Below are 61,388 nucleotides of genomic sequence, written 5' to 3'. Positions count from 1 at the left end.
ACCTGGGGAGCCATCACCCTTACAGGTTTCCTTTACAATCCTTTGGGGTTGTATATAGTGGCACCCGTGTGTCATCCCAGCACCCAGGAGACTGAGGCGAGAGGATCATGAATGGGGCTGGAGAGATGGTTCAACGATTAAGAGCACTGACTGCTCTTCCAAAGGTCCTGAGTTCAATTCCCAGGAGCCATATGACAACTATCTGCAATGGGATCTCATGCCCTCTACTGTGTGTCTGAAGACAGCTACAATGTACTTCTTTTTTTTTTTTTTTTTGGTTTTTCAAGACAGGGTTTCTCTGAGCCCTGGCTGTCCTGGAACTCACTTTGTAGACCAGGCTGGCCTCGAACTCGGAAATCCACCTGCCTCTGCCTCCTGAGTGCTGGGATTAAAGGCGTGCGCCACCACGCCGGGCTACAATGTACTTCTATACACAAACAAATCTTTAAGAAAACATGAATGCTAGTCCAGGCTAGATGCAGTTTGTTAGAGGAGGAAGAAGAAGAAGACAATGAAAACACTCTGGGTTTCCGTGTATGTGGGTGAGAACACATGTGTAGATCCATGTGGAGGTCAGACTATATAACCTTGGGAGTCATTTTTCAGGTGCCATCCATCCATCTTTTTTTTTTTTTGCTTGACACAGGATTTCTTAATGGCTTAGAGCTGGCCAGTGAACCCTAGACCTGCCTCCCATCTCCCAACTTAACTGTCTTAGGGTTCTGAGATAGAGAAACGGGACACTGGGACTTTCTGCCAGGAAGCATTGTTATTCACGCCAGCACTGGCTCCGTGGATCTCACATACAAAAGCTGGGCCCTGTATGCAGCGTGGCTGCAGTCTTGCTTGGCCTCTGAGGGTTTCCCTTTACGTGCATGGTCATACCTTAGTCTCCTTTATATGGTAACATGCATTTAGATTGTATGGTCTGTGTGACAGGGCCATAGCAGAGTCACAGATATACACATGGATACTGCCGAGGCCACATTACATTGGTGTTTACGACATCACTGCTGAGATTCCCATGGGTTCTGTGAATCCTAATTCAGGACAACAAGCCTGTACAAGTGCTTTATCCAATAAGTCTTTTCCTTAGTGTGTTTGAGTTTTTGGAGCCATATAGCCCAGGCTAGTTTCAAATGTAGCCAAGGATGGTCTTGAACTCCTGATCCTTCTCTGTTAGGATTACATATGTGAACCACCGAGTCCTGCTTATTTTTATGGTTTCTTTCTGTGACCCAAAGACCTAGACTGAATTCAAAGAAGGTCTTAGAAGAGGTGGATACGCCTGCCTTCACCTTGGGCATGACAATAGACCCAGTCTGTGAGACTTGGGGTTATCCTGGCTGGCTCTCTGATTAGGTTTTTACCTTGGGCCATTTTATTTACTTTATTAAGCCCACTTCCTCCCTACTTCCCCCTAGATGGTTACTATCATTGTTGTGTTGTGTATGGTGCCGTGGGTGGAACCCAGGGCTTTGTGCTTACCTGGAGTGTGCCGGATGACTGAGCTCCGTTGTCGGCCCTCTGTCTGGTGGTGTGAGGACAGCACGAGGACATGTGTGTGCAGCCCTCCTCAGAGGGACGGTGGGAGCAGACTCCAGTACTTAAAGGCCCAAGGTAGGAGCCGAGGAGACTGCAGGAAGGCTGGACGTTGTGGGATGGCTCACCAATCTTGCCTCATACACTGTGTCTCAAAGCAACACTGACAACAAGCTGTGTTAATTTTCTTTTCTATTGTCCTCCCTGGTTGCAGGGTCCTCCCCTCATTCACACTTGTTTCCTGGACTCCCATGACACAGCAAAATTAGCTAATAACCACATGGCTAGACGTAGCTCAGGCTTGCCTTAAACCCTAGACTATCCTGCCTCAGCTTCCCAAGTGCTGGGACGATAGGCATGAGACCGTGCATCAGGCTCAGTGGGGACACTTTTAAAATGGGACTCTTAGTAATGCTGATGACCAGGCTTCGGAGGAGGACACTGAGGGGGAAACATTGGTGACTGAGTTCCTCCGGATGCTGGCTCTCATTTGACTAGCTTTTCTCATAAACTTCTCAGGCTCACAGTTGGATTGCTGTTCCTCAAGTGTGAGGCCAGAGTTTGCAATGCAAAGTCGCATCATCATGCGGTAAGGGGCAGGGGCCACACCCTCACGCAGTTTGACTATGATGACAGTTATGAAGTGGGGGCAGACAACGAGGAGTTAGCGTTTACCTTGAGAAGGTGTTGGACTAGGGTTTGTTGAGTGAATGTGCAGCTGCAGGAAAGGCTGCTTAGGTAGAGGGAAGAGCCCTGTAAGATGCCCTCTGCCATCCATCTCGATAGGTCACTCACATCTCCTCATTTACTTACTGTGTTCTAATCACGCCCTTTTACAGTCTCCTTTTCCAGGAGATGGTGAGGGCCTTGAGGACAGGGGATATACTTATACCCTTCACTCCAGAGCCTGGCTTCTGGAAAGAAGACAGTTGTTGACTAAATAAGAAATGAATGAATGAGTGAGTGAGTGAATGAATGAATGAGGTGGTTGTGCTGCCTTAAATCATATGTGAGTGTGAGTGTGTATTTAAACTTATTTCCCATGGCACTGGATGCTCAGAGGGATGCTTGCTTGCACGCACGCATTAAACCCTGGGTTCCATCTCCACCACTGCATAAACCAAGCACAGTGGCACATGCCCGCCATTCTGGTGCTGCTGAGGGAGAAACGGTAGAATCCCAAGTTCAAAATCATCTTTATGTCAAGAAAGATGGAGGTCAGCTGGGGCTATGTGAAAACCTGTCTTGAAGTAAGTCAACAAATAAAAAGATAGCAGGGCATGGTGTACCACACTGGTAAGTAAGCCTAGCACTTGGGATGCAGAAGCAGCAGGTGGATGTCTGTGAGTTCAAGGCCAGCTGGTGTATAAAGTGAGTGTCAGGTTAGCCAGGCTAAGTAAGTAAGTAAGTAAGTGAATATTGGAAGACGTTTTTGTACACTGTGTATTCAGTTTCTCATTACTGTACCCAGAGATTTGGTTGCAATCTGGATGTCAAGCATCTTCTGTCTCAATGTTGTGTAAAAAATTGTTTCCCATCACCTCGGATTGGTTAATAAAGAGTTGATTCAGCCTATAGCTGAGCAGGAGAGGATAAGATGAGGCACACACACACAGGCCCAGGCGGGAGAGAGGAGATTCGCCTTAAGCAGGTGGCCAGGGGAGTCACCATGAGGACCCCGATGGAACAGGAACAGCCAGGGCAAAACTAAGATGGCAGGTAACGGGGCCTGTGTCTGGGAGGTAGGCAGCCATAGAGTGTTAGGACAGATGAGTGTCTGTCTAGCTATAGAGCTTGAAGCTCATAATAAAAACAAGGTCTCTGTGTCATTTACTGGGGAGACAAAGGGGGTAATAGAATAGCCCCCTAAATTACTTTCCAAATAAACAGACAAACAGACCAATAACAAATAACTAACAGCTAATTCTGCAGCCAAGGGAACGGGTCAAACAGCTGACATACAAGGAGGGACTGTGACCGCCTAATGGCCAAGGCTAAGCAAGACACTGCTCACCTCCTGGGGCTTTCTGACTGGCAAATACACAAGGGTAAACTTAGATAACCACTCCATGGTAGTGACCGGAGGGGACCAGCAGCCAAGGGCCAACAGTCAAACATCTTTCCTTTCCACTCCAGCTCAGCGGCCTCTTTGTATGCGTTTCTTTTGACGTGCCTTGACACACATGGGCTTATCTCAGGGCACACATTAGTGAACCAGTCCTCCTGAACCGCTGGCGAGTTGGAGGCTTGTAACTCCGAGCTATGAAGCTTTCCCTTTGGGAAATGTAAGTACACAGGGTTTCCCTGATCTCTGGAGTTTGGGAGGCTTTGGGGTGCAGGGAAGGGAAGGGAAGGGGAGGGGAGGGGAGGGGAGGGGAGGGGAGGGGAGGGGAGGGGAGGGGAGGGAAGGGAAGGGGAGGGAAGGGAAGGGAAGGGAAGGGAAGGGAAGGGAAGGGAAGGGAAGGGAAGGGAAGGGAAGGGAAGGGAAGGGAAGGGAAGGGAAGGGAAGGGAAGGGAAGGGAAGGGAAGGGAAGGGAAGGCAAGGGAAGGGAAGGGAAGGGAAGGGAAAAGAAGAGAGCTGGTCTATCCTGGCTCTCACTGCCTCTAAATCGTGCCCAGCAGTTAAGTCACCAAATGGTATCTATCTCATAAATCATGGCATGAAGCCATGGGTGTATCTCTTTGGCTACTGTGAGCTTGAAGCTGTAGGTTTAATGTCCACCAGAGCAAAGAAATACAGGTTAATAAATCAAAACTCACACAAGTCCTTGTCCAAACAATCCCTCACCACGTATCCACCCTTCAGCCAGTTCTTATTTTTGACTACTTCCTGTTGCTCCTCCTGCTTTTCTCTTTTGAGGCAGGATTTTGCTGTGTAACCAAGGCTGGCCTAAAATTCACCATGTAGCCAAACACTGAACTGGAGGAGATCCCCCTGCCTCATTTTCCTGAGTCCTGAGGTCATATGCCAGATCTGTTTCCTCTTTGTAGGAAACAACTGACCCAGATAATAAATCTGGATAAGTAACCTGTAGATGCATGCTTGTAATCCCAACATTTCAAAGGTTGAGGCAGGAGGATTGCCGTTGGTTCCAGGACAGCCTGGGTTTCAGTGTGAGAACCTGTATCAACCTAACAGACAATAATAATAACTTTAAAAATATGGGCTGGACAGCGGTTAAGAACACCGTCTACTCTTCCAGAGGACCCAGGTCCAGCATCTACGTGGCAGCTCACAGATGTTTGTAACTCAGCTCCAGGAAATATGATACCTTCACACAGACATACATGTAGGCAAGACACCAATGCATGTAAATAAGTAAGTAAATAAAGAATAAATAAATAATACCTGGAGCTATATCTCAGTGTCTGAGTGTTTGCTTAGCAACCAGGAAGCCTGTGTTTGGTTTCCAGTATACAACCGGAAGCAGTGGTGCGTGCTGTAATCCTAGCACTGGGGAGGTGGAAGGAGCGGGGGAGGGGGAAGAGAAGAGGGATGAAATATACAAAGTACCATATTTCTGGGATAAAGACAAGGATCAGGGTGGAGGTGGCAGGTGTTCAGAGGACCAAGAAAGTCCGGACACGGGGAGCACCTGGAGCCGCAGTTCAAAGAGCACGTTCTTCCGGTTTGTAATGGACAGTTAAAGGAAATGGCTAGAAGCCCATTAACGTGAACTAGATCCCAGGAAATGAGGCCTTGTCCATGGTCTACATGGAATCAAGACAATATTGCAGAGCTTCGTCCTGGGTGGTGGAGCCAGAGAAACGGAGCAACGTCGCAAACACAAGCGATGGAAAACAAGCTGTGCGTGGGTGGAGGCGTTGGCTGAGAGATGCCAGCCTGGCTCCGGTGAGGTCACCGTGCCAGCTATTTTCACTCGGGAAAGAGAAGCTAAGGGAGGGGCTGCAACTCCTGCCAAACCTAACAGTCTAGGAAAGCCAGTGCTGCCGAGTGAGCCTCGGGCACTACAGCTACAGAGCTCAGCAGGGCGGAGCCCATGAGAGGTCATTAAGTTCTCCAGGGAGAAGAGGCAGAGGGCACAGCCATCCAAGTCCCTATAGAGTCAGCCACAGATGGGCCGGATGACCTCACAGGACACAGTGGGATACAGAGGAGAAGGCAGGGCTATGTTGAAGGGCTGGGCCTGGTGGTTATCTCTATGTCTTGAGGTCCTTCTTGTAGCTGGGCATGATGGATTTGTACCTATAATCCCGGCACTTGGGAGACAAGAGGACTGCTACCAGTTTGAGGTGAGCACGGCAGCCTAGAGTATAGCAAGCTTAAGGCCAGCCTGGGCTACTGGAAATCCTTCTCAAAACAAAACAAAACAAAACCTCACCAGAACAAAACAAACAAAAGTGAAGATTGTGAACAGATTATTTCTAGCCTGTTAAAAACTATGGTAAGGCGAGGCTGGCAGAAGCCTTTAATCCCCAGCATTTGGGAGGCAGAGGCAGGTGGATCTTCGTGAGTTTGGGGCCAGCCTGGTCTATAGAGAGAGTTCCAGGAACCAGGGCTACACAAAGAAACCCTGTGTGATGGTTTGCATATGCGTGGCCCATGAGAAGTGGCATCATTAGAAGGTGTGACCTTGTTGGAGGAAGTGTGTCACTGGGTAGGTGGGCTTTGAGGTCTCCTAGTGTTCAAGCTTTGCCCAGCGTGGGTGGAAGAGAGCTTCCTCTTGGCTGCCTGTGGAAGACAGTCACCTGGCTGCCATCAGATCAGCATGTAGACCTGGAAGAGAGCTTCCTCTTGGCTGCCTGTGGAAGACAGCCACCTGGCTGTCATCAGATCAGCATGTAGAACTCTCAGCTTCTCCTCCAGGACCAAGTCTGTCTGCATGCTTCCTGCCATGATGATAATGGTCTGAACCTCTGAACCTCTAAGCCAGCCTCCATTAAATGTTTGCCTTTGTAAGAGTTGCCTTGGTTATGCGCTCTCTCTCTCTCTCTCTCTCTCTCTCTCTCTCTCTCTCTCTCTCTCTCTCTCTCTCTCTCTCTCTCCAAGACAGGGTTTCTCTGTGTAGCCCTGGCTATCCTGGGACACACTCTGTAGACCAGGCTGACCTCGAACTCAGAAATCTGCCTGCCTCTGCCTCCTAAGTGCTGGGATTAAAGGCGTGCACCACCACCGCCTGGCAGTCATGGTGTCTCTTCACAGCAACAAACACCCTACGAAACCCTGTTCAAAAAAAGAAAAACAAAAACAAACAAAAAAAACCCCAACAACTTTAAGTCTTTTTGAAAACCCAAAATTCTGGCTATCAAATGCCATTGTCATATAAGAGAAACTAAACTGATTTAAAACAAAACAAACAAACAAACAAAAAAACAATTCTTGGAGCAAGAGAGGTGGCCCAATGGTTAATAGCACAAGCTATTCTGGCTGAGGACCTGAGTTCAGTTCCTAGCACCTGTGTAACCCTTGCTCCAGGGAATCTGGTGACTCTGTGCTCTACAGACACCTGCACTCTTGTGTGTGCGTGTGTGTGTGTGCGTGTGTGTGTGAGGATGGGGGGGGGCAGTTCACAACTGAACACACAGTATGAGCCTCGAACTGCTGAGCCCTGGAATTGGTCAATGTTTATAGGAACGGTTAGACCAGTTCCTTCCCCTCCATCTCATCTCCTTTTTCTCTTTTATAATTAAAGAATAGAGAAGAAAAATGCAAAATAAAACAAGGGAGGCAGGATGTCTGAATGTCTGAAGCTAGCCTGGGCTACATAGCCAAACCCTGTCTGGAAAAGCAGAAAAAGTCAGAATGGCAGAGTGCGCAGCTTAAAACTCCTCTGCTGGGCCAGAGACACGGCTCAGGGGCCACACTGTCTGCTCTTGCAGAGGATCAGGGTCCAAGAACTCTGATGCCCCTTTCTGGTCTCTGAGGGCTCCAGGAACTTGAGGAGTGCACAGACATACATTCAGGCAAAAGACTCATAGACACAAATGAAAAACAAATTCGTTTCTATATCAATTATCTCTACCTATTATGGGTGTGGCGATTCATGCCTGTGGGCATGAATTTCAGCACCTGGGAAGCTGAGGCAGGAAGACTACCCACAAGTTGGAGGCCAGCCTGGGGTACATGGTGAGTTTCAGGCCAGCCTGGGGTACATAGTGAGACCTTATTTCAAAAAGAAAAGTTACCCTTAGATGGGTAACACCATTCTGGCCACCTGCAGCAGGAGTCTAGTACTGACCCAGATCATCCAGACTTGGGGCCTAAGATCACACAGTCTGTCTGGACTTTGGTTGTCTCAGTGGTTGAGCTCAGCCACACCAGATGCTACCGTGTACTGATACGACAGACCAGTGTGCTGTGTCCTTCTTCCCATATGATTAATGACTTATTTTAAAAAGCAAGAATTATTGCGTACACTTACCAATAAGGAATCTGAATCATGGGGATATCACAGAGCTGGTGTAAGATCCCACAGTTGGTCAGAGAATGAACCTGCTTCCATGCTGAGCCAACTTTGGACTCTTGCTGAACATGGATGTTCTGACATCACAGTTGTGCAGTGAGAATTTAAAAGTGTGCAAAAGTCTTACAAAAACTGGGATGTGCCTGCAATCCTGGGAATCAAAAAACTGAAGCAGGAGGATAGCTGCAGATCAGACTGTCTTGGAATAATAGGGAGTTCAGGGCTATAGCTTGCGACCCTGTCTCAAAAAGCAAACAAAAAATAAACCAGCAGGAAAAGGGTTTGGAGAGATGTGGTTTGGACAGTAAGAATGTGGACCAGCATTCTGACACCAGCAGCCACAGACTCAGCCCGGCATCCCGCACACCGGTGGCCCCAGCTCCAAGTGGAGTGCACACAGGAGGAACACAGGGGTTCCTGGGCTCTCAGCTCACCTGAGGGAACATGAGCTCTGGGGTCAGGAAGAGAGCTTGCCTCAAAGAGATAAACGGACAGCAGCAGTCAGACACCAGGCTGACACCCGGGGCCCTTTGCTGGCCTTTGTGTGCATGCACTGGCTTGGATTGAGCACCTAGGCACTTGTGTTCACACACACACACACACACACACACACACAGAGGCATGTGCTTGCACTTGCAGGCACGTGTTGCGGATAGCCCTAGGGCTAATTATATTTGATGTCAATTCTGTTCTCCAGTGAGTGGTTGTGAACAAGGAAGGAGTCAGCGCTCAGGTGATTTCCTGTAAACCTTCTTCCCGCCTTAATTTGTAAAATAAAGGAGAGCTGATGATTGGGCAGAAAAAGGGAAGGTGAAACTGAAGGTGGGGAGAGAAGAAGGAGAAAATGGAAGAGGGAGAGGACGCAGAGGAGAAGGAAGAAGAAAAACAGAGCAGAAGCACATGGCCTGGAGAAACCGCAAGTTCTAAGGGGTCTCATAAGCTGTGTAAGATGGTAGTGTAGTGGTAGATCTGCCCAATCTAGGTGCACAGCATGTAATAATATTAATTGAGTTGTGTTTTCATTGCCGGGGCATATTTGGGTTGGAAATTTACTGCCACAGGCACACAGAACAAGTGGGTTAGAGAGATGGTTTGGTGATTAAGAGGATATTCTACTTTCAAAGAGAACCTACGTTTAGTTCTTACCACCAACACGGCAGCTCACAATAGTCTGTAATTCCAGTTCCACACGATCTGTCTCCCTCTTCTAGCCTCTGAGAGCACCAGGCATTCATATAGTACACAGACATACATGCAAGCAAAACATGCATACGTATAATAAACAAACAAACAAACAAACAAATAAAGGTGGTACATACCTTTAATCATAGCACTTTGAAGGCAGAGGCAGGTGGATCTCTTTAAGTTCAAGGCCAGCCTGATCTACATAGTGAGTTGTAGAACAGCCAGGGCTATGTAGAGAGACATTGTTTCAAAGCAAAAGAAAAAGAAAAAAAAAAGTAAGTAAGTAAGTAAATAAATAAATGTAATTATCAACAACAACAAGAACAACAAGAAAAAGGTATAGGGCTATAATTTCAATACTAGGGTGGCTGAGGCAGAAGGATTTTCACAAGTCTGATCTACGTAGCACATTCTGGGCCAGTCAAGGCTATTTGGTAAGACCTCATCTCAAAAACCAGACAGACAGACAGAGATAGCTACACCGACCCAAATGTTCCAGTTTTCGTCTGACAGCTATAATGCATTACTTTTTTTCACCTGTGTCTGTCTCCCAAGTGCTGTGATTAAAGGTATGTGCCACCACAACTAGTTTTGTTTGTTATTATATGTATGTTATATAAATATTTTATTTATAAGTATGCATGCATATACGTTTGTGCAAGTGCACACACCTGCCTTTCTGTCAGCAGCTGTAGTAGCTCTGCTGTTTTGTGGGAGACATCTTTCCTTGTCTGTAATGGGAAGTGAGATTCCCATAGGTGTCAGCTCCTGAGTTCTTTCTCAGGGGACCACTTATTATGGGAACTACAGCCAGGCTGGGAGTACCCAGGGTCTCGTATTTATCTTGGCCTTCTGCTGTTTGGATTCAGAAGCCTTCTCTTTTCAGAGCTTCTTTGTGGGCCTCTGTTTATACTGACTCCTCCCAAGGCCACACCCGCTGACTTCTTAAAAAACTCTTTTAGTTGGGGTACCACAAGAGAAATGAGGAAAAGGCTGGCAAGCAAGTGAGTTCCTGACCCATAGGATCCTTGTTCTGCTGCCTGCCTGTGGGGGACAAGGCAGCTTGGGCGGGGCCACTGCAGGGTGTCCTGGAAGGTGCCTGAGATGCTTCACCTGCCTAGAGTCTCCACAGGAATTTCACTCTGCCTTGGGTCTGTGTTGTTCTTGGAATTAGCCAACCAGATGTCATCCTGTGACCACTGGTGCAAGTGGGTCACCTCTAGGGGACAGAACCAGACTCAAAAGTTGCCCTGTGGACTGGGTTTGGATGTTCTTTGTTCTGATGAGGAAACTTGATGGAGTTGATAGCAGGATACAGGGAAGTCCTTTCTTCACCTCTTTTTAGCTTATAGTTTATGTATGTATATGTTTGTGCACCATGTATGTGCCTGGTGCCTACAAGAGCTCAGAAGAGGGCATCAGATATCCAGGAACTGAAGTTACGGATGGTTCTGAACCACCTGTAGGTGCTGAGAACTGAACCCAAGTCCCTTGAAAGAGCAGTCAGTGCTCTAACAGCTGAGCCATCTCTCTAGCATTCGAATTCATTCTATTAGGTCACCTTATGGTCTGTGACAGGCTTTCATTAGCATGAACCAAGACAGACTGGTTTGCTGGGCCTAAGCAAGGAGTGGGCTGGACCCAGGTATGGCAGCTCAGCTCATGCCTTCCGTCCCTGTGCTTGGGATGCTGAAGCAGCAAGACAGGGGTCCATGGCCATCTTCAGCTATGCAAGGAGTTTGAGAGCAGTCTGGGCTACATAAGACCCTGGAGAGTGGGGAGGCAAGAAAGAGGGGGAGAGAGAAGAAGGAGAAGAAGGATGATGATGATGAGGAGGAGGAGAAGAAGAAGACAGACAGACGTCAGACAGGCAGAAAGAAAGAAGGAAACAAACAAAAAAGCAAACAAACAAAAGAGGCTTGAATGAGAGATGGCATGTGTGGCCTTCCTGGCCAAGCACAGCTAGCTGCTGCCCTGAGAGAGAAATCAGGGCACAGCCACTCTGGGAGTTGTTTTGTTCTGAGGACTGGGAAGAGGAGAATCTTGGAGCTGCCTTGGGTTTCATGTCACTGAACCAGTTTGAGCACTTTCTGGGCTCTCTAACCTAGCTTTTGGGGGGTGCAAACAACAATTTATGGGGTCCCAGACAGAGGCCTCAGTTCAGACAGTGTGGTGGTGGATGCCTGCAATCCCTGGTCTCAAGAGGCTGAAGCAGGTGGCAGCTTCGAGTTGAGGCCTTCTTGGGCTACACAAGGAGACTGTTTCGAAAACCAAAGCCAAGTAAACAAAAAAAGGCAGTAACTTTCCTTGGGACTAAGACTCAGACTCAGCTCAAGAAAAGGTGAGGAAAGCTGAGCTGAGACTAGCATGCTGTTAAAGCGGTCTGATGAGGAGAGATGGCAGGGGTGGAGTTGGTGGCTGGCCAGCCTGATGCTGACCGACCAACCCCAACCGCAACTGCTGGGTCCTTGTGGACTGCATTCCGAAGCTCAGAAGCTCAGGTGTCAGCTGACAACCTCCTCAGGTATCCTGAGCACTCCATCCTCTCCCTTCCAGCTGGGGAGGGAGGGGGAGAGATGAAACCATGGCCACATGGAGATTTTTTGTTTTGTTTTGTTTTGATTTTTAATATTTTTATTACATATTTTCCTCAATTACATTTCCAATGCTATCCCAAAAGTCCCCCATAGCGCCCCCCACTTCCCTACCCACCCATTCCCATTCTTTTGGCCCTGGCATTCCCCTATATTGGGGCATATAAAGTTTGCAAGTCCAATGGGCCTCTCTTTCCAATGATGGCCGACTAGGTCATCTTTCGATACATATGCAGCTAGAGACAAGAGCTCCGGGGTTCTGGTTAGTACATCATGTTGTTCCAACAATAGGGTTGCAGATCCCTTTAGCTCCTTGGGTACTTTCTCTAGCTTCTCCATTGGGAGCCCTGTGATACATCCAATAGCTGACTGTGAACATCCACTCCTGTGTTTGCTAGGCCCCGGCATCGTCTCACAAGAGACAGCTATATTTGGGTCCTTTCAGCAAAATCTTGCTAGTGTATGCAATGGTGTCAGCGTTTAGAAGCTGATTATGGGACGGATCCCTGGATACAGCAGTCTCTAAATGGTCCATCCTTTCATCACAGCTATGAACTTTGTCTCTGTAACTCCTTCCCTGGGTGTTTTGTTCCCAATTCTAAGAAGGTGCACAGTGTCCACACTTTGGTCTTCATTCTTCTTGAGTTTCATGCGTTTATCAAATTGTATCTTATATCTTGGGTATCCTAAGTTTTGGGCTAATATCCACTTATCAATGAATACATATTGTATGAGTTCTTTTGTGATTGTGTTACTTCACTCAAGATGATGCCCTCCAGGTCCATCCATTTGGCTAGGAATTTCATAAATTCATTCTTTTTAATAGCTGAGTAGTACTCCATTGTGTAACCACGCCGGACCTAAAGCTCTACTACAGAGCAATTGTGATAAAAACTGCATGGTACTGGTATAGTGACAGACAAATAGACCAATGGATTAGAATTGAAGACCCAGAAATGAACCCACACACCTATGGTCACTTGATCTTCGACAAGGGAGCTAAAAACATCCAGTGGAAGAAAGACAGCATTTTCAACAAATGGTGCTGGCACAACTGGTTGTTAACATGTAGAAGAATGCGAATCGATCCATTCCTATCTCCTTGTACTAAGGTCAAGTCTAAGTGGATCAAGGAACTTCACATAAAACCAGAGACACTGAAACTTATAGAGGAGAAAGTGGGGAAAAGCCTTGAAGATATGGGCACAGGGGAAAAATTCCTGAATAGAACAGTAATGGCTTGTGCTGTAAGATCGAGAATTGACAAGTGGGACCTCATGAAACTACAAAGCTTCTGCAAGGCTAAAGACACCATCAATAAGACAAAAAAACCACCAACAGATTGGGAAAGGATCTTCACCTATCCTAAATCAGATAAGGGACTAATATCCAATATATATAAAGAACTCAAGAAGGTGGACTCCAGAAAGTCAAATAACCCCATTAAAAAATGGGGCTCAGAACTGAACAAAGAATTCTCACCTGAGGAATACCGAATGGCAGAGAAACACCTGAAAAAATGTTCAACATCCTTAATCATCAGGGAAATGCAAATCAAAACAACCCTGAGATTCCACCTCACACCAGTCAGAATGGCTAAGATCAAAAATTCAGGTGACAGCAGATGCTGGCGAGGATGTGGAGAAAGAGGAACACTCCTCCATTGTTGGTGGGATTGCAAGCTTGTACAACCACTCTGGAAATCAGTCTGGCGGTTCCTCAGAAAATTGGACATAGTACTACTGGAGGATCCAGCAATACCTCTCCTGGGCATATATCCAGAAGATGTCCCAACCGGTAAAAAGGACACATGCTCCACTATGTTCATAGCAGCCCTATTTATAATAGCCAGAAGCTGGAAAGAACCCAGATGTCCCTCAACAGAGGAATGGACACATGGAGATTAAACCACAGACTCCTGGTGTGCTCCTCGCTCTTCTGAGGACCCCCACCCCCATCACCCGCTGTAATATGCAGATGCTGTCCGTATTCCCAAAGTGTAGAGGTCACTTGTTAGACTGTTGTAATGGCTGATGGGGTGACTGGAGGCCAAGAGAGTTTATTCTTTCCAAGTTCTGGAGCCGCAAACCAGCAGTCAATATGTCCACAAGATAGCTTCCTTCTGGAAGGGGTCTTGGTGTTCCTTGTCTTGTGACAACACAACTCATGTCTCTGACTCTGTCTCCCCCTCAAGGTCTTCTGTGGGTCTGTCTCCTTCATGACTGTGGCCTTCTCCTCTTCCTCCTCATTGAATGGGAGTTCCCAGGCCTGCAGTGTTTCAGATGAGTCTGGAGATCTGAGCTCAGGCTGCCCACTGGCCCCCTCTGCAGCTCCCGCTTCACTGTTCTAATGCTCCTAGGTTAGTAATGGCTGGGCTGCTCCTGCCTCTGTGGCTTTGCATGCTGAGCCCTGTCTGTTCAGAACATCCTTCCCCCTTCCTGCTCCTCACATCTTTTCCATTCTTAGACCTCTCTGCTCAGTAGGGTCTAGCCTGTTCTCCACAGAGAATTCATTTTTGATTCTCCTTTTCCTTTCTTGCAGTACTGGGAAGTGAACCTATGGCCTTGGTATGTCAGGCAAGTCCTTGTCCATTGAGTTACATTTCTAGTTTCCTTTCTGCTTTCTAAATCATCCAGGCTGTAGTTCAGGCAGGCCTTGCAATTGCAATCCTCCTCAGTGGCCGCCCTAATAGCTAGGATTAGAAGCATGGAGCACCAGGCTCAGCTCCACAGGGACTCTCATCTGCAGCCTTTTTTGTCTGGCTAAGGTCCTTGTGTTTTCCTCAGTGTGATACCTAACACAGTAGATTAGCCTTTGTTTTATTGTTTCTGTCTCTCTGCCTGTCTGAGCAGAACAGCTCCCTAGTGACTGCATGAACATGAAAATTCCTTTCAGAGAACAGAGACTTTGAAAGGTCTATCCTAGGCTTAAAAAAACAAAAACAAAAAAGAAAAAAAAAAAAAACCAAACAAAACAACCACAATGAATACAAAACCAATGTCAGATGTGGTGGTGCAAGCCCTTAATCCCAGCACTTGGGTGGCAAAGGCAGGTAACTCTCTATTAGGCTAGCCTGGACTATATGGTGAATTCTAGGCCAGCCTGGACTATGTAGTAAGACTCCATTTCAAAAGCGAAACAAAACAAAGCAAAAACAAAGAACAGGATCTCATGGAACTTGGGGTGTCCTCCAACTTGATACATAGCCAAGGATGATCCTGAACTCTGGTCTTCGGGCCTCTGTCTCCTAAGTGCTAAGTCTACAGGTGTGGGGCACCATATGCAATAGCACCCTTCTTCCTTTTTAAATTTAGATTTTTAAAAGTGTGTGTGCCTGCTCAGTGTGTGTGTGTGTGTGTGTGTGTGTGTATGACATGACCTCAGGTGCCCATAGAAGCTAGGGGAGTCTGATTTCTCTGGAGCTGGTGTATAGGCAGGTGTGTGCTGCCAGATATGGGTGCTGGGAATGAAAATCAGGTCTTCACAAGAGCCATACGATCCATTTCTCAAGCACCAGCACCCCTCATCTTGCTATGAAGAAAGAGGAGGGAATCCTAGCACGTGGGAGGTTGAGGCAGGAGGCAACAGATCAGGGCCAGCCTTGGCTACACAAGGAAGCCAGCTGAGGTAGCACTGGTGTGGGAGTCAAAATGAAGACCCTGCTATAAGCCATCTGAACTTCTGCCTTCCAGAGTGGAAATCACATGGTGGTTTGTGGAAGACCAACGACTGAGGTGTCAGCAGTGGCAATTGGGTTCCTAGTCGTCCACACCTAGGCAGAGCTTTGCTCAGCCTCAGGGAACAGAAAACTCCCAGCTGGCCTGAGGCTGAAGGAGGAGCTCCTGTGTTAGTCTCTCTTTCCTCCCCTCCTCATCTCCAGTCAGCCAAGCTTCCCCTCATCGCTATCCAACAACACTACCCACCGTGGGGTCACGCTTCAGCGGCGACAGCCTGAGTCAGATGAAATCTGCAGCCTGGGTCAGATGAAATCTGCGTCAGATACCTAAGCATTGGTTTAGTCACTGCACAACTTTATTTATTTCTTATTTATGTGTGGAACTGGGGGTAGAACCCAAGGCCTCACACCGCCTGTATTTGAGACAAGTATCTACCACTTGGTAAGATATATCCCTAGCCCCAAACAAATCTCTCGGTCTTTGAGATGAAGTCGGATACAGCCCATGTTAGCTTCAAGCTTGCTATGCTGCTACGGTAGCCCTGAACTCCTGGTCCTTCTGCCTCTGTCTCCCAGGTAGTGGGATTACAGGGCTACGTGCTACCAAATCCTGGACTTATTTTATTTATTTGTTTGTTTTAGTGTTTATAGTTTTCATTTGTTATGTCCTGTGGAATACAGTCAAGTAAGTATCACCTATAAGGATAGAAGAAGAAATTAAACACCTTTGCATTACTGCCCAAGCAGACATCAGTGCTTCAGGGTCCTCTGCATTATGTCGCCATGTCCCTGCTTCCTTTCCACTGAGGATGATGAGGGTCCCCCATTCTGTAGTTAACACTTTTAAAAGACTTATTTCTTTTATATGTGTTTGAATGTTTGCTTGTGTGTGTGTGTGTGTGTGTGTGTGTGTGTGTGTGTGCAGGAGCCAGAAAAGGGGAATCTGCAGTTATAGATATACCCTGATATATATATATGGATTGTAATGTCATGGAATGAACTTTTGCACAGAGTAGGCTAGCACATCTCCACAGGGAGCCAGAGGAAGATTGCACAGAGTAGGCTAGCACATCTCCACTGGGAACCAGAGGAAGATTGCACAGAGTAGGCTAGCACATCTCCACGGGGAGCCAGAGGAAGATTGCACAGAGTAGGCTAGCACATCTCCACGGGGAACCAGAGGAAGATTGCACAGAGTAGGCTAGCACATCTCCACGGGGAGCCAGAGGAAGATTGCACAGAGTAGGCTAGCACATCTCCACAGGCAGCCAGAGGAAGATTGCACAGAGTAGGCTAGCACATCTCCACGGGGAACCAGAGGAAGATTGCACAGAGTAGGCTAGCACATCTCCACGGGGAGCCAGAGGAAGATTGCACAGAGTAGGCTAGCACATCTCCACAGGCAGCCAGAGGAAGATTGCACAGAGTAGGCTAGCACATCTCCACGGGCAGCCGGAGGAAGAGTGTTTTACTTCCTTCAGAAGGACCGACCTTTCAGGAGAACTGTGGAAGGCTGCATAGAAACAGCCCAATCCATTCCCAGTGAGGAGCTCCCATTAAGTTCCACCTGCTAAAGGTCCCAGTGTCACCACCCGAACACCCAGGCTTCTGACAAACTGGCTTTTGGGGGAAGACACTTAGACCATAGCAGGGTCTTAACTTTTTCTCACCAGACAAATTACATATGCAGAACAAAAGGCCCATAAAATGAATTATCCCATCCACTGGGCCCTCCCTCCCATCCCCAGGAACATCTCAAAAACAACCAGCTATTCCTCCCTCCTGAGATTGCCCCTCACCTTCCAGATAACCAGTTCCAAGAACTCAGGCGGAAGGAGGGCCGGGACTAGAAGAGGAGCAGGGTTAAGGAGGAACCTTCTCTGACAGGCAAGGTGGGGTGCCCCTGCGAATTCTGTGCTCTAGATCACTTGGTGGCCTGACTTTAGTTCCGGTTTTGTGCTGGGCTGTTACATCTACAAAGGGAGGGAGGGAGAAAAAGAAGCTCAAAGGGGTGGTAAGAGAAAACAAATAAACAAGCAAACAAACCAAAAATGTGTCAAAACTCCAGGATCTGGAGAAGGATGGGTCAGATGTTAAGAGCGCTCATTCTGAGGAACCGGGTTCAGTTCCCTGAACCTATGGGTTGTTTGGCTCACAACCACCCGTAACTTCAATTCTAGGAGGTTCAGTTCCATTTTGTGGTTTCTCCAGGGTCTTTGTGTAAGTGGTGCACTTACATATACACGGGCACACACACACACACACACACACACACACACACACACATACACACACACACACACAATCTTAAAAAACAAAATAATCAGGGGCTGACGAGGTGGCTCAATGGTGAAGAACACCAGTTGCTTTCACGGAGGACCCAGGTTTGTTTCCCACCCCCTACATGGCTACCCAACCATCTGTCACTCCAGTTCCAGGGGATCCTAGATCCTCTTCTGACCTCCTTGGGCATCAGGAATGGACATGGCAATACATACATACTTGCAGCAGAACACTCACACGTAAAATAAAATCAAATACAACCAAAGGAGGATAAGAACGAGTGCTAATGGCCAAGGCAGTGTTCTACGCCTTTTCCTGGGAAGGCGTGAATAAATGTCTGCTCACCCTGCACAGAGCGCTGACTGTAGTTCAAAGAAACAGTTCCACCCAAGTCTAGCCTATCGAACCAATGAGCTCACTGGGCTTTTTACTTAGAGGAGCACGGGTGACTCAAAGGCAGCTGCTTTACTCAAAAGTCCACTTCAGCACCAGGTGATGACTCACAAAAGTCTCCTTGGTGCTTCCTGCCCAGCTTACAGGCATCTCCACCAGAGAGACTCCACTCTCTAACGCTTGTTAACTGCTTATGTAACCTTGGGGTGGGGCCTTGCCACTTTCATTGGTTTCCTGAGTCTTACGGATTTTCCTCCAGGAGGGAAATGCTTCAATTAGGAGAAAATTCCTACGTAACAGGTGGGCATCCAAAGTCAATGGCAAAGTGAAATATGAACACCAGGGAGCAAGCCTTGCCACCACCTTGCCATACAAAGAGTCTCTTAGCCACAGGCCTGGACCAGCCAGCCAGCCAGCCATCGTCTAGATTCCAGAGAGTGATGGGAGGCAGAGAACGGGCAGTCCACTCCTATGCTCTCATTGGGTTTCCCAGCTTCTCTGGGAGGTTCTCTGGAGTCTTTGGAAAGAGGTCGGTGGTAAAGAAGAAATCATGTCCCCTCTGAACTGCTTCCTGCCCAGACCTGACACCTTATCCTTGATGTCATGAGCCTCACCCTAGACATAATGACTCAGGGCTGTAAGGGCCCTCAATGACAGCTAGCTCTGTGCTGTCCAGGGTGGCAGCCACTCATGACTTTTGATCCCCTGATATGTGGCTGGTATAAACTGGCATGGACTGTAGACATAAAACATGCTAGACTTTTGAGGACTTAGTTTGGCAAAGTAATGCAGAATAACTCAACACACACATACACACACACACACACACACACACACACAGACACACATACACACACACACACGTGCATGGGCACACACACACTTTAGACAAAGCCTTACTATGTAGCTCAGAATATTGAATTCAACACCACCCAAACACCTTCCCAAGTGCTGGGATTACGATCATACATCACCATACCTAGATTGTATTTTATTTATAAGGAAAAAACAATTTTAAATTACACTTATTTATGTACTTACTTAGTGTGTATGTACATGCTACAACACACGTGTGATAATTTGCAGAAGTTGTTTCTCTCCTATTGCATGGGACAAAACTCAGGCCATCAGCTTCATGACAAGCACTTTTACCCACTGAGCCATCTCACCAGCCTCTAGTGTCATTGTGAAGAGGATTGTTAGCTGGGAGGAGGAGGAGGAGGAGGAGGAGGTGGTGGTGGTGGTGGTGGTGGTGGTGGTGGTGGTGGTGGTGGTGGTGAATATCTTAAATCCTTGCACTTAGGGAGTCAGAGACAGGTAGATCTCTGAGTCTGAGACCAGTGTGGTCTAAAGAGTGAGTTCCAAGACAGCCAGGGCTATATAGAGACTCTCCGTTTTGTTTTGTTTTTTAATTGTTTTCTGTGTATGTGTGTTTTGACTGCAGGTTCATCTGTGTACTATGTATGTACTAGGTACCCAGAAAGGCCAGACGATGGTATGAGTTCCCTGAAATTGGAGATACAGTTAGGAGCTACCATGTGAGTACTGGGAACTGAACCCAAGTCCTCTGAAAAAGCAGCCACTCTTAACTGCTAGGCCATCTTTCCAGCCCCCTAACCCCTCATATTTGAAAAGATAATGTGCTGAGATAGTGCTATTTGGGATCTATTGGGTTAAACAGATGATAAAACAAGTCCTTTTTTCCTCTCATTTCTTCTCCTTCCTTCTTCATTTTCTTCTAAGGTCTCACTTTAGAGTCCAGATATGGACGGCACTTGATATGCAGACTTGAACCCACAATAGTCACCACACTTCATTCTGCTGGGACTATGGGCGTGAGCCACCACGCCCAGCTTCCTGTATCTTTTCACTTCTTATGATTCGACCAACTGCTGTTCCAATGTATATGTATGTACTAGTCAGGGTTCTCTAGGGTCACAGAATGTATGGAATGTCTTTCTATATTGAGGGAATTTATTATGAAACAAAGCTAGTTATTTCAGCCGGTCTTCTGTAGAAGTAGATTCCAACAGATGTGCTGGCAAATAAGTGCAAGCGTCAAGGAAGAATGAATCTTCCTTCTTCCAATGTCCTTATGCAGGTCTCCAGCAGAAGGTGTGGCCCAGGTTAAAGGTGTGTACCACCATGTCTGGATCTGGGACTTGTTTTGTCCTAGGCTGACCTTGAACTCAGCAATCTCTTTGCCTTAGTCTCCTGGGATCAAAGGTCTATACTACCTTGCTTAGGCCAAAGCCTTTCCTCTTCTTCCTCTTTCTTTCTTCCTCTTCCTCTTCCTCTTCCTCTTCCTCTTCCTCTTCCTCTTCCTCTTCCTCTTCCTCTTCCTCTTCCTCTTCCTCTTCCTCTTCCTCTTCTTCTTCTTCTTCTTCTTCTTCTTCTTCTTCTTCTTCTTCTTCTTCTTCTTCTTCAGATTTACTGATTTACTTTGTAAGTACACTGAAGCTGTCTTCAGACACACCAGACAGACGAAGCATCCTATCCCATTACAGATGGTTGTGAGTCACCACGTGGTTGCTGGGATTTGAGCTCAGGATATTTAGAAGAGCAGTCAGTGCTCTTAACCTCTGAGCCATCTCTCCAGTCCATCCATGGTTCTCTTGGATACTGGTCTAGCTCCAGTTTCTATAGATGAGATTGTAGAAGTTTAGCGAGAAGCCCTTTCCAGTCTCATCATTCCCCAAGTCCTTTCCCCAGGCCCCTGTCTCTTGGTGAACCCCAGGAGAGGAGGAGAACTTGACGACCTCTGACCTGCAGGCCACAAGGGAGATGGTCAAGTTAAATATTGACTGTGGTTTCTTAGGTATGAGATCAATAGAAATATAGACTCCAAAGATTTAGATTGTTTTGGCCCTGGTCTTTGAACCAGTACCTTGCACATCATAGTATAAGCTCACAAAGAGTCTTTCTTTTTATTGGTGTGTGTGTGTGTGTGTGTGTGTGTGTGTGTGTGTGTGTGGTCTTGTGCGTAGGCCAGAGGACAACTTGACAGTCTTGGTTCTCTTCTTGGACTTGGTTGACCTTCATGCCGATTTTGGGAATTGGACTCTGGTTATCAGGTTAGGCAGCAAGTGGTTTATTGGCTGAGCCACCTTCCCATCTCCTCTGCCTTTTTGAGTCAGGCTCTTGAGAGTAGCCCCCCCCGCCCCCCTTGCCCGATATCACCTATGTGGCTCAGACTGGTGGCCATCTTCTTGTTTCAGTCTCCCAAATGCTGACTCGAACTGTCATTTGCAGCAGGTCACCTTTAGGTGACCTCAAACTCCTATGTAGTAGAAACTGGCCTTGGAGTGTTTTTCTACCTGCTTCTACCACCCAAGTGCTGGCATTACAGAGGTGCCCCGCGCCAGGCCTGGCTTGTTACATTTTATTCTTTTCTTTTTTTGAGACAGGGTTTCTCTGTGCATCCCCGATTGTTCTGGAACACACTGTGTAGAGCAGACTGGCCTCCAATTCACTGAGATCTGCTTGCCTCTCCCTTAGGAGTGCTGGGATTAAAGTTGTGAGCCCCTACCATCTGGCAAGATTGTTTGTTACATTTTAAAAAGCATTTAAGGGTGTGGAGAAAAGTGGGTCTCAGACCCTTGTAAGGGTTAAACATCTTTTTCACAGGGGTCACCTAAGCCCAGTAAAAAGCACAGATATGTATATTAAGATTCATAACAGTAGCAAAATTACAGTTATGAGGTAATAACAAAGATAATTTTATGGTTGGGGGTCGCCATACATGAAAAATTGTATTAAAACTGTACTAAAGCACTTAGAAGGCCTGCTCCAGGCCTTCCCTACTACCTCAAAAGCTCAGTTCCCCCGCTGCCCACCTACGCAACCAAGGGGGTAAACCTGTCCAGTGTGTTAACATTCCAGGACTTTTTGACTACGGAGCAGGCAGGTTTCAGCCGGACTGGCCTGATAATGGATGTGCTGCGGGCCCTGCCTAAGCAGGAGGAATCAGACACCAAAGGCAAATTCCTTCATTTCAAAATTTTATCTGGCGTCTCTGTTCCTATCAACTGCTTTGTCAAACTTTTGGAGAGGTGGTTAAAAGAAAGGCGATATGATCTCTCAGTCAGGCCATGCTAACTTGGCTAAGCGACAGTTCCAAGAAGGGGCCTTGCTGAAGCATCTCGACTTTTCCTTGGTCTTTACTCTTTAGCAGGCGACTGGGGGACCCACAGGAGAGAGAGTGGCTGTCTCTTCTCATTTAAACTTGGCTTCTCCCTGCTCACCTGAGGAAGGAGTGGGTGATGGAGAGACAGGTGCTGCCAAGGGGAAATAAAGACCAACTTCTCCCGCAGAAAGTAACAAAGGAGCTGCCTGGAGCTGCTGGCTAAGTCTTTGCCCTTGGGGCTCTATAGTGCCCTCAGGGAGGATGGGTGTGGCTGCCTCCAGGAGATGACAGCCAGCAGCACTCATCCATAGCTGGGTTCACCGTGTGGCTCTTTTCATACGGGCGGGCGCTCTGGGACCGACCTGAGCACTAGTCGAGAGCTACGCCTGACAGTCTAGGGTGCTTCCCCCGCAACCCCGCCACCTATTTCATGAGTGACTGTGTTTCTGACGTCAGGGAGGCTTTCAGTTCATTCTCTGGCACGGTGACTTTATTTTCACAACAGCGAGAAGTGCCGCGGAACTGGATTAGGCGTGTCCTCTCCCTCCGCCCCGCCCCCGCCCCTTGTCCCTCGGTTCACCCTCTCCCTCCCTCCGGCGACAGAAGCCTTTATAACCGCTTTGCGCGGCCAAGGCGGGATCCTTGTCCCAGGACCTGCCCAGTAGCCAGGGGTTGAGCGCTCTCACCTTTCACGCGTGAGTCGCAAGTTCTCGGTTCACCCCGAGCGCCGCGGCGCCCAGGTAAGAGGGGTTTACGCAGGAGCGCTCCGGGCCCCAGTTTTAAGTCCGGAGAGTGGGGCGTGGGGAGCCGTGGGGAGCCGTGGGGAAGGAGAACTCAGACAGTACAGCCTGTGATGGACTACAGCTGGCTAGGAGAAACAGATGAAACCGAGAAAGGACTGTCCTTAACTTCTCTCACCTCTGAATGTGTTCTCTGGGCTAAAACAGAGGGGAAAGACCAATCAGCAAACAGTTAGAAACTGTAGCACTGGCCCGTAATTCTGCACATGGGAGGCAGATGCAGAAGAATCAAGAGTTCAAGGCCAGCCTTGACTCTACTGTGAGTTCCAGGTCAGCCTGGGCTACATAAGTCTCTGTTTCTAGATACAAAACAGTAGTTTAAAATACTAATATTAAAAGAGAGGTCCGTCTTGAACTGCACTAGGCCCCTCCTACAGGTTCTATGTAGCCACTGGTGGAAGATGGGTTATGATGCTTTCAACTCCCATCTGAGTTTCAAGGGTCTGTGAATGAATAGAGGGGTAGAGGGAGAGGATGCCAGCCGCTTCCTTCCCAAAGGAGCGAAGGCTGTGGAGGTCAGGAAGTGACTTCCGGATCGTCCTCAAAAAAACCACATTCTCATGTGCGCGAAGAAAGCAAGGAGAGCCCCGTTGTTCCTCCACCCCATCCCTTACTTTTCCTGTCGCCCCAGTCTCTAAGACCCTGTCTCTCTTTAACAAGAGGGGGTGAAAAGCTTGTCTTCCCAGAGGAGAAGCAAGACACAGGCAGGAGGAGGCTGGCAGATCACATTGAATGGGAAGACAGGAAACAGCAGTTGTTTTTTGGGTTTTTTTTAGACATTCAGGCTGGCCTCGAGCTTGTAACCATCATTCTGCCTCAGTTTGCAGAGTGTTGGGATAACAGGTATAGGTCTCATGGCGGAAGGCTCCCAAATGGCAAAAGCCTGCCTGGAAGCAGGAAATTGAAGGACCATCACCATGCCTGCCTGCCTTTTCTCCAGGCAAGTGTCTGAGGCTTTTGTTGAAGCCTGGTGAAAGGTTCTCTGGAAACAGTCTCTTCTTTGCTCTTTACTGAAGGAGAATTCTTTAGCCACTTCAGATACAATGGCCTGGGAAGGTGGAGGGCAGGGTGAGGCCAACACTTCACCCTTAGGGGTTTGTGTACTGGCCATTACTGATAGAGAGAAGGAAGGGGAGGGGAGGAAGGGTTGGGAGGTGCCTTAGGATCAAAGCAGGAATGGAGAGGCTGGCCCCCAGGCCCAAAGGGAATGGCCACAGCTGTCTCTGATTTCCCAAGAAAAGGTCTCTACCTGGCTCCAGGCATTCCGGTGTTTCCTGGTTCTGCAGTCATTTATCCAGCAGCCACCTGCCGCCAGGTCCTTATGCTGAGGAGTCGTAGGGGGTCCTCAAGCGTCTTTTCTGTGTGTAGGTCCTGCCTGTCTGTAGTTGCACAGTCTCCATAAGTAAGCAGCAGGTTGAAAAGTGTGCGCCTTCATTCCATTCTTGAGAGGTAATTGAGGATAACAGAGTGTAGAGGAATGTGGATGGGGGATTTCTGCTCTTTCTGAAGATCCACAGAGACCAGGGGCAATGCTGGGGGCAAACAGAACAGTTTTTCACTTGAGGGGATCAGAGCAACGCTGGCTTTTGTTTGTTTTTGTTTGTTTGAATGCTCTCTCGCTCTCTCTCTCTCTCTCTCTCTCTGTTTTTTTCTGTCTGTCTGTCTCTGCGTGTCTCTCTGTCTCTTTGCCTCTGTCGTCTCTGACTCTCTCTATCTCTCTCTTTGTTGCTGACTCTGTGTGTCTGTCTCTCTGTCTCTGTTTCTCTCTGTCTCTGTGTCTTTCTGTCTGTCTGTCTCTCTCTGTCTCTGACTCTGACTCTGTGTGTCTATCTGTCTGTCTGCCTGTCTCTGTGTCTCTCTTTGTTGCTGTGTCTCTGTCTCTCTGTAGGTGTGAACATGCCACACTGCACATCTGGTGGTTAAAGGACAACTTGAGGGAATTAATGGTGTCTTGTGTGAGGAACTTGGGTCCTTAGACTTGGCAGCAAACACCTTTACCATTGAGCCATCTCGCCCATTGGTGTTACCCTTTTAGGAAAGGGACTCAGGTAACCATGGCTGACCTGGAATTCACTGTGCACACGTGGCTCCCCCAGTCAGATCTACTTCTGGTTTCTGAGTGATGGGATTACAGGCCTGAACTACCCTCTGAAAGCCCAGTGTTTGCATTTTTATTGCTCCCCCCCCCCACCTTTTTTTTTGAGTGGAGGTTTCATATATAGCCTGGCTGGCCTGAACTCTTGCAACTCACTCTATGGCCCGGGCTGGCCTGAACTCTCTGCTTCCCAAGAGCTGAGACTCAGGCACACTCCACCATGCCCACCTTATCCTTACTTTTATAGCCTGCCTCCTCTCCTCTCCTCTCCTCTCCTCTCCTCTCCTCTCCTCTCCTCTCCTCTCCTCTCCTCTCCTCTCCTCTCCTCTCCTCTCCTCTCCTCTCCTCTCCTCTCCTCTCCTCTCCTCTCCTCTCCTCTCCTCTCCTCTCCTCTCCTCTCCTCTCCTCTCCTCCCCTCCCCTCCCCTCCCCTCCCCTCCCCTCCCCTCCCCTCCCCTCCCCTCCCCTCCCCTCCCCTCCCCTCCCCTCCCCTCCCCTCCCCTCCCCTCCCCTCCCCTCCTCTCTTCTCCTTTCCTTTCTTCCTTTCTGAGAACAAGGCTTGATCCATTGCCCTGGAGCATTTTAAACTCCCAGGCTCAAGTGCTTCTCTTTCACATCTCAAGTGTCTGGAGTGCAGGTGTGACCCAAGGCATGGAATCTGTATGTTTATTTTAGAATTTCAGATTACTCTGTTCTAACCTACACTCAGTTTTTGGCAAACATGTATGACCATTTGGATAGATTCCATCTGATAGAGAAGGGGTAGCAACTATGGTCTGCGGTCCAAAGTGGCCCGTATGTTCATTTTCTTCCTTCTTAATGACGAGTTTCATGGGGATCTAGTAAAACTCATTTGTTTTTGTATCATTTGTGGCTACATTCAAGTTACAAGTTCATGGCTTCTAAAAGCCCCTGCGCCGGGCGTGGTGGTGCACGCCTTTAATCCCAGCACTCCAGAGGAAGAGGCAAGTGGATTTCTGAGTTCGAGGCCAGCCTGGTCTACAAAGTGAGTTCCAGTACAGCCAGGGCTATATACAGAGAAACCCTGTCTCAAAAAACCAACCAACCAACCAACCAATAAATAAATAAATAAATGCCCCTGCTACTTATAGCTGCTATACAAAGTGCTTGACAAGTGCAGATTCTGAGAGTGTGAATTCTTTGGTTAATAATGGAGATATGATTGGTATGAAGATAGACAGTGTTCCTGGTAAAGTATCCAGAAAGCATTCTTGTGGTTTTGTTGGTTATTTATTTTATGTATGGCATCTGCCGAGGACCAATTTTAAAACGTCTATAGGGGCTGAGGAGATGTCTCAGTGGGTAAGAGAGAGGGCTTGATGTGTCGGTATGAGGATGAGAGTTAGGGTCATGAGTTAGCATCCGTGTAAAACCCGGGCCATGGAAGCAGATGGCCATGCATGTCTGTAACCCCAGGGCTGGATGCAGAGGCAAACAGATCCCGGGAGTTCCCTAGCCAGCCAGTCCAAGAAAACTGTGAGCTTCCTGTACAGAGAGACTCTGTCCCAAGGGAAGAGAGCCATAGAGGAGGACGTTCAGTGTCCTTCTCCGGCTTCTGCATGTTAGCACACAGCCACACATACATGACGTACATACATTTTAACGTCTTCTCATTATGATGCTTTTCTTCTTTACCATGGTGGATCTCGGATTCGTTTTGTTTTGTTGGTCTGGGTTTTACCTTGAACTTGCTGGGACCCCAGGTGTGTGCCACCACACAGTGATTTCTAGTATTTTATTGCACTCTCTCATGAAAGTCTACTTGCTTTGTTTGGAGTAAGAGTAAGATGGCCCTACTCTCAGGCACTGCATGAAAGTGGAAAATGGCCCTGAGCCTCGTTCTCAAACTTGTCTCTGTCTGTTCTGGTGCCATGATGATGATGATGATGATGATGATGGTGATGGTTTTTCTTCCATCACTGCCTAGAGACTCAACTCAGTTATGTTAGTAAGGCGTTATTCACAGGACGCTGCCGTGATGTGTCATGGTTGTGTGATGGGAACTGGGGTGGTTACCCGTACAGGGGATCCCAGAGAGGCACTTCCCACCTAACTAATCCTTTTTCAGCTGCAGAAACATTTTTGTGGGACTCCTCCCTTGGAAGAACTCAGCCTGGATAAACGTAGGAGGGTCAGAAAAATGTGCACAGATTCATTTTTAAGATCTCTTACTCCTTTAGCTGGGTGTGGGAACTCACGGATGAGAGCCCATTACCTGGGAGATGGTATCAGGAGGGTCAGGAGTTTGAGGCCAACCCTAGTGACACGAGAATGAGACTCTGTCTCAAATAAATAAATCATCCTATTACTCACAGTCGAGGAAGTATTCGGCAGTTGATCTTAGTCCAAAATACTTGCTCAGAATCACTGCGCAGAACACATACAGAGAGAGATGCCAACAGACAGGGGACTCCATCTGTGTCCTCACGGAGCTTGTTAGCTACTGGTGTTAACATATAGTCACTACCAGGCACACAGGAAAATGAGTACTCGACTGTCAGGTCTAGGAAGAGACTGATGCGTTTAGAGCGAGGTGGGATTAACCATACCATGATACAAGTTCCCAGTAGAGGTTACGTTGAGACCAAGCTTTGAAGAAATACATCAGTATTGTGAACGGAAGGGAAGGGGCTTTCATGTATGTGAGGCAAAAAGTATGATTTTGTCTGAGAAGGCCCCGAATAGCCCCAAATTCCTATTCATATAGAAAACACTCTTGGAATGCTGGGTGTGGTAGTTGTATACCAGGAATCCTGGCACTAAAGAGCTGGAGGCAGGAGGATTGTGAGTTTGAGGTCAGTTTAGGTTACTTACATATTCAGACCCAGTTTTTTAAAAAAGAAAGGCCTGGAGGTGGTGGCACACATCTTTATTTAATCTCTTGGGTTAAATAAAATCACTTGTGAGGCAGAGGCAGGTAGATCTCTGAGGTCCAGGCTAGCCTGGTTTACAGATCGAATCAGGATAGACAGGGCTACACAGAGGGACCCTGTCTTTAAAAACCAAAAAGAAAAAGAAAAAGAAAAAAAGGAAGGAAGGAAGGAAGGAAGGAAGGAAGGAAGGAAGAAGGAATGAAAAAGGAAGAGAGAAAGGGGCTGGAGAGATGGCTCAGCTGTTACAAGCACTTGATCTTCCAGAGGACCTGAGCTCAGTTCCCAGAATGCACTGAGGTCATAACCAACTGTAACTCCAGCTCCAGGGGATACAACGGATACCCTCATTTGGCCTCTGTGAGCACCTGTACATGTGTGTGTCACACACACACACAAAACACATTTTAAAATTTTTGCTTAAATGAAATGAAAGCAGTCACTTGGATAATTTGCATGTGTCAAAGGCTCATTAAAAAACCCACATAGCCTTGGATAAAGAATTTGATTTCTTTTTAGCTTAGTTTTCTCAGCTGTCAAGGGAGTGATAAAATACCAGATGGTGCCTCACATCTGTAATCCTGACTCTTGAAGGTAGAGTCAGAAAGATCAAAATGTTCAAGGTTATCCTCAGCTACATATCGAGTCCAAGGGCAACCTGGGCTACCTCGAGACCTTATTTAAAAACAAATAGACATTAAAGTGGGGCAAGGAGGATTAAATGAAACAGTACATGGCTCAATAAAATTTTGCTAAGGTTTGGGCTCTTACTATATAGCTTTGCTTGCACGTTCTGCATGTTTCTGTTCCCTGTCCTGGGACGATGGCAACCTCTAGTTGCCCTTGAGAGTTTAGAAATTGACCTGACCTTTGCCCATCCTTGGGGCCTTTCTCTCCTACCTCCGTAAGAACCTGTAACAACCTCACACCTCTGGTTATCTCTCCCGCCTCTTCTCCCAGCCTTCCTCACACCTCAGTTCCTTCATCCTGGTAGGCGAGGTCACGGTTGCGCGGTTGCCGAAGTGCACGTTCTCAGCACTTCCTGACTGCCTACGTGGATGTGGACAGCTGGTCACTCACCTGATGCACTCTGTTGGCTCTCCAAGGGTGGCGGCCACACTTGGGGTCTGTGGGATTTGTCCACTTGGCACTGGTTGGTGAGGAGCACTGACTGCATGAAGGGTTGCTTGTTCTGGAGACATCTCAACAGTCAGACCTGTGGGAGGGGAGTGACCCTTTCACAGGGGTCACACATCCTGCATGTCAGTGAATGCATTACAATCAATAGCAAAAGCAAGATTACAGTTTTGAAGTAGCAGCGTAGTACTTTTATGGTTGGGGGTCACCACAACATGAGGAACTGTGTTAAAGTGTCACAGCATTAGGAAGGTTGAGAACCGCTGGTGGAGAGTCTGTGAGATTCTGGGTAAGGTAGAAGGCTCTGGAGACCTTGATGGTGACCAAGAGGAAGTAAATCAAGGATGAGGTGTTTGCTAAGAAGGCTCTCTCCCCATCCTCGGCCCTCTCAAAAGAAATCTGTGTATTTTAGGATAGGTGTATTTTTATTATTTCCAGTTGTGGATTTGTGTGTGTAGGGGACTTTTCACACACCCGTGTCTTTTTTTCTTTTTTGTTCCTGTTTAGATAGGCTCATTTATGTAGCCCAGGCTTGGCTTGAACTCAGAGATCTGAGGGCCTCTCTGCCTCCTGCTGGTTTGCAAAGCAATCACCGTCAAGTCTGGCCTCATACCGTGCTTATTCATTTCCCTTCCAGACTCCCCTCCATGTATATAATTTTAGAAATTATCTTTTAAGTATCATCATCATTGTCATCATCATTTTATTTGTTTGCTTTTACTTTCGAGACAGGGCTTCTCTATGTGTAGCTCTGGCTGTCCTAAGAACTTTCTCTGTAGACCAGGTTAGCCTCAAACTCACAGAGATCCTCTTGCTTCTACCTCCTGAGTGCTGGGGTTAAACGTGTGGGCCCACACCACTCAGTTTTTTTTTTTTAAGATTTATTTATTTATTATATGTAAGTACACTGTAGCTGTCTTCCAACACACCAGAAGAGGGCATCAGATCTCATTACGGGTGGTTGTGAGCCACCATGTGGTTGCTGGGATTTGAACTCAAGCCCTTTGGAAGAGCAGTCAGAGCTTTAACCGCTGAGCCATCTCTCCAGCCCCACCACTCAGATTTTAATTAATTTTTTTGCACAGGATCTCATTAAGTTTTCCAGGCTGACCTTGAATTTGCTATGTAGTCCTTGCAGACCTCATACTTGTGATCCTTTTGCAAGTACAGGATCATAGGCATGGGCTTCCAAAGCCCAGCTGAAATATAGAATTATGAACACATCTTCCCTCTGTGGCACTGGACATGTAAGTTCATCACTAAAAACAAGTGTGCACGTGTAAGTGGGTGCACACACACTTCAGGATGAGGTCAGATGGCATCCTTGGGTGTTGAGCCTGCCTTCTACTTTCTTTGAGGCAGGGTCTGTTGTTCATCATTGCATATGTCAGACTAGATTATCCAGAGATTTTCCTGCCTCCCATATCCCTGGGATAGACTCACTGGTAGAAGCCCTGGGGTGACAGGGACTCACTGTCCTTTTTGCTTTTAACTGGGTTCTGAAGACTCAAACTCAGGTCTTTACACTTACATGGCAAGCAACTTATCCACTCACTGGGCCTTAGCTTTATCTCTTAAGAATTAACTTATAAATATATTTTAGAGTATTAGGTGAGATAATGTGTAAGAACACAGAAAGGGGAGAATGTGTGTGAAGCATAGACACTTAGCATCGTGCTGACCCAGGGTGTGGGTAGATGTCATTAATTCCTCATGATAGTGTGACTATTGTTACTATGGCTGAACTTAGAGAAAAAATGGAGATGTCACCAAGTTACAAGGTTGTAGGTCCGAGATCTTGGTGTCACCCCTGGGACAGGCACTGTGCTCAATTCTGATGACAGAGTGTTGTGAATCTCAGAAGGAGAAAGGCAGAATCAGCTTTGAGCTGTCTCAGCTCCTCAGCAAGCTCACTTATGAGATCCACTAGCCAGGGCCATCTAGAGGCAGCTTCCGGGTCTAAGCCTGTAAGCTCCACCACCATTGTGCTGAAGAGGAGTCTAGAAGTGGAGGACAGAAGCCAGGAGCTTCTCAGATGCTGTCCTTTGTCTTTGCACACCAGTCAATGCTACACACCAAAGCCATGCCTAAGGCTAGCATTCTTGGCAGAGCTTTGACTTTGTCCCCAGTCTCCTAGGCCATCTCCACCCTCCCACTCATCCTTAGGCCAGTTTTGGAATGGTTAGAAGGTCATGATCCATTTTGCAGTGACAGGAGGTGGCATATGGGAAAGAAGATGGCACTGGGACAGAGAGATGTGGAAGCTGTCTGCATGGAACTGCCCAAGGGCTCAGCCCCCTGCTTCAGCAGCGAGTCCCTGTTTCACAGCAGAGAAAACAGGTTCAGAGAGGCTAGTGACCTGGTCCATACATACATTGTGTCCCTGAAACCCACTGATCCCAGAGGGAGCAATGGTTGACAGTTTTGAGGGGCTGTAGCCCTTCACGATGGAGAAGGCACAGTGACAGGATTGTGAGTGGTTGATCACTTTGCTTCTATCAACAGGAAGCAGAGTGGACAGGAAATTTGGCTGGGCTAAGAGATCTACAAGCTCGCCCGCAGTGGCCCACTTTTACAGGCAGGCCCCGCCAAGTGTGCAAACACATGAGCGCGCCCATGAGGAACATTTTGTACTCAAACCATTCTGTATGTGAAGGTGAACAGAGGGCTTGGGGTTGAGTCAGCAGGAGACTCCCTTCCAGTCTCCCCCTCCCTCTCTCCCCCTCCAGGTCCCCACCCTCACCCTGCAATTGTAGGTTTGTCTGTTCCACCTTCCTCTCTTGCCCTGACTCATTCCAAAAGGATTTTTAAGGCGCTTCCAAGTAATTTCCTATCCTGCAGTCTCAGGCCTGTAATCCAAGCACTCAGGAAGCTGAGGCAGGAGGATAGCCAGGAGTCTAGGCCAGCCTCAGCTACAGTAAGACCCTATGTCATAAGACAAACAGGCTGGGCCAGGGAGATGGCTCAGTGGGTAAAGGGGTTTGCGGCTAAGCCTGACAGCGTGAGTTCGATTCCAGGACCTGCATGGTGGAAGGAGAGAACTGACCCCTGAAAGTTGTCCTCTGACATCCGTGTGTGTGTGTGTGTGTGTGTGTGTGTGTGTGTGTGTATACACATGGCCTCCTTGCTCCAAATAAGTGAGTGAACAAACAAGTAAGCGTGAAAACAATGAACAAACAAATAAGAAAACAACAGCTCTAGACCAAAGCGAGGAACCTGGCTTCCACCGCTTTCCTGGGCTCCATCTCTCTGCAGGACCACATTCTGAGGAGATTTCCCGTGTGCCCCTGCTTCTTAGTGAGTTTTGTTTTCTTCTGAACAAATCCAAAGTACTTCAGACACTTTTAAACTTGCTGAGCAACCCCAGTCATCTGGGGAGAGGGTGGAGGATGGTTAATAGGTGAATTACATTGGTGATTCCCCCAAAATTAGTCACCCACATACAAAATACTCACTAAGACATTTTGCTTCTTGTTGCTGCTTGGGGTGATGTGGGTGTGATCCCAGGGTTTGGGAAAGAGAGCTAGGAGGATGAAGTTTGATGCTAGTCTGGGCTCCAGGAGACCCTGTCTCAAACAAACAAACAAACAAACAAACAAACAAACAACCAAATCAGGGCTTGCCATCACCCTGTTGTGGAAGGGGAGGAGTTCCTGAAGCTCTACCCACGCCTCTAAAAGGAATTGTATGTAGTTACTGGTTGGTCGGGCTGAGGTGTGTGTGTGTGTATGTGTGTGTGTGGGGGGGGTTGGCATTTTCTTCAATAACCACAGCATGTTTCTATAAGCAGCCCTGATGAAATACATTGGGTCATTAAAAACAAAACAAAACAAACAAACAAAGAAAGAAAGCATAAAGGTCTTCTGAAAGGTTGTTTGTAGGGTTGGGGGTAGGGCATATACCTAGCATGAGGTTCAACACACACACACACACACACACACACACACACACACACACACACGACCCACACTGCCCATTGACTGCCCTTATGAGCACTGGTCTTGGAAGGTTCCAGACATGACCCACTCCTGCACAGCCACAGTGAAGCTAGGGGCCGAGGCCTTATGTCCCTTCGTTCAGGGCTGCAACTGTCTTTTAGGCCAGAGGTCACCGATCTCTGTCAAGGTTTAGCGTCATTGGGTTCAGAGTCCTTCCTAAACATCAACTAATTTTGATTAACAGCTGCTTGACAACAGAACCTTGAGGCGTAAAGTGAGTGACAGTCACAAGGAGGATCAGAGAATGGGCTGGGGACAGCATCTAGCCTGGGGCTGGGGGCTAGGGGTGGGTAGATTGGGGGCGACGAGGGGGAGCTCCAGCTTGTCTCACGGTGATGGTCCTCGGCTTGATTGTTGGCTGTTGGCTTGGTGGTGGTTGTGGCTGGGAGTGCAGAGAGGAGAGGCCTTCTATGGTAGGTAGACTAGACAATGGCTCTATAGGCAAAGTTCTTCTCTATGGCTCTCCACAGCGGGAGAGGCCAAACAAGAGGCAGTCCGTGTTGTCATGGTGGAAAGTGAATTCGTAAAACCATACCCCACTTCTCAGGGTGGGCCTGAGATTAAATACCTTTTGCAGGGAGGAGTGTCTGGGAAGGAAAGCCTATTGGTAACACCCTCCAGGCCTCTAGGTACCTCATTTGCATTCAGAACTCTGTATTGAGCCTACTCGGTTGTGGTCGCATTTCTTTTCCTATTGTCTTGGTCTGAGAGGGTAGGGATGCCTTACCTACATGTGGAAGGGCTTGGGTGTTGCCCTGAATGACTGAAGGCCACAAATCTATAGAGGGCTGCAGCTATAGGTGACTGGGGCCTGGTGCCTGGGTCTCTGGGATGTCAAGCCTTTGGTTCAACCTTCCCAGGCTTCCTTTCATGGTCTACCTCCTCCCTTGCACAGGATAGCTTCTAACTCAGTATGTAGCAGAGGCTGGCCTTGAACTCCTGTTCTTCCTACTTCTACCTTCTAAACGCTGGGATTTTAGAGAGCCAAGTCTCAGTAAAAAGGAAGGAGACAGAGCTAAACAGTTATTGTAACACAGTGTACATACAGTTCTAGTGTGTATGTGTGTGTGTGTGTGTGTGTGTGTGTGTGTGTATGTGTGTGTGTATAGCTAACACAGCTTGTCCTTCTTTCAGAGGGCTACAGTTCAGTTTCCAGCACTTATGGTCCTCAGACACCTGTCACTCCAGCCCCAGGGCATCTCACACCCTCTGATGGCCTTTGAGGTTACCTATCCTCATGTGCACATACCCACACACAGGCACACATGTGTGTACATAATTAAGAAGAATAACATCTTTAATTTTGGTATGATGGCTTGTCTCATCTATTTACATTTATTTATTTATCTATCTATTTAATTTATGGCAGGGTCTCATCTTTAGACCAACCTTGCCTTGTTGTTTATTATTTATTTATTTATTTATTTATTTATTTATTTATTTATCCGTGACAGGATCTTTTTCTTTTTTTTTCTCGAGACAGGGTTTCTCTGTATAGCCCTGGCTGTTCTAGAACTCACTCTGTAGACCAGGCTATTCTTGAACTCAGAAATGCGCCTGCCTCTGCCTCCCAAGTGCTGGGATTAAAGGCGTACGCCACCACGCCTGGCCTGTGACAACATCTTACTCTTTAGCCCAAACTGTAAAAGCTTGGTCTGGTTTTTCCTCCCAGGCCCTTGCTCCCAGAAATAAGACTTAGATTCAAAATATATTTACAGATCCCTTGGCTATATACTAGGCTCTTTTCTGACTAGATCGTAACTTCTTCTTCTTTTTTTTTTCTTTTTAAAGATTTGTTTATTATTATACATAAGTTCACTGTAGCTGACTTCAGACATACCAGAAGAGGGCATCAGATCTCATTATGGATGGTTGTGAGCCACCATGTGGTTGCTGGGAATTGAACTCAGAACCTTCAGAAGAGCAGTCAGTGCCCTTACCCTCTGAGCCATCTCTCCAGCCCAGATCATAACTTCTTATGCCCCATTTACTCTAACCTACATTCAGACATGTGGCTGCTTACCTGTGCTCAGGTACTGTGTGTCTGTTTCGTGACATCTCTCTCTTTTTGTCTGTAGCCAAGATCTTCAGGGGGGTTTTCCCTGGTCAAATCTTATTTTCAGTAATTTGGAGGAACGACATAGCTTTTCTTCTCCTGTTGGAACAAATGTAAAATCTCCTCCCCAACATATCTCCTTTCTTCCATTTTGGGATTAGGACTTCTGTAGGCTGACCTAATTCATCAGTTCTTTCTAAAGTCCAGTGTATCTTAGCAGTTGTGCTATTTGTCTCATTGACATTAAAAATTTTAAAGTCAACAAAATACATTTAAAGCTATCTTTGGGATATATCAGATCCCCTTCTGTTCTATAAGCATTTCCTTCAAAGTCCCATTAGATTTTTATTTTATTTTATTAGATATTTCTTTATTTACGTTTCAGATGTAATCCCTTTCCCAGTCACCCCCCACCCCCTATTCCATCCCTCTTCCTCCTGCTTCTATGAGGGTGTTCCCCTTTCCACCTACTTCCACCTCTCTGCCCTGGCATTCCCCCACACTGGGGCATCAAAGCTTCACAGGACCAAGGGACATTTCTCCCATTGATGCCTGACAAGGCTGTCCTCTGCTACACATGCGGTGGAGCCATGGGTCCCTCCATGTTTGTACTCCTTGGTTGGTGGTTTAATCCCTGTCAGTTCTGGGGGATCTGGTTGGTAGTTTTTTTTTTTGTTTTGTTTTGGTTTTTTTTTTTTGATTTTTGTTTTTTTTAATAATGATGGCTTGACCTGCAGGACTGTAAGCTATGTCTGGAATAGGCTTCATGCCACAATATCCTAAAAGTTGTTGTATTTGAATGGACATGTGTATCTGAGCATCATCAGATCTAGTCTGTAAAGGCATCTCTCAGACAGTCATCATCTTTAATAAACTTACAATCATCCCTCAGAAGTTAAGGCCAAAGTCCATTAGAAGTCCAAACATGCATAAACTGTATGATGTATCATCTTGTGTACATATCCCAGTTGCTCCAAATTCTATAAAATAAAGCATAATCTATTGTATGGCATAGTTTTAAGTTAGCAGCAGTAACAGAATCTAGACTCTTAATTCAATATATTGTATCTCTTTGGGCTGATGGTCCAGTTTCTCAAGCCCCTATGGAATTTTCCTGTCTAGAACTATGGTTTTTGATGTTATTGGGAGTTCCAGATTGGATTCCTCTAAGGGTTTCCTATTTTGATATAAAGATTCTTTCAACCTATGTATTATGATCTCTAATCTAGTATCTAATTGCTCAGTCTCTTCCTTCTCCAAGTCTGTCTTATTCTGATCTTTCCCAGAGAAGGCATACAAAATTGTAATCATTGGAAAAACAGCCATTTGATTCCTGATAAAAACAAAACAAAACAAAACAAAACAAAACAAAACAAAACAAAACAAAAAACCCAAACCAAAAAACCCAAACCAAAATTAAGTCAAATGAGATTAGTAGAGTTAACTGGGAAGTATGGGATTCATTCCCTCTTCTTATTGGCCCTTAGAATCATCGCAGGTGGCAAGAAGAGTTAGCTTCGCGGGGTATAGGTGTGTAGATGTGTATGTGTGGGAAGGTTGGGGGATGGGACCTATGAGTTTAGTCAGAGTTATGCACACAAGCATGGGAGCTTACCAGTGGCTATACCACAGAAGAAAAAGGCTTTCCCTCCCCAGCAACCCGGAGATTCCCAGAGAGGAGAGAATCCTGAGTCCCGCCCCTCGGTTAGTTTCAATGTAACAAGTTTAAAAGTAAGACTGACTAAACACAATCCCATTTTTGTCCTCTGTCTCAGAGGCTAGCTTGGTCCCTAATTTTGCTTCTTCCTTTTAAATGCAGGACCAACCAGAATGGCTACTCCTAGAGCTGCCCCTAGCGGTTGCCGCTCAGACCTGGATTCCAGGTACCACAGACTTTGTGACCTGGCGGAAGGCTGGGGCATCGCCTTGGAAACACTGGCTGCAGTCGGGGCTGTGGCTACCGTGGCTTGCATGTTTGCACTCGTTTTCCTCATCTGCAAAGTGCAGGACTCCAACAAAAGAAAGATGCTCCCCACCCAGTTCCTCTTCCTCCTGGGAGTGCTAGGGGTCTTTGGCCTCACCTTCGCCTTCATCATCAAGCTGGATGGGGCCACAGGACCCACGCGCTTCTTCCTCTTCGGAGTCCTCTTCGCCATCTGCTTCTCTTGCCTCCTGGCCCACGCTTTCAACTTGATCAAGTTGGTCCGAGGGAGGAAGCCCCTGTCGTGGCTTGTGATCCTCAGCCTGGCGGTGGGCTTCAGCCTGGTCCAGGATGTCATTGCCATTGAATACCTGGTCCTCACCATGAACAGGACCAACGTCAATGTCTTTTCTGAGCTGCCTGCTCCTCGGCGCAATGAGGACTTTGTCATGCTCCTCATTTACGTGCTCCTCTTGATGGTGCTGACCTTCTTCGCATCCTTCTTGGTTTTCTGTGGATCCTTCTCTGGCTGGAAGAGACACGGGTTCCACATATGCTTCACCTCGTTCCTCTCCATCGCCATCTGGGTGGCCTGGATCGTTCTGCTCCTGATTCCCGACATTGACCGGAAATGGGATGATACCATTCTCAGCACAGCCTTGGTGGCCAATGGCTGGGTTTTCCTGGCGTTTTATATCTTGCCCGAGTTTCGACAGCTTCCAAGGCAACGGAGCCCCACTGATTACCCAGTTGAAGATGCTTTCTGTAAACCTCAGCTCATGAAGCAGAGCTATGGTGTGGAGAACAGAGCCTACTCCCAAGAGGAAATCACCCAAGGTATAATTGAAGGGGCCTTGGTGTAAAAATGGGGTGAGAAGTTGGGCGTGGTGGTGCAAGCACTTGTGGGCAAATATGCAAATGTTTGTACATTCGAGAGCACCTGAGCGCTTGCACACACGCGTGCACACACACACACACACACACACACACACCCCTTTAATCTTAGCACTTTGGAGATGGAGACAGGAGAATTATGAGTTTAAGATCAGCCTGGGTTATGTAGAAAGACTGCATCTCAGAACACCAAAACCCTTGTGGGCTGGGGCTATGGGTCTGTGCAGTGCTTGTTTAAACATGCATGAAAAACCAGAGACACCCTCCAGCACCACTCAAAGTGGGTATGGTGGCACACACTTGTAAGCCCAGTACTCAGGAGGTGGAGGCAGGAGGATCAGAAGTTCAAGGTCATTTTTGGCTACATGTGGATTTCAAGGCCAGCCTGGGTTGCATGAGGTGGTCTCAAAACAAAAAACCATTCCCAGCTATAAAACCTGTACTTGTCTAGATATCACACATAGCAAAAGGCTCTTTCCTAACTGCCCTGATGTTTCCCTGTCTTGGTCTTAATTGTACTATAGTCCCATCCAAGGTCCTTGGAGCTTCTCTGTAATCCCAGTAATGGAAAAGGAGAATAAAGACAGGAGGGGAAATAAGCAAGCAACGGAAGGCTCCTAAATGCAGAAGCAAAAACGGAGAAAAGACAGACAGAGCTGGAGGGAAAATCATCAGACAGAACCACGAGAACACCGGAGGCTCACGCCTACCATGAGACCTTGGAGGGGGATGTCATGAGGATCAGAAATTCACTGTCATCCTGGGCTACACGAGACCCTGTCTCAAAAGACAAGCAAACAAGCAAGCTAGCTAGCAAACAAACAAAACCAAACCCAAAACAGGGGCTGGAGAGACAGCTCATTGGTTGAGAGCAATTGCTTCTCTTGCAAAGGACCAGGTTTGCTTCCCAGCATCCACGTGGCCATCCATAACCACCGGTAACTCCAACTGTAGGAGTCTGGCACCCTCTTCTAGCCCCTGTGAGCACCAGACACACACAGTGAGCTTACATTCATGCAGGCAAGACACTCACGTGCAGAAAATAAAAATAGATTGTTCTTCAAATAAATCCAAACAGACACCCACAAAACAAAACACTCAAATTCTAAGGAGCTCACGGGATATTTACAGCTTCTGATCTTGAGTAAACCAACCTCTGTATTAGGAGACACACACCAGAAGAGGGCATCAGATCCCATTACAGATGGGTGTGAGCCACCATGTAGTTGCTGGGAATTGAACTCAGGACTTCTGGAAGAGCAGTCCATGCTCTTAACCGCCGAGTCGTCTCTCCACCCTACAAAGAAAATCATGTTGGCTTTTGATTCCATCTGGCAGGGAAGCTGGGAGCACACATCTTCAAACACCAGCAGGAAGCAAACTGGAAGTGGGAGTGGGGCTTTAACCGCTCAAAGCCTGCACCAATGACGTGCTTCCTCCAACAAGGCTACCCTCCTAAACATCCCAAATAGTCCCACCAACCACAGACCGAGCGTTCAAACATCCGGGCCTATGGGATCCATTCTCATTCAAACCACAGCACTTCATTCCTGGGCCCTAGTGGGCTCATGACCATAGCACAGTGCAGAATGCACTGAGTCAAATTTCATAAGGCCCCATGGCCTTTCAGCCTCAGTACTGTTCAGAAACCCAAAGTTTCTTCCAAGACTCAAGCAATCTCTTAATGGTAGCTCCCCATATAATCTGTTGTAGTTTAGTAGAACTGGAAGCTTGCCTTTCAAGTCTTCATCTCACACTTTCTACACAACTGTACATAGATTGATTCAGAATAAGGAGGGATGGAGAGGAAAGCCCCCTAGTGGTGTGTGGGTGAGGTTGGGCTCTGTGTATAGGTATATGAAAGGCATTCCTGAGGCTGGAGAAATGGCTCGATGGTTAAGAACATGTACTGTACTTCCAGAGGACCTGACTTCCAATCCCAGCACTCATATTGAGTGGCTTACAATCACCTGTAACTTTGGCTCCAGGGTATCTGATGTCCTCTCTGGCCTCTGTGGGCACTAACACGTATGTGCAACATCCATCCATCCATCCATCCATCCATCCATCAATCCATCCACACATATATTTTTTTGAAGGCATTCCTGGCAGAAAGGAAGAGGCTTTGTGGATCTTGAATACTTAGACCCAAGCTCTGATTTCCTTCAGAGGTCACAGGGGGTTGGAAGACAGGAAGCCCTCTTAACACAAGCTGGCAGATGTCTTGGCAAAGTCCCCCAGGGTTTTGACTTAGAACAGCCACCTTCTACTGTATGTCTCTGGGCCTGTGGGAGGAGAAGGATCCCATGTGACATGAGAGCAAGTGATGGTTTGATTCCTGCCGCAGTTATGAGGAGCCAGGGGCCCTAGTGATATCTTCAGAAGAAAATGAGGCTAAGCTGAGGGCTAGAAACTGCCCTGACCTGTAGGGATCTATTGCTCGGCTCCAGGTTATGTGGTTCTTTCAGGAAGGGAAGTGGTTGTTGGCTCAGGCTAGAGGGACCTTCAAGGCTGGGTTCCTGGTTTCAGCAATAAAGAGGTCTTGGCTCTGCTGTTTCTGCTTTGAGGAAGGGTCTAACTATATGGACCAGGTGGGCCTTGAACTTGTGTTGATGTCCCAACCTCTTTCCTCTTTCTCCAGAGTGCTGAGGTCTCTCTCTCTCTCTCTCTCTCTCTCTCTCTCTCTCTCTCTCTCTCTCTCTCTCTCTCTCTCTTTGTGTAGGGGAGGCTGGGGATGGAACCCACGGTTTTGTGTATGACAGGCAAGCTCTTCACCACTGAAAACACTCCTAGCCCTAGGCTGTGCTCTTAAAGCTTGAATTGCAGAGTTTCCTGGGGACAGAGAGCAGGAAATAACTTCCCACAGTGCTTCCCAGGGCCTTGTCTCCTGCCTTACCCAGTACTTCTGTTGTGGGTCCCTAGGCCCTAGGGCTCCCTTTTTGTTCCTGTTTTTCTGTTTGTATTTTTGTTTTGTTTTTGAGACTGAGTCTTGCTATGTAGTCCCAGCTGTCCTAGAACTTGCTGTGAAGACCAGACTAGCCTCTAATTTATGCTAATCCTCCACCTTTGTCTTCAGGGTGCTGAGATTGCCAGTGTATGTGTCTGGTGTGTGTGTCTGGCTTGCCTTTCATGTTTGGGCCCCTGGTGGCTCCTTTCTGGTGGCTGTCTGTCTAGTCACTGTCCACTGCTGCGTGCTTCTGACACTGGCTCCCCATATCCTGTTACATTGGGTCTGCAGGAGTAGTGTTGCCTTCCACAACACAAGCTCCACTCTAAGTCATATCAGGTCATCGGTGGCCGCCAGCCTCTGTGACTGATCAAGGTGCAGTTGCTTGCCTGATGTGGCCTTCCACCTGTCTGCCTCAGAGTCCAGCATTCCCCGGTTTGTCTTAGGAACGGCTCCACCATGTGCACTCGTGGAACTGGGATGTTCTTGTTAGCTTTTGCCTCATTCAGGAGAGATTTGTGTATTTGTTGTATTTCTTTAAGTCAGGACAAACCTCACATTCTTAATGCTATCTTTGCTTGTTTACTTATTTGTAGTAAAAAAAATTTTTTTTTTTTTTGGTTTTTCGAGACAGGGTTTCTCTGTATAGCCCTGGCTGTCCTGGAACTCACTTTGTAGCCCAGGCTGGCCTCGAACTCAGAAATCCACCTGCCTCTGCCTCCCGAGTGCTGGGATTAAAGGCGTGTACCACCACGCCTGGCTGTAGTAAAAATTTTTAATATTGCTTGTTTATTTACTTATTGTGTGTGTGTCACCATACACACATATGCTACCATACACATGTATGTGAGGTCAGAGGACCAGTTTCAGGAGCCTGTTGTCTCCGCCACAGGGGCCCTGAGATGGAACTCGGGCATCAGGCTGGGTGGCAAGTGCCTTTACCCACTGACCTACCTTGACTGCATCTATTTTTTTTTTTTTTTTTTTTTTTGAGACAAGGTCTCATGGAGCCCAGGTTGGGTGGGAACTCACTATGTAGTCGAGGATGATCTGATCCTCCTGCCTCCACCTGCCAGGTACTGGGATCACAGGTGTGCATCACGGATACCCAGGTCCCCACACTGTCTTAACTGAAGAAGCATTTAGCAAGGGGATAAGGGCAGGTACATTTGTCAGGAAATGAACCAGTTGCTTTAAAGTGAGCTCAAGTTTAAAAAGCCTATGATTTTTCCCAAGTACATTGAATATGGTTGCTCGTAAACTCTTCCTAGTTTAGGACAAGAGTAAATCTCATGTGGTTCTGGGATGGGACTGTGTGGCCCCGGGATGGGACTGTGCCTAGTTTAGGGCTGAGAGTCACAGTCTCTCTGCAAGAAATTTAAACTGCTGAGGCCCAGTGGGACCAACTGTCACAGACACCACACTGACATAGCAAGGAAAGCACAGATGGGTCCTGGTGCCTCAGTTTCTCCTCTCCCTCTGTTTCAGGTCTTGAGATGGGGGACACACTCTATGCACCTTATTCCACCCATTTTCAGCTGCAGGTAAGTGACCTTTGTCATTCCTCGATCACCCCTCCCCCCTGCCCCCCGGAAAGGGACAACTGTCCTTTGGGAATAGCTATTACCACCACTTTGGTGGCTCCTAAGTGGGCACCATGAAGGGACGGCACACCTTCTTTCCTACACTCTGGGGTGTAGGAAAGGGATTCAGGGAGGACTTGTGAGAAGGAGGTCTTTTGGGACGGGCATTAGAGGCCATTGAGATGACTGTAACAATCACCATATTATTGCTTCCCTTACAGAATCACCAAAAAGATTTCTCTATCCCGAGGGCCCAGGCCCCGGCCAGTCCGTACAATGACTATGAAGGGCGCAAAGGCGACAGCTAACTGTTGGGAAGAGTGGGACAACCAGAGGCAGGTAGCAGGTCCAGCCAGGAATCCTGCTGATGTGAACTGAACCCAGGGCATCCTAGGGAAACTGTACAGAGAGGCTTGCAACCTGCCCAGCACACCGCCATCTTGCCTGGGGCTGCTAAGCCTAACAAACTGTCTTCAAAGAGCTCCAGGGTTTCATTTGCCCCATTCCTAGAGGTGGGAGTCTTGGCAACTCCCGGGTGAGACTCTTACCTCTCCCGGGAGCATGAGCAAACCTCCAGTCATCTGACTGCTCACTGTTTGGTCATCCTTGGAAGCCAATTCACATAACCCACAGTGGGTTCTATGAGGATTTGCTCCACACCAAGCAGAACTGAAGATTTGGATAAACCCAGAAAGCTCTGGGTCTCCGTCTTGTCCATCTCATCCACACTGGAAGCTAATCTGGTCGTGCCCTCCAAGGCTTTCCTGCCTGGGGAGGAACGGCTAAAGGTCACGTGTCTACCCTCAGTGCACTGCCCCACAGTGGCCTCTCGGTGCAGACACCGATTTCCAAGGGCCACATTTTCATCCCAATCGCCTCCAAACTCACTGCCAACCCCAGACCTCTGTGCCCATTGCCAGGAGCTCTTTGGGACATTACTGGAGTAGACAAGGTCTGTTTCTCTCTGCCAGGAGAATTTGGGTTTTGTTCTCGCTATAAATTCCCGGCACTCGCCCTCCCCCCCCCCCCCCTCGTCCTCAGTAATACGCTCACCCTGACCTCCTGACCTCCCTAAGTGTCTATTCTTGGGGTGGGATGCATTTGTTATGTGGTAAGTTATTCACCTGGGTATGCAATAAAGATGTGGTCACAACTATTTTTAAAATCTAAATGTTATTTATTTATTTTCTTGAAAAAAAATGATGATTTAAGGATTTTGTGGGTATGAGTTTGCACGTGCTGCGGGGAGGCCAGGGAATAACTTTACAAACCCTGCCGGGCAGAGGATTAGGAGTTTCTGTGCTATGGAGAAACTAGGATTCTCATACTTAGCCATAGCACAACACGCGTGCAAGTGTGGGCTTGGTTAGGGACTTGCTCTTTAAAGAGACAGGTAGATTTCTGTGAGTTTGAGGCTAGTCTGGTCTACACAGTGAGACCGGGTCAGAGAATTGGCAGTGTGGCTTACCTGTAATCTCCTGCTGAGGCAGGAGGATTGCCATGATTTCTGAGGCCAGTCTGAACTACAGAGTAAGACTTGGTCTCAACAACAACAATAAAAACAAAGCCACAGAAAAGTGAGTTAGGGCCATGAAGAAGTGTGGGTATTCACAGCTCGGGTATTGATAGCTCATAAAGGCTGGCAGGCTGCACTTTCATTTGCCTGGTTGGTTGTTTTTTCTTTACTGATTGAAGACAGAATGACAGAGTTGGTGAGAACCTGAATTCAATCTCCGGATCTGCATAGTGGAGCTGAGAGCAGATTTCTGAGGAATGTGAGTCCTTCTAGACTCGCCTAGTCTTTCTCAAGAACCCAGTGGGGTTTGTTGTGAGGAAAAAAAATGGCATGGTTTCCCTATATCTGTCCTGAAGAGCTCAATAATTCCTGGGCTGGCCAAATGGCTCAGAGGGGAATAGCCCTTGATGCCATGCCTGCTGAATTGAGTGCAGCCACTGCTTCCTACCTGGTTGAAGGAGTGAGCTGATTTCCACAGGTTATCCACTGACTTCCGTGCACAGGTAATGTCATGTGTGCATGCACACACGTGAAAATATATCACCAAGGCAACTCTGACAAAGGCAGACATTTAATTGGGGCTGGCTTATGGTTTCAGAGGTTCAATCAATTATTAACATGGCGGAGAAACTGTGCAGGCAGACACAGTGCTGGAGAACAAGCTGAGAGTTTTACATCTCCATCCAGAGGCAGCAGGAGATAGTCTGCCACACTGGTGTAGCTTGAGCATAGGTGACTGCAAAGCCTACCCCCACATTGAAACACTTCCTCCAAGGTCACACTTTCTGCTACAGGGCCACACCTCCTAATAGTGCCACTCCCTATGGCCAAGCATTCAAACACATGATGTTCCTAGCCAGGCATGGTGGCTCACACTTGTAATTCTAATGCTCTGGAGGCTGAGGTAGGGGGACTACCATGATTTTAAGACCCAGTTTAGGCTACAGTGTAAGGACCATGTGACTCCTCATTAAATGTATATTCATGTTTTAATCTTACAACACAAAAATCAACACAAAGGAGCTCTGAATTCAAAAGGTGTGGATCTTCCTCTGTACCATCAAGCCAGCAGTATCACAGTGGAAGCCCGGGAAGTGACCTGTGATTTAACTCAAATCTTACACCATCTACCTGGAGACAATGTCACATCCCATGGATTGAGAGAACCCAGAATTCAAAACTGATCACCATCACTTGTCTGTCAGTCTGGTCCCTGGGGGCTAGATCTGTGATTCTAATTTCTCTGCTATAAACTGGGGTTCTCACCCTTTCCTGTTCAGGACTGACTCCCAGGAGTCGGGGAAATGTCTCTGCATCTGTTATAAAGGCTGCTGCAAAGGATACAGATGAGATCTACAGGCCAGCCATAGGAGAAGCGTCTGACCTTATGACTCTATGTGCAGGCCAAGCACGTAGCCTCCTGAAGCGTTTTGGATTGTGTCTGAGTTTGTATGGAGTTGGTGTGCCTAGCAGGACTGCAGATAGATGTGTGTGTGTGTGTGTGTGAGAGAGAGAGAGAGAGAGAGAGAGAGAGACAGAGACAGAGACAGAGAGACAGACTCTGCAAGGCTTGTGTATTCCTCTCTCTCTCTCTCTCTCTCTCTCTCTCTCTCTCTCTCTCTCTCTCTCTCTCTCTCTGTCGCCCAAGATGACTTGTAGTTCACTATGTAGCCCACGTTGGCTTGTGGCCATTCTGCCTCAGTCTGCTAACTGGGAATTAAGGTCATCGTGACTAGCAACTTCCAGGCTCTTAGGTCTTCTGTTCTTCACTGGAAGGTATCAGATTACCTCTGGATAAGGAGACTTAAGACCTGCTACCTGCGCCTCCTTTTGAGGATAGTGTTTAGCTCTGTATGGGGGCCTCAAACTCAAGGGGATATGCTTGCCTCTGTCTCCTGAGCTCTGGGACTAAAGGTATGTCTCTTGAGACAAAGTCTCATGGAGCCTAGGGTGGCCTCCAACCCTATGAAGCCGAGGCTGGTATGGCCCACCTCCCCTGAAGGGCATAGAATGTTCTGGGCCCATTTTGTCATTAAGGGAGGAGCCTTGCCAGGGTTTCTATACCTATGGCTGTTGAGACACTGAGGAGGACCTGGGAATGGCACCATCTCTGTCTCTGGAGAGCTTTGGCCAAGAGATTAAATGGTCTCCCAAGTGGAAAGATGGTCACAACATTCTGAGTGCGTGCCCTTTCTGGTAACAGAAGACTGCCTCTGCAAAGTGCTGGCCTTTCCCATGGCCCGTTGTCACTTCTGTTCATTTATAAGCTCTTTGCATCAAGGGCTAGAAGTTCCACGTTTGAGAATTACTATACGGAAGAGGACTTCAATCTACATTTCTACCCACAGGAAAGTAGAATGCGAAGACTCAGTCCAGGCTGGCCCTTGGCCAGTGTCAGTTGATTGATGTCTGGAGGCAAAGTGCCACTCTTTGAACTAAACGGTTAATGATGAACCAATGCGCAAGCCCAGCAGCCTTCTCTTTTTTTTAATCACGTGTGAAATAGACTTAGGATCCCACCTTTCTGAACCAAAGTTACCATACCCGGCTTCTCCACTAGATGGCAGGAAGACCTCAGCGTTCAACCCTGGGGAGCCTAAATACAGCATCTCCTGGCTTAAGGCCACTTTCTGGTTGAGGGCACCAAGCAGGTAGATTGTGAGCAGGACCGGGAGGCGTGCGTGCCTCAGAGCTGCCCCTTCCCCTAACCTTTAAAGCCACTTCCCGCCTCCTTTGCCCTTATTTTTTTTGTGTGAACTTCTCCAAGGTTTCCCAGTCTGTTTGCACGCAACCTGGCATCATTACAGGTAACGTCTCACGGACTGATCTTATGAATGTCATCTGGTATTTATGTGGTGAGAACCTTGGCTCTCGGTCAAAACCAGAAGTACAAGCTGGCCCTGGAGATCCAGGAGCCCCATCCACCCTCCCACTCGCTCCGTGTTTCCTTCCGTTTTAGGCTTTCTGTGGCTGAGCACTGAATGCCCTGTTGGACTTTTTTGATTTCCTGACTACTTTCTTTTGTTGCTGCCAGGGTTTGCATGGTCACTGATATCCCAGGCTCAGCCTCAAATGGAGCGTTGCTTCAGAAAATCCTAACTGTTTACCTCTGAGCACCCGGGAATCTGGACTTCAGCTTGTAGGTTGCTGTCTTTGTGTGTTAAAATTTTTAACTAATTAATTAATTAATTAATTAATTATGTGTGGGTTCCTGTGCATGTGTGTAGAGGTCAGTTCTCTCTTCCCACCACACAGGTTCTAGAGACTGAAGTCAGGCCCAGACTTGGGTCTCTACCTGCTGAGCTATTGTCTGTTTCTTCTGAGTTACTTGCCTGTTTCTTTTTCTTTTCCTTCTTTTAAATTAAAGGTTTTATTTTGTGCGTGCTTTTATCTGTGTATGTGTATTACATGTATGCCCCCAGGGAAAGAAAGGGACCAGTCCTTTAGGGGTGAAGTTACAACCAGTTGTAAGCTGCCTTGTGAATGCTGGGAACGGAACTCAGGTCTTCTGTGAGAATAGCCAGTGTTCTTAGCTCTTGAGTTCTCTCTCTGTCTCTCTGTCTCTCTCTGACAGGATCTTAGATAGCTTGTGTTAGCCTCAAAGTCACTTTGTAGGCAAGGTCCTTCTACCTCCGCCTCCCAAGAACTAGGACCACAGGTGTATAGCACCATGCCTGGCTTGCTTTTGGAATGTGTGTGTGTGAACCTCTACCTATATGCATGCATGGAGGTCAGAAGGAGACACTGAGTGTTTCTGTTCTATCATCCTCTGCTTTATTTCTTGGAGACAGGGTCTCTCACTGTAGCTAGAGCTAGGCTAGCAAGCCCCAGCGATCTTCCCCGACAAGGCAGAGGCTACAGGTAACCACAATGTTTTACTTGGGTTTTGGGTATTTGAACATAAGTTCTCATGCTTGCATAGCAAGCATACTTACTTACTGAGCCAGGTGTGAGACAGGGTTTGATGCTGTATCCCAGGCTAGCCTGGTACTACATTTCCCAGGCTGGCCTTTCACTCTCGGGACTCCTGTTCTGGCCTCCCAGGTATCCCTTACAGGCCTGCATGTGCATGTCTGGCTCTAGAACCCTTTGTACTCAGGGCAGACAATGCTTTGACCTCCCTGGATTCTGCTGATGTTCCATAGATGGTAGGGTTTGGGTAGCGAGTCACTGGTGCCTGACTCTGCAACTCCCCAAATACCTACAGAGTTGCCGATTTCTTGGAGAGGAACATCTCTGGACCTAAAACTCTGTGATTTAAGGAGGTCGCAGAGACTGTCTGGTTGGTGTCTCTGCAGCCTTCATTTAACAGGAAACTCAGGGAAGCACGATGGTGCAAATACAGTAAGGATTGGATCGCTGGTTCTTGGCTGTCAATCCCTGATCAATTCTACAACTGTTTTTAAAGGGAACATTTGATCAAAGAAACAAAGCCTGAGTATGATCACTGATCACCCATATTTTCAGGCTTCCTCTGATTCTCCTTCTTCAAATCAGGAGCCCTCTCCTGGCCTCTCTCCCGGTCCCGTCTGGCATGGAAGCCACAGGGAGGCACTGGTGGGAACTGCCTTTCTGATTTGTCCTCCATCTCCCAGCCTTGAGTCAGCTGTCAGGTGAGGGCGCTCCAGACTAGGAGAAAAGCTTTCCCTCAAGCTGCAGCCTGGGAGATGGGGGTGGGGTGGGGGTGGGGGGACGACGACACAAAGTTCCCGCAGGCCTGAAGCCTTGTGCCAGCGCCCAGTGCTGATTCTCTGTGGGAAGTTATGTCTCCTTTAAGGGAAATTCACCTGACCTTGGAAACTTTCTTATTTATTTATTTATTTATTTATTTGTTTGTTTGTTTGTCTGTCTGTCTGTCTGTCTGTCTGTCTATCTATCTATCTATTGACAAGATTATCCTATGTAACCCAGGCTGGTCTGGAAAACACCGTGTAGCCCACACTGGATTGGATGGTCCTCCTGCTCGGCATCTTGAATGCTGGGGTTGTAAGTGTCCATGGGGTCTTAAGTGTCCCTTAGGAGAGCAGACACAAGCCAGATGGTGGTGGCTCACTTCTTTAATCCCAGCACTCAGATCTCTGAGTTCAAGGCCAGCTTTTTCTACAGAGTAAGTTCCAGGACAGAGAGTGAAAGAAAGGGGGAGAGAGAGAGAGAGAGAGAGAGAGAGAGAGAGAGAGAGAGAGAGAGAGAGAGAGAGAGAGAGAGAAAGAAGAAGAAGAAGAAGAAGAAGGAGGAGAAGGAGGAGGAGAAGGAGAAGGAGAAGGAGAAGGAGAAGGAGAAGGAGAAGGAGAAGGAGAAGGAGAAGGAGAAGGAGAAGGAGAAGGAGAAGGAGAAGAGGAGGAGGAGGGGAGAGAGACAGAGGACACAGAGACAGAGAATATAGAGATAGAGACAGAGAACACAGAGACCGTCACCGGAAAGCCCACACGTCATTATGGGGTTTGCAATGACTTGCCCTGAGGTGCTGGCACTGCAGCACACATTCCAATCCCCCAGATCTAGCAACAGGCAATAAAATGAACCTTGGTTTAGCTGGGCTTGTGGCACATAACTTACGGCTTATAACCCCAGTGCTTAGGAAACTGACACCAGAAAGTTGTCACAAACCTTTTAGGCCTGTTTGGGATACAGAAGACTCTGCCCCTCCCCCTTACAAGAAAAACAGATGGGGCAAGCTCAGCCCTTCTGAGGGAGAGGCAAGACAACCAGGAGTTCAAGGCCAGCCTTGGGCCACATAGTAAAAATAAGGCCAGCCTGGGTTACACAAGACCCCCTTTCCACTCCTCACCTCCACAAAAGAAGAAACAGTTTTTAAAAATGAAGCGTTAGTAGGTGTGGTGGTGTGCACCTGTAATCCTAGTACACAGGAGATAGATACAGAACGATCAAGAGTTCAAAGTCATCTTTAGCTACTTGGTGGGTTTAGGGTTAGCCTGGGCTACATGAGAAATTGTCTCTAAATAAATAAATGAAATTGAGGAAGAAGAAGAAGACTGGGGGAGGGGGAGGGGAGATGATGCTTTAATGGAATTTGTTACCACACATGCAAGCAACCCCTCCTGCTCCCAGCTGTCTCCCTCTCTGGTCTCTTCCATGCATTGATGTACTGGTTCCGCTGGACTTGTTACAACTCAATTCAAAGCACCTCTCTGATGACTCAGGGTAGCTGTGCGTGAGCTCAGAGACAATGCTTGCACCCAGCACCATCTCCCCCCACCTACATAAAGCTGTGCCTCAGCCCTTCCCTCGCTAAGATGGAATGACTGTAGTGTGCCGCCATCTTTCTGGGTTACCATAATGCACGTGAATGCCCTTGGCTGGAGCTCTCAAAAGCATTCACAATGGTGGGGTCTTACCAGGACATACTTGAAGCCACAGTCCAGGTTCTGACTGAAGACTGGTTAATCTGAAATCACTGATGAGCAGAGCTGAGACCGTGGTCAGCCTTGGGCACACTAAGCAAACATGGAGTGATTGGCTCTAGATCTGACGTGCTGCTCAAAGACCTAGGAGAATGGCAGATTTATCTTCTCTCATCCTGTCAGCCTGATTTTGTTACTGACAATCTCAGCTGCCATCTCGGACCATGAAGAAGCAAGAAGAAGAAAAAATTCCATAGGAAGGGGGCTGGAGAAATGGCTCAGTGGTTAAGAACATTGGTTGATCTTCTAGAGGACCTGGGTTCGATTCCCAACACTCACACAATGGCTCACAATGATCTGTTAACTCCAGTTTTAGAGGATCCCGTAATATCTTATGGTCTCCTTGGGCACTGCATGTACCTGCTACATACATATACATGCCTGCTACCATATACCCCCAAATACCCTCACACGAAATAAAGTAAAAATAAAAAAAAATACCACACAGGACAGAAAATCCTGGTAAAGGTGCTTGCTGTTAAGCCTGAGGACCCAAGTTCAGTCCCTGGAACCCACGTGGTGGAAGGAGAGACCCGACTCTAGCAAGTTGTCCTCTGACCTCCAAATGTGTCCACAGCACATAGGCTCAGGTGCACACACATATACAACACAAAATCAATGTGAAAAAGCAAAGGGGAGGAGCTAGGTTGTCAGACATCTCTAATAGATCGCCTGTAGAGGCGTTTGACTAACATCTTATCAATCACTCGGCCCAAAATAAACCATGTATAACATTTCCAACATGACAATAGAAGTAGACAAAATAAAACCAGAACACTGACACATCGCAACAAAGTTAGAAGTCAGTTTAATATATGTAAATGTATTCATGGTCTCCAATAGTTACATAAACATATGTTAGAAAAACATTGGTAGACAGCAGCTTTGATGGACCAAAAAAACCAACCCACTCCTAAGGGTTTTAGATGTCTGTGAGCCTGTGCTGGGACTCTGGCCTGAGCAGTCCTGGTACCACTGGGAAGTCTAAGCTAAGGCATATGCTGGTCCCTCTGACTGGGGGCGTGCCCATTACCCTAGCCTGAATATTGACTCCATTTATCTGCATCTCATTTGCATGTGTGGGCTGTTTTTAGAATTCCAGGGTGCACAGCATGGCAGATGGGGCTGGAAACATTCGATCTGAGAGGAGAGGAGAGGATGCCGTGGGCACGTCACCATCATCACAGATAACGCTTGGCTGTGTGCTTATTCACAGTCGGGCTCTGCTTAATGCACTTTAGTTCCATGTAAATGAATACATGGGGACACTCTAGGCATGATTATTATTGTCACCCCCTCATATACACACTTATTTAGTGCCTGCATTCTTGAAACACCAGGAGACCGAGTTATGTCCACTAAGGCGAAGCTGCCAGGCAGCGGGGCTGGCAGTCAGGGTAGGTGGGCTGTCTCAGATCTGGGATTGACAGCAGTGTGCTGCTTCCTGACTGCCCGATAATCACCGCAGAGCAGGTGCCCAGCTGCTAGCCATTTTCAGGAGGCGAAGCCTAAAGCAGCTTCCTGTGAAGTTGAGCTTCTCTCTTGCTAGCTAGGGGTTTCCATGAACGATGCTATGTTGGGGCTGTAGTGGGGTTCTGTTTGATAATGATGGACCAGGCAGGCTCGAAAGATCTCAGAGCTCTTTGAATTTGCAGATCTGGCCTGTTGTGATATAATAACCAACTAATAGGATCTAGGATCACCTAAGACACAACATTATGCGAGCCAGGCTGGCCTGAAACTCAAAGGCCTCTGCCTCAATATCTTGAGTGCTGGGGTTTCAGTGTGCATACACTGCCACGGCTGGCGAAATACCATGTCACCAAACCAGGCCCCTTTTTACCTATGCCAATTATAACAAGTAATGGGTTTTTCAAAAGAGAAAGTTTATTCAGGAGCTAGAGAGATGGCTCAGCCTTTAAGACCCAGAGGGCCCAGGTTTGATTCCCAACACCCACATGGAGGCTCTTAGCCACCTGGAACTCAGGTTCCAGGGAATCCGATACCTTCTTCTTGTCTCCTTGGGCACCAGGCACACATGTGATGCACATACATTCATGCAGACAAACACTCATACATATAAAATAAAATGAGTAATTTTTTAAAGGCAAATTTATTCATGAAGTGGCTGTGCATGTGAAGATAGACCTCAGACCTAGCTACCTCATCAGGACAGGATTTGGGGGTGTTTATGTGATAAAGATGTAGCGTGAGCCAGGAATGGGGGCTCTAGATAGTAGAGACAGGATCCTAGAGGCTGAGGCAGGAGGATTTCATGAGTATTAGATTAATCCTGGTGTGTGTGTGTGTGTGTGTGTGTGTGTTTGCTGAAGTGTGGGTAAAGATGGTGAGGGTGAGAGGTAAAGTAGTCTGCAGTCTTTATGGATGTGTCCAGTCTGCACAGCTCTTTCCAGAATGCATGCTCAGTATAGCTGACTGTGGAGAGGCAGACCTTTGATCCCAGCATTGGGAAGGTAGAGGAGGGTAGATCTCTTTGAGTTTAAGCCTCCCAAGTTCCAGGTCAGACAAAGCTTCATATTGAGATGCTGTCTCAAGAAGAAGGAGGGGGGCATGAGGAGGGGGAGGAAGGGGAGGAGGGGGAGGAGGAGGAGGAAGAAGGAGGAGGAGGAGGAAGAAGAAGAAGGAAGAAGGAGGAGGAGGGGAAGGGGGAGGAGGAGAAGGAGAAGGAGAAGGAGAAGGAGAAGGAGAAGGAGAAGGAGAAGGAGAAGGAGAAGGAGAAGGAGAAGGAGAAGGAGAAGAAGAAGAAGAAGAAGAAAGGGAGGAGGAGGGGGGAGCAGCCTGGTGATATTCTTGGCCCACACTCTCTCAGCTCAAAGGGAAGAGCCAATGTTTTCAACAAAACCAGCTTTGGAATCCCTGAAAGGCAACCGAGGTAACTGTCCCCATCATGACTCCTGTGTCAATGGCATCACATACAGCATAGCTGGCGTGAGACTGACATTCTCCTGCTCAGCTATGTGACTGCCATGATTCAAGTCCTGATTGTTAAAGTCTGATGAAGTCAAGGGACCAACAGCAGATTCAGCCGGAGTGTTTATCCAGATTTCCCTAGTCTGTTCACGAAGGGCTTATCTGGTTATATTATCTTTTACCTTGTGTATATTCAGGTGTGTGTGTGTATGTGTGTGTGTGCCTCTGCATACATATGCATGGCCATGTGGAAGCCAGAGGGCAACCTTGAGTGTTGTTCCTCAAATGTGACCCACCTTTTATTTTAAAACATTTTTATTACTTTATGTATTTGTGTGTGTGGTCACGAGTGTGTCGTGGGACATTTGTAGAGGTCAGAGGACAGCTTGTAGAAGCCTGTTCTTTCCTTCAACCCAGTGGGTCCCAGTGATCACTCTTAGGCCATCAGACTTTGCAGCCAATGCCAATGCCTTTACCTTCTGCATCCTGCCACCTGCTGAGATTATTTTTGAGACAGGGTCTCCTATTGGCTTAGAGCTCACCCACTAGGCTGGCTGGCCAGAGTGCCCCAGGGGCCCACCTACCTGCCTCTCTGGCAGTACAACTGCAACCATAGTCCACCACCACTCCTTACCCTCCTCCCAGCCCCCAGCATGGGTTGTGGGCATTGAACTCAACTGCTCATGCTTGCATGACCAACGCTTTACTGACAGAGCCATCTCCCCAGCCTCACAGTTCTCCTTTCTTCCATTGTTAGTACAAACAGTTCCTCAACCCTTCACATGAGTGTGGACGGACAAGCTTTCCTCTGTGCTCTTGGATGTGCCTCTCCCTTTACTGTTATGTGTTAGTCCACCCTCCGGCTGGAAGATGTGCTTTTCAGAAGAATTCTCCCCTTCCTGCTTTTGTGTTTTAGTCACTCTTTTCATGGCTGTGACCAAACACCTGACACACATCCTAAGGGAGCAAAGATCAGTAATGTTCATGGTTTTGGAGGATCAACGAGTAGTCAGTCACCTGGCCCTGCGTACTTGGGGACATCGTGTTGACAGGAGCATGTGTGTGCCACATGCTGAGGAAGCAAAGAGAACAGGAAGTAAGAACCCAGGACCAAGAGACTCCCAAGCATTCACCTCAGAGACATACTTCTTTCAGCAAGGCCCCACCTCCCAGAGTCCCCAGATCCTCTCAAAAGGGTGCCACTACCTGCATATGGCCTCTGTCCCCACCCCTGCCCCCTCCCAGGAGCCTGTAGGATAGAGCTTTTGCTGGGATGGATTTAATATTATGTCACTGTGGGTGTGGTGATGAAATGGGACTCATTTGCAAAGGCCCTTGAATATTATGAAAACCAGGAACATAGATACAGTCAATAGTCAATACTCACCATTCGCCTGCATCCGTGTTCCTCTGTGGATCCCTGGCTGTCTTGGAACTCACTCTGTAAACCAGGGGAACCTTGAACTCCAAAGATCTGCCTGCCTCTGCCTCCTGAGCGCTGTGATTAAAGGCATTTGAGTTAGTTCTTTATAAAAACTACTATTAAAATATCAACTTATGGTACCCGGAGAGATGGCTCAGCAGTTAAGAGCACTGGCTGCTCTTCCCAGAGGCCCTGAGTTCAATTCCCAGCAACCACATGGTGGCTCACAACCATCTGTAATGGGATCCAATGGCCTCTTCTGGTGTGTCTGAAGACAGCGGCAGTGTACTCACATACATAAATCTTTTTTTAAAAAACACTTTGTTTGTTTGTTTGTTTGTTTGTGTCTGCCCTTAGTACACATGTGCAGGTCAGAGGACAACTTTCAGAAACCAGCTCTCTTCTTCCACCAGGTGGATTGTAGGGATCAAACTCAGGCCGTCAGGCTTGGAGTCCAGTACCTTTACCCTCTGAGCTATCTGTCCCTAGAACATACCACTTTTGAAGTACAGATGCTATCCCATCGGGCCAGTAGAGATGGTTCCGGGGTAAAAAGCACGGACTGCTCTTACAGAGAACTAGGTTTGATTTCCAGTACCACATGCAGCTCAGAACCATCTGTGTCTTCAGTTCCAGGGTATCTGATGCCCTCCATGGATACGAGGCACACATGTAACAAGCAGACCGGCATCTGGGCAAAACAGCCAGACAGTTTTATGTAAACTTGATACAAACTGAGGTCATTTAAGAGGAGGAAACCTCAATTAAGAAAATCCCTCTATCAGATCAGGCTGAAGGCCAGCCTGTAGGGCATTTTCTTAATTAGTGATTGGTGGAGGAGGGCTCAGCCTCTTGTAGGTGGGGCCATCCTGGGCTGATGGTCTTGGGTTCTAGAAGAAAGCAGGCTAAGAAGCCATGATGAGCAAGTCAGCACCCCTCCATGGCCTCTGCATCAGCTTCTGCCTCCAGGTTCCTGCCCTGTTTGAGTTCTGCCTTCATTTCCCTCAGTGATGAGCTGTTACCTGGAAATATAAGATGAAATAAACCCTTTCCTCCCGCAACGGTCTTGGCCAAGGTGTTTCAGCACAGTTTAGAAACCTTAACTAAAACAACACACATAAAATAAAATAGGAATAAAGAGCCACTCCATGCTATTCTTTGAGGGTGACTAATTACATAAAAAGAAACCCTGTGATTTATGTCATGAAGCAGAATAAAAAAAGGACCATGGACTGAATTTGCGTGGCAGGATTTTCATCATCTTCTCAGACCCATGAAGTCTGCAGACTAGGAAGCTAGACTGCCGTCCAGTTTGACCTCAGTTGGCAAAGGAGGAAGAGACCTAAGACTGTCCAGGGCTGACCATGGGAGTGGAGTTGGGGGGTGGGGGTAGAAAGTGGGCGGAGAGGCAGGGGATGTCAGCAGCTCAGCAGCAGAAAGAACTCTAAAATCAGTGACCTGGCAAAGTCATCAAGAGAAAGTATGGTAGGATGAAGTCTGACTCAGTAGAAGGATGCTGGGGAGAGTTTTGTCTGTGAAAGCGGGTAGGTGGTGTTAATACCACAGAAAGACCCAAGTCACGGCCAAATTAATTATCACAAGCTTTATTTGTGTACGGGGGCTGTCTGTCTCCCCCGATGATGGGGTTCAAGTGATCACCACTGGACATGGGGAAGGTAAGGTTTTTGTATCTCAGGAGTAGGGGGTTGTTTCCAAATGGGGGATTTGGCAGGCAGATGAGTGGGGTTCACAAAAGCAGAACATAAGCATACCAAACGGGCTGTAGCAATCTTCTGAAACAAAGGCATTGTTGCAAGGTGGTCAGGACAGCAAGGTCAGAGCAAGCTTTTGAAACAAAGGTCTGGTTGCAGTTTCCTAGAATCGGCAGTGCAGGGCATTTGGAGTTAAGGTGCCAGGCAGGGCATGGCTTAATCCCCGAGAAACAGATTTAATCATAAACAGGGATGGACCTCGGTTGTCTTTACTCTAAGACTGCTTTTAAGCCCAAGATGGAGGCAGGCTGATTTACCAGTGGGTTGAACTGTCATATACCATGACCCTGAGTCTTTACCTTCTAAGTGTTCTGCACCCTTCCAAAATATTACCCCTAGCTGGGAACCAGCTGTGTGTGGAACATTTCACATTCAAATCAGGATCTCACTATGTAATCTACACTGGCCTGGAACGAACCGTGTAAACTCAGACTGTTCTAAAACTCATGGCAATTCTGCCTCAGCTTCACCAGTTCAGGGATTAAAGACATGAGCCATCAGATCTGCTTTTTTTTTCCTTTTTGTTTAAGAGACAGGGTTTCTCTGTGTGACCAGGTTGGCCTTGAACTAACAGATATCCACCTGACTTTGCCCCCTGGGATTAAAGGAGTGTACTACCAAGCCTGGGGAAAGAGTTTGTTTTACACACACACACACACACACACACACACACACACACACACACACCCTGGCAAATTAGAATTTTGGTGGTATTACTCCAAGAACAGAGCACTGAGGACTTCCTCGTGTCTGCTCCCGTGCTGTGGATGCTAATTAACCCTCAAATGATTTCCATGGCTCCAGTTGACCAGTCAGCAGTTTTTTGTTTTTGCTTTCCTTCTATAAACGAGAACATAAGCCCAACATGATAAAAGCAATTCTTGAGCCTGGGGCTTGAGGGAGGAGAGGAAATTCTTCAGTTCTCTGGTCGAACGCATTTCATCACATCCTGGTTTATTTCCTGGAGGCTTTGCTGTTATTGCACTTGGGAAAGCACTGTTTCCAAGGAGAACTACAGAAGACCACATCTGAAATATGAAGAAAAAGATGCACTCCCTGGGGCAGAAACTAAGCTGCAGAGACTGGACCCGCCAACACTGACCACATCGCCCCCAAGTATGCGCTTACAGTCTGAGAAAGCAACGGGAACTTGAGTAAACACAGAGTCTTTGAATGTCTGCTGTAAGATGCCATTATCCTGACCTGGTCCTCAAGCGTGTGTGCACAGACTGAAACTGTCATACCGTAATGCATGCATATGCGTAATTACTATGCACCTTCTTGTTCCTTGATTTTGGTTGGTTGTTTTCTTTTGATTGGGGCAGGATCTCATGTATCCCACACTGGTTTCCAGTTTTTTGTGTAACTGAAGATGACCTCGAGTCCCCGAATCTCCTGCCTCTGCCTCCCAAGGCAGAAGTGATTGGCAGACAAACCTGATGACCCAAATTTGATCCCTGGATCCCACAGTGGAAGAAGAAAACTGATGTTTGAAAGCAATCATCTAACCTGCACATGTGCACTGACTCTGAGTCTCTGGATCCATGGGAACCTCACAGCCATGTGTTCATCTGCTTACGTGCACTGCCTTTCTCAGACAGAACCTGTCAGAGCTGAATACACTAGCTGTCCTCCCATCTCCAAACCTGTTCCTCCCCCTGAGCACACCTCCTTTTAATATTTTATTTAGTTTTAAAGACCTGGTCTTATTTTGTAGCTCATGCAGGTCTTAGACTTGCAGCAATCCTCTTGCCTCAGATTTCTGGGTGTTAGAATCACAGAAGAGCACTGCTATGCTCAGCTATTTCCCCTTTCCTTTTTGTTCTTGTTTCTATGGTCTCCTAGAATCTATGATGTAGCCCAGACTGGCCTAGAACACACAGCAATCCTCCTGTCTCAGTCTCATACATTTAGGGATTACATGAATAATCTCCGCTACCACACCTAGCTCCTCCTCTTCAGAAAGCAGAAGCGACTTGGAGTGAGGCGACGAAGCCACGACCCTGATCATAGGTTTGTTTCATCCCTTACACAGGGTCCTAAATATCTCCCTCTTCCTCTCCCTCTTCTCCCCCTCCCCCTCCGCCCTAGCTTTTGAGACAGGGTTTCTCTGTGAGGCCCTGACTGCCCTGGAACTTGATCTGTAGACCAAGCTGGCCTAGACCTCACAGAGATCTGCCCGCCTCTGCCTCCTGAGGGCTGCTGGGATTAAAGGCGTGCACTACCGCCCAACCCTAAATATCTCTTTAAAGTAGTGGTTTTTAGTTTAGCAGAACAGAATAACCTGGAAAGATTTTCAAACATACACTGGGCTCCACTCCCTGGGATTCTGATGTAACCTGGCTGGATGGGGCTAGGCTGGGGACAGCATACTCAAGTCACACACTCAAAGCCAGAGGTTCCAACACCCCCACCCCCACCCCGGGCCTCTTCCCAGGAAGCAAATCTGAGTAGGTGGGCTGGGACAGGGGCACATGCCTCAGCCAGGGACTCAAGGGCCTGTGACACAAGCAAACTGGCATTTAGAGAAACATTTGGTACCATATATTAAAAGTTATAATCACTGAAAAAAAGCCCATAATGAACAACATGTCAAATTTCAATAAAAACAGGCTTTTGTGGCTTGGCTCTTGTGCTGCTGCATAAGAGAACAAATCAGGCTCGAGTTTCCAGTCTGTGTGAGCCTCTGGCCCTCCGGGTCCCTCTTACGGGTTTACAAAACCTGGCAGGGTGTTCGGCTGGGCAATGAGGGATTTGTAGTCTTGGATTTTTTGGAGATGTTTTACATATGTACTTTATTGTTAGAGTGCGTGTGTGTGTGCATCTTTGTGAGTGTATGCACGAGTGTGGGTTGGTGCCCCTGTCCCCACATAGAGGCCAGAAGAGAGTGCTAGCTCCCTTGGATATAGAGACCCCCCCTGTTTGCGTCATGCTTGCCCCTTGGGCGCTGGGATCTGAACTCTGGCTTATGACTGTGCAGCAAGCCTTCTTACCTGCTGAGCCGTCTCTCTAGCTCCCCACACCAAACCCTGCTGTTTGGATGGTTTTGTATGGGTGTCTGGAACCTTCTGTTGCCTCTTGTTGGCGAGTTTCTGTTTGAGGCAGTTGAGCTACCGTCATGCTGATGTTTTTCATAGCTTGAGCTGCTCTATCTCTAAAATGAGACAAGTATTTCATAGAACCTATACTTACGGGCCGAGATGTCATCATGAGACTTTACGGCCCTCAGATATAGATGCTATCACCACTGAAGATAACTCACTTTCCTAATATCCAAAACAATTGGAACTTTAGCGGTGTAGTAAAATGGCTTAATTTTTTTTTTTTAATTTTTTTTGAGATGGTGTCTCTTGTAGTCCAGGCTAAACTTGAACTCATTATGTAGCTAAGACTGCCCTTGAACTTCTGATTTTCCATCTCTACCTCACTGAGGGCTGGGGTTACAGATATGAACCACATAGCTTAGGTTCTAATAGTTGCACAGTCTTTAGAAGTATCCAGGGTGCTATCCAGTGGCATTTCCGGAATGCATGCTTTAAGGAGTGAACAATCAATCGCAGAACTCTCTTGAAGTTCTATCCCCACAAGGCTCAGGGTACATTGCTTAACACATTAAGGGAACTGCAGAGAAGTTACCAAAATGGGTAGATACTTAATGAAGGAATGAAAACACAATCTTCTTGACTCTAAAGAGCAGGAACCCAAGTTTGAATTCTCTGTTTCTCTTCTTGCGCCTTCCATCGGTAGGTCGGTATCTCGTGGTTGCCGGTCTGTCTGGAGCTTGCCTGTCTGTCTAGCTGCTGTGCTCTTGTCTGTCTGACTCTGTGCTTATGCCTGTGCCTTTCCCTAACAAAGGGCTTTGCTTTGTATTTATTGAACAGTTTAGAAAACATGGTATAGGAGAGATATGAGGGATTCTTTACAGAAATCATTACCAGAGTTTTCCAGGGGAAGAGGTGAACCCCCCCCCCTTGACCCAGAATAGCACTCAGAACTGCAAACAGACATGATCAATCTATGTCTGTTTGTTGCTCCCAGGACTTAGGGGATCTTTGTTATTTAAGGTTACTTTCATTCTGTTGGCTGCTGTCACCACATGATAACACAATAAATATGAGTATGCATTATTTTGGAGTCAAGAGATAATTTCAGAAAACTGTGTCGCCTCTTCAGGGAACATTGAGGAAGGGATGGGAATAACACAAGCACTGAGGAAGGGTGGGGCACTGTAGAGCCCTGACTTCCGGACAGAACAGCTGTTACACTTGTGAACTCTCAGCAGTTGTGGTGAGCTGTTCAAGATCTACAAAGGATCAAGAGTGTGGATGGAGAGATGAGACCCTACCCCTAGCTGAGGAGCTGTGGGCAGAGCTATTGGCAGTTAATGGCTCCTGGAGAGGGGAGAGTCACTTCTCTTCCTGGGTGTGTCTACTGATAAGTTGCTCTTGCTCCAGGAAATAACCTCACACCTACACTCATTCAAGCATCACTAATAAAGTTCAGTGGGTATTAAAGAAGAAAAGAACTAAAAGTAGGAGGAGAAAGAACTCAGCTGGAGTGGGAAGAAGAGAAGGGAATGGCCTGCTACTTTTCACTGGGCCATTGTACAGACACTCAACCCTCACAGGTCTGATATCCATCATTTGGCTCTCAGGGGGCCATAACTAAGTTGCTCATACAGAAATAGAGGCGTGGGGAGGTCTTCTAAAGGGGAAGAACTGGCCTAGAAGGCACAAAAGCTGGCCACAGCTCGTGACTACAGAGTAGCGATCCCATTTC

The 61,388-nt window shown here is 47.4% G+C and overlaps 1 protein-coding gene across 1 annotated transcript; it reads left to right on the top strand.

Moving 5' to 3' along the window:
* Window positions 1-22,831: 22,831 nt before the first annotated feature.
* On the top strand, window positions 22,832-43,554 carry Gprc5a (G protein-coupled receptor class C group 5 member A). The gene is made up of 4 exons (XM_021165830.3): window positions 22,832-22,964; window positions 37,020-37,958; window positions 42,451-42,506; window positions 42,767-43,554. The coding sequence occupies exons 2-4, from the start codon at window positions 37,031-37,033 to the stop codon at window positions 42,851-42,853; spliced, it is 1,071 nt and encodes a 356-aa protein (XP_021021489.1). The 5' UTR covers window positions 22,832-22,964; window positions 37,020-37,030; the 3' UTR covers window positions 42,854-43,554.
* Window positions 43,555-61,388: the final 17,834 nt, after the last annotated feature.

The sequence above is a fragment of the Mus caroli genome, unplaced genomic scaffold (genome assembly GCF_978045245.1).
Source record: "Mus caroli unplaced genomic scaffold, Mus_caroli_1 scaffold_7, whole genome shotgun sequence".
Lineage (NCBI taxonomy): Eukaryota > Metazoa > Chordata > Mammalia > Rodentia > Muridae > Mus > Mus caroli.
This window is presented reverse-complemented; position numbering and strand designations above follow the sequence as displayed.

Bases quoted from the DNA above. Each gene is read 5' to 3' on its own strand.
- Gprc5a (XM_021165830.3), top strand. From the start codon at position 37,031: ATGGCTACTCCTAGAGCTGCCCCTAGCGGTTGCCGCTCAGACCTGGAT. The intron at 37,959-42,450 runs GTATAATTGAAG...CCTCTGTTTCAG, and splicing joins CCAAGAGGAAATCACCCAAG to GTCTTGAGATGGGGGACACA. The intron at 42,507-42,766 runs GTAAGTGACCTT...CTTCCCTTACAG, and splicing joins CCACCCATTTTCAGCTGCAG to AATCACCAAAAAGATTTCTC.